Source organism: Mustela nivalis (genome assembly GCF_964662115.1).
Source record: "Mustela nivalis genome assembly, chromosome: 12".
NCBI classification, from domain to species: domain Eukaryota; kingdom Metazoa; phylum Chordata; class Mammalia; order Carnivora; family Mustelidae; genus Mustela; species Mustela nivalis.
Window position 1 is genome coordinate 6987853 of NC_139031.1, and position 72089 is coordinate 7059941.

The following is a 72089-nucleotide window of genomic DNA, read 5'->3' on the forward strand; positions in this document are numbered from 1 at the left end:
TAAAAGGGTAGATCTTGGGCGCCTGGGTGGCTCAGTGGGTTAAGCCACTGCCTTCGGCTCAGGTCATGATCTCAGGGTCCTGGGATCGAGGCCCGCATCGGGCTCCCTGCTCGGCAGGGGGGCCTGCTTCCCTTCCTCTCTCTCTCTGCCTGCTTCTCTGCCTACTTGTGATCTCTCTCTGTCAAATAAATAAATAAAATCTTTAAAAAAAAAAAAAAAAAAAAAGGGTAGATCTTGTGAAATGCTCCTACCACAATAAAATAAAGTTTAAAAAGTCTTAAAATTTTTTTTTATCAAGTTGTTTTCCCTTTTATTAACTATTGGCACTAGTCTGAATACTGTTGACAAACAATATTGAAATAACCTTGTTTCTAATAATTTCACCCCAAGGTGAGAATATTCATAAAATAGGTTCATAGAAGGGGCACCTGACAGGTTCAATTGGAGGAGTGTGTGATTCTTGATCTCAGGGTTGTGAGTTCGAGCCCCACATTGGGCATAGAGATTACTTAAAATCTTAACAACAACAACAAAAGTTCCTGAAAGTAGAACTTCTGGAACAAAATGTACCTGCATTTATAATTTTGACAGAGATCACCAAATTACCCCGCATTGGGGTTTTACCAGTTTATACTTGTTCCTACAATGTACAAGAGTATCTGTTTGCTGGTGGCCTTGGCAACAGAGTGTGTGGAGTTTTGCCAAACTGATTTGTAGGACTGATGTTTCAGTGTAGTTTCAAACAACATTTATACATTAGGACTGAGGTCTAAAAATCTGTTATATGTCTTAAAGCCGTTTGCATTTTGTTTTTTCTAAATGGTGTATTCTTACATTTTGTCAATTCTTTTATTGGGTTGTCGATTTTTAAAAAATTAATTTGTGGCACCTGTTTATATATTCATGAACATAGCCTTGGTCTGTGGTATAGTAGAAAGTGGTTTTTCCTCAATTCGTTTGTTTTGATTTTTTTAATGCTAAAAGGTTTATGCTTTATAAAGATGAATTTATAGGTATTTCATTTTATGATGTCTGGATTTTGTGTCACAGTTTGAAAGGTCTTCCCCAATCCGAAGTAATAAAAAAAGGCTAAGTTTTCTTCTACTACTTGTATAGTTCTCTCTCTCCATTTGTCTCTTTCTTCCTACCTTCCCCCCTCCTTCCTTCTTATCTTCCTTTTTTCCTTTTCTCCTTGTTTTTCTTTCTACTTTTGAATCTTAGATCTTTTTAGGGTCAGGATTTGTTTTAGTTTTAAAAAAAAATGTAATTGGCATTTTTTAATTGTTTAACCAACAGTTTTAGGTTGGATTGTTTTTGTTCTATTCCCCGTTCTAGAGAGCTGGAGTGAGCGTCATACAGGAAAACAGTCTAATCACCGGAGGGAGGACAACACTGGGAGACGTATCAGCCCAGCGAAGCAGCTGCAAACGCTGTCGGGGAGCAGGTGTACGGTGAAGGCCAAGGAGGGCGATTCAGAACCGAATCTGCGAACGCTGAGTTTGTTCAAAAGCCCGTTACCAGCATCATGATGCTTTCAGTGAGTCACCCGGGGCTGGATGACGGGCTAATGCCGAGTCTGAAATAACTGGAGAAAGGCTGGATGCGCGCAGTTCAGGAGGTGCTGGAAGCGCACCAGACCCTGAGACACAGGTAGCGTCGCGGCCAACGGCGTAAGTAGTGTCGGGCACACGACCATGGCTCCAGGGAGTGAAATCAGGCGGAGGGAAAACTGCAGGTTAACCGAGAAGGGCAGCAGGTCAAAGATGGCTTTGGGAGCCAGGAGCTCTCCAGGAGCCCTGGGGCAGGCGCACGTGAGGCAAGGCGAGGTGTCTAAGTCGGTGAGCGGAGAGCGACGGGACCACGGACTGCACAACCGCGGTGCGCATGCGGTCGAGGAGACCGGAAGCTCCAGACGGAAGTTACGTCTCCGCTGAGTGACTCCGCCCCGGAAGTCCCGCCGGATGTGCTCTGCGGGAGGTGGAAGCCAATCTTCCGTCCCTGGCAGTGGCCCGGATTTCACCGGGCGCAGAGTGGCCGCAGTGTGTGGGTGCGGGGGGCAGCCGGCCGGGCTGCTGCTGACCCAGGACGGATTCCCCGCTCTGTCCTGCAGCGTCTGTTTCCATGCAGGGAGGTTCTGGGGCTCAGGGACTTCGCTTTATCCCTGACGGCCATGACAGATCCCAGGAACGTCTCCTCCCTTGAGAGCTGTCAGGGGTCTTCGTCCGGGGCAACGGTACCCCAAGCTGATTCCGTTTAGAAGAGGGTTTGGGCAGATTCTTGGATTTACTCATTTATTGCATTTTTATCCCGGAAAATCTCAAACCTACAGAGAAATTTCAGGAATAGCACGACAACTCCGTAGGCCCACCCACAGACATTTGGTCGGAACGTGTCCCGGACAAGGAGCCCTCGCAGGGTGGTCACACGGGGGGACCAGACGTGCTGAAATCCGGGAGTCTGGGAAATCAGTAATGGCAGAGTTCTGAGAAACGAGAGCTTTCCCTGGGCTCCGGGGACGGACTAGGAGTTGCCTTGTCAGGTTGTGGGATGTAGCTTTAGAGGACACAGGTGACTCGGGAAGGGGTTTGGGGAGCCCAGTGTCCCGCCTCCCGAGGTTCTAGGAAATGGAGTGGACACAGGCTCTCCAGCCTGTCGGACAGAACGAGTAGACTCTGAAGGCCTCTCAGGTCCCAGGGGCCCCAGAGGGCATCGACCTTTTCAGCCAAAGTCGTGGGTGTTCAGAGCTCCCATAGCATCTGTTAAGAGAGAATGCAGTCGCAGGCAGGAGTAGGGGGCCCTCCGCGTTCCCAGCAACGTTCCCTCAGATGGCCACGTGAAGCTGTCAGCCCCACCGACCCTCCCTTTTCAGAAGGTAACTCGGCCTCCTGCTCCTCAGAGAAAACAGATGCGGGTAGAGAACTCTCAACAGCCCGGCATTTCTGCACAGTTAAAATGAAAGAAGTGTTGCCTTTTCCTAAGGCTCTAATCCCATCCTCAGAGGAATCCGACACCTCAATCTCAGACTTCCAGCCTCCAGGACTGTGGAAAAATGAATTCCTGTTGTTTACGCCACCCGGTCTATGGTACTTCATCATGGCCGCCCAAGCGCCCCGAAACATTTTATTATCACAGAGTAAAGCTGTGGCCAGTTCTTCTCCATTTCCAATGGATAGATGTTTCCTCCCTTTATACCCAATATGATGGCTCCCAGATGGTTTTGGAGTGACAATGGAGATACCTCATGAGACATCTAATTTATCTAGGGTCAGAGACCAGGTATAGGATGGACCCAGGCTTCTCATAAGGATATTTATGAGAAAGAGCCCCAAGGCCACATCGGTGGAGAGTGAGCACAGGTCAGTTCAAAGCGGAGAACACAAGCTACGTGATGAAGTAGACAGCGTGGGGGACGAGGCGTAAGCTGGAGGCCCGGGTGTGACAATGCGAGGCCTAGGAAGGGGCAGTGCAGGCCAGAGTTCATGCCAGCGTCCTTTTCCACAGGTGCGCTGTCACCTGGCTGATAGCTGCACCTCAGACGGCAGGTCCCCTCCTGCTCTTTTTTTTTTTAACAGATTTTATTTATTTATTTGACAGAGAGAGAGAGACCGTGAAAGAGGGAACACAAACAGGGGGAGGCGGAGAGGGAGAAGCAGGTTTCCCGCTGAGCAGGGAGAAAGATGAGGGGCTCGATCCCAGAACTCTGGGATCATGACCTGAGCCGAAGCAGAGGCTTAACAAGTGAGCCACCCAGGTGCCCCAAGTCCATTCCAGTTCTAACCACAACTGAGTGATTCTGTTTTCCAGCTGGACACGTGCCCAGTTCAACACCAAGAAACATAATGATGGGGCACCTGGGTGGCTCAGTGGGTTAAGCCTCTGCTTTCGGCTCAGGTCATGATCTCAGGGTCCTGGGACCCAGCCTGTGGGTCCCTGCATCGGGCTCTCTGCTCAGCTGGGAGCCTGCTTCCTCCTCTCTCTCTACCTGCCTCTCTGCCTACTTGTGATCTCTCTGCCTCTGTCAAATAAATAAATAAAATCTTAAAAAAAAATGTAATGAGGAGTTTGTTTCTACAAGTCAGTGTGCTCCCAAGAGCAGAAGGAGAGTTGGGGAGAGGGCATATTCAGTGTTTTTGAAGAAATGCGCCGTCAAGACTGTGCTGAAGCAAACATGAAAATAGTTCTTAGTGGGATGGGGTTGTGGGTAAGCGTCACGATCATTCTTTTGCATTTTGGTTTAATCTCGTTATGCTCTATTTTCGACGAACTACTTTTAGACGGTACACTGGGCTGCCGCTCTGGGAGCTAGGTTTTGGGCTCCGACTCTGTACCCAAGGACGTTCAGATTGCCGTTGCCAGGGCGACTTGCGACCTTCCTGCTACCTCCTCCTTCCTCCCACTTTTATTTAATTAAAAAAAGGTAATTTATGTTTTGCTTTGGTGGTAGTCCTGTGACATAAAATCAACTATTTTTTTAAAGATTTATTTATTTATTTGACAGAGGGAGACACAGCAAGAGAGGGAACACAAGCTGGGGAGAGGGTGATGGACAAGCAGGCTTCACACTGAGCAGGGAGCCCAATGCAGGGCTCGGTCCCAGGACCCTGGGATCATGACCCCAACTGAAGGCAGACACTTAATGACTGAGCCACCAGGTGCCTCTGTGACTGGCTTCTCTGATGTAGCATGTTTTCGAAATTCATCTGTGTTGCAGTGTGTATTTGCGGCTCATTCCTTTTTTTGGCGGTGTAATATTCCACAGTGCGGCTAGACGTCATTTAGTTAATCATTTGTCTGCTGATGGACATTTGGGTTTTTTTTTTTTTTTTTAACCTTTTGGCTCCTGTGAAGAGTGCTGCCACGACCATGTGCGCAGAAGTATTTGGGCCCTTGATTTCAGTCTTTCAGGTATGCACCTTGTAGTTGAATTGTTGGATCTTACAGCAACTCTGTGTATTTACTTAATTTTTAAATTTTCGAATGCTTATTCACTTTTCCTTTTTCACTGAAGAGGTAATACACATGCATTAGGAATTCAAACAGAACAAAAATAGGTTACGGGAAAAGGCAGGCTCTCTCCCACTCTGGCCCCCAGCCTTTCTCCTTAGAACAATTTCTGGCTCCCAAGGGTTAACAGCTTCCTATGTATCCTTCCAGGCAATTTCTATATGCATACGAATTATATCTCCTTCCCTGTCTTACATAAATGGGAGCAATGAGTTTCTCCACTGCCCAAACCCCTCTTCTTTTTGAGTACAGTTTCACCTGTGGGTGGTCTGGAGCCAGAACTGTTGGACCCACAAACATGGGGATGCTTGCTGCTGGGGCCGAGTCTTTCTCTTCTCCCAACCCTCCCTTCATCTGTTGCTGGGTCCAGGCTGGATGATGCCTGCTTAGCTGGTCTGCATAGCCCTGTCTGGATCAGATCATCGGCTCTCATGGTCCTCCATGCAGCCCTCTGGGCGTGCAGTGGCAGGCTCGGGAGGATGTAATTATGCCGTGGAACGCCGGGGCCCAAGCAGCACTATATTCATTTATAAGTCACTGAACACACTGTTCTGGTTTGACCTACTTTGTAGTTGAAGAGCTACCAAGTAAATGAGAGACGTGGTTTACAGTGCGGAAAGCTGCTTTTCTCAAAGAGTCTCAAAGACTCTTTTTGTCAAAACATCTTTGTCAAAATGGCTATAAGCTTGTTAACTCTTTGAGAGCAGGACTGCGTTTTACACATGTGTGTGAAATCCACATCTCCTGGATAATCCCTTGAGGTCTAGCAGGTGATCAGCATATGTCTGTTGTAGGCCTGAAGTGAGTTTTATTTTGAATATGAAGAAACCTCTTGAGGACATATTTAGATTTAAGATATCAAGGAAAAGGTTTGTATAGACTAACACCGATGAACAATAGCGGGATAGATCAGGTGTAGAATACAGAGCAGCACGGTTAAAGCTCCCAGGTTAATGTTGGGACATCTTTATTCTCAAAAATGGCGAAAGTCACATGTTACAGTGGGACATGAGTTGGGTGGGAGAAACAAGCAGGCTAGAACCTCATGTTCATCTACAGGTTCAAAACTGAATTAATTTCCTCCCTGCTGAAAACCGGTCACGTACCTTTATTTTCCTCCGTGGTTAAGGGTATCAATGTCTTCACACTCTGAAAAACCAGGAATCTTGGAGATCTAGAGTCTTCTGCTCTCACCTGTATCCGGTTGGTCACCAAATCTCTCCTGCCGAGTATCTTCAAGGTCCTTAAACTTACCTAGCAATGGCCCCAGCCTTGGTTTATGATAATACAATTTTTTCCTTTTCTTTAGGCTATGGACACATTTCTGGAGAAGTCTCTTCCTGTCTCTTGTCTTGCTGTCTTCTCACTTAGTCTGTCTTAAAACCCTGATAAAACTAAACCCCCCGACCTTATACTATTTCCTGGCTTTCACCATGACAGGATGGGTGCACAGCGTGTTTCGTCGGACAGGTAACGTAGACATACCAGATGTGACAAATCATACGAGGTAAAGGACAATATGGTTCAGGTATAAACTCTAGGGTTCCATCCCTGGGGACCCAGTTGGCAGAGAGCCGTCAGGGAAAAGTGTCTGTGCTGGTCCTGTGGGACCTTTCTGTTCCTTACAGCCTGGTTCCTCACCAGTCGGTGGCACTCTCCTGGGCCGTGCACTCAGCACTCTGATTTCCGTGGGTCCACATGGATCTAGGACTCGTCACGGAAGAGAATTCTCAGTGTCTCTGCTATTGTTCAGAGTCAAACCTCAGCTGACCAACTTTTAAGTCACTGTTCTTTCCGTCACTCCAGCTAGAACCCTTCCTTCTCGCACAGGCCAGACGCATCTGGAAGCTTGACTTTTTGGTTCTGCAGAATTCTTACTCCTGCTGCCAGCTCTGGGAACACCTGAAGCCTCACCCGGGGTTCTGGACGTTACATGCTTCTTGCCCACTTTCCTACACGTGGGTTACAAGGACTTAGGTCACCTCAGACTGATTTACCTTTTCTTCCAGAACATCATGAGCACAGTTTGAAACAACATGGCTACTGGCTACCATTAGAATCAGCAAAATCAACTGCACCCAATCATCTAAATGTTTGTTAATATGTAGCCCATTTGATCTGCTTAGAGCTTTAGAATCTTCCATAAAAAGATTTCATGGAACTTTCTCTTCTGGAAGATGTAGAGTGATGGAGGCAACAATAATTTTAGGGCAATCTTGCTGTTTTATTACCACTAACAGCGCTTATGATTTTTAGGTTAAGGTTGATGATATAAATGCTCAAGTTGATAGATTATTTATTTATTTATTTATTTATTTTTGAGTTGGGAGTTCCCCAGAGATGCTCCAGTTGGAGGCTCTCATTTGATGGAGCCAGAATCTGTGCTGAGTGATTTCCCCAAGGCCATGTAACTGCTGAGGTGCCTGGCCTCCCGTAGTGTCCTCCTCCTACCGCACAAAGCTAGCTCAGGAATGCTGTTTGCATAAACCATTTTTGATACACAATCTCGGTTACTGAACTCCTCTTTTGTTAAAGTTGCCATAAGTTCTCTTAATAACAGTAGTGATCATGAATGTCAAGAAGGGGGTGGGGTGTTAAGGAGATGCCCTGGGAGACTGGTGAAAGTATTCATTTATCCTAGCAAGACACTCTGGCAAAAAAGCTTGTGATCTGTTCTGTTTCATGCTGGTCTTTGGAGAATTCAGAAACATCAGGCAGGCTAGAATGAAGCAAGCCCTCCATGTCTTTTAATTTTTTGGAAAGTTTCAGAGGATTGCTAAGATTTTCTTACGCCTGTAAATTCCAACGCCCTTCAAAATTTTTGTTTAGGGATGCCTGGGTGGCTCAGTTGGTTAAGCATCTGCCTTTGGCTCAGATCATGATCCTGGGGGCCTGGGATCCAGCCCCACCTTAGGCTCCCTGCTCAGTGGGGAGCCTGCTGCTCCCTCTCCCTGCTGCTCCCCCTGCTGTGTTTTCTCTCTCTCTGACAAATAAATAAATAAAATCTTAAAAAAAAAAAAAAATTTTTTTTTCTTTTTTTCTGCGAATCATCTGTTCTCCTCCCAGGTCGCCAGGATACATTTAGAAGAGGCAGGTAATTGAAGGACGGAGTCGAGTATATTCACAGAAATGTGCAAGCACCATCCCAGTCAATTTTTGAACTTTTCATCACCCACTAAAAAGAAAGCCTGTAGCCATTAGCAGTCACTAACTATTGACCCCCAAACTTCCCTAGGCAACCATTAGTCTACTTTCTAGCTCTACGGATTAGCCTCTTCTGGACATTCCATATAAATGGAATCCTAAGTTATGTAGTCTTTTGTGACTGAATCCTTTCACTCAACCTTTCTTCAAGGTTCATCTATGTTGCTCTGTGTACCAGTCCTACATTCCTTTCTATGCTCGATAATAGTCCATCAGACTGACGGACCATGTTTTGCGTATCCATTCATCAGCCAGTGGACATTTGGGTCATTTCTACTTTTTGGCTAGTGTGAATAATGCTTCTATGAGCATCTGTGAACAACCTTTTGTGTGGACACATATTTTCATCCCCCTTGGATATATACCAAGAAGTGGAATTGCTGTGTCATATGTTAACTATGTTTACATTTTTGCAGAAGTGTCCAACAGCTGACACCACTTTGTATTCTTACCAGCAGGGCACGAGGGCTCCGGTTTCTCCACATCCTCCCTAACACTTGTTATCCTTTTATTATCACTATCTTAGTGGGTATGAAGTGGTATCTTATTGTGATTGACGTTGAGTATATTTTCATGTACTTATTAGCCATTTGTGTATCTCTGTTAGAGAAATGTCTGTTCATATCCTTTTCCTGTTTATTTATTTTTTTTAAAAGATTTTATGTATTTGAGAGAGAAATGGGGGAGGGCGGAAGAGCACAGAAGGAGAGTGAGAGGAAGAAGCAGACCCCCCGCTGAGCAGAAAGCCGGTCCCTGGACTCGATCCCAGGACCCTGAGATCATGACCCCAGCTGAAGGCAGACACTGAACTGACTGAGCCACCCAGGAGCCCTCCTTTCCCCATTTTAAAACTGGGTTATTGTTCCTTTCTTATGGAGTTGTAAGAATTCTTCATATATTCTGGATACAAGTCCCTTATCAGTATAATTTGCAAATATTTTCTCCAATTCTTTGGGTTCTTGCTCAAACCTTTTGTAGGGCAAGAGATTTTAATTTTGATGACATCTAATTTTAATCTTTTTAATCTATTTTTTCTTTTATCTCTTGTGCATGTCCAACATTTTGGAAGATATATCTAGTTTCTCAGGGTAGAGGTAAAAGACAACTTATAGGTCTGCTGGGAAGTTTATTAAAATATTTTTTTAAGGTTTTATTTTTAAGTAATCTCTATACCCTACATAGGGCTTGAACTTACAACCCCAATATCAAGAGTCACGTGTTCCACTGACTGAACCAGCCAGGCTCCCCAAGTCACGTGCTCCACTGACTGAGTCAGCCAGGCACCCCAAGAAGTTCATTGTTGATGGGACACTTTGGAGATGAGGAAACAAGACCTTAAAACTAAGACATAAGCAAAGAGAAGACAAAGAAGATTAAAAAAAAATCATTGGCTAACTTCAGTTGACTATCAAGTTCTGTTAATCATGGTCCTGGCAGGAAGCAGATGCAATATTAAAAAGAGGGGTCTTGGGGGAGTTTAATGAAGGGACTTTCAGATAAAGGTGTTGACAGTGTTAAGGGAAACCAACAAAAGATGACAAAACATCCATAGCTGGTAGTGCTGGGAAGTTTCTATCTCAACTTGGTGAATAGGGAGGGAGCATTTACTGGAAGTTAGTTATAGGGAAGGGCTGCTCATGGGAAGCCATGACTTTTAGTAAAGGAATGTGGCCACAGCCAACCTACAGGATGCCAAGGAGGTTGCTGAAGGGATAATGCCTCCAAGTCTCTTTATTCCGGCTCCAGTCTCCAGGCCAGGCCCTCTTTCAGCTGAACCCTGACTAAGAGCCTGAGGCAAGGGGGGCTGGTTGATTAGTTCATCAAAGCCAGCCATTGGGGCCACAGAACAAGATGGAGAGCAATGGCGGATGGAGAGGGGTGTGAAGGGGACTAACCAGTGTTGTCACGAGAATGGTGAGGTGGAGGTTTTGCTCCTTTTCATAGGGGGTGGGAGAGCAATTTACAGGAAGAAAGGATGAATGAGAGAAAAGACAAGTGATGCCTTCAACAGGTCTTTTAACTCCCCCCCCCCCCCCAATGGCTTCCATCCCTGAGAATACCAGGCCCTTGGACTTGACCTTTGCAGGTAAAATTTCTCTCTCACAAGCCTCAACTCAGACACCACCTTCTCTTTTACGTTTTTAAAAAAATTGAATGGCTGTACAAGATTACATTCGTTTCAGGTTTACCACATGGTGCCATGTTCACCATAAGTGCAATCCCCACCTGTTACCATATAACATTATTACAGTATTATTGAAGATATTCCCTCTGCTGAAATTTTCATCTCCGTGATATATTTTATAACTGGAAGTTTGTACCTCTTAGTCCCCTTTATCTATTTCATCCTAGCTCCCCTCTGACAACCGTCTGTTTGCTGTATTTAAGAGTCTGTTTTTGTTTGTTCATTTATTTTTTAGATTCTACATGTAAGTGAAGTCATGTGGTATTTGTCTTTGACTTATTTCATTTGACTTATTTCATTTACCGGAATACCTTAATACCTTCTAGTTCCATCCATGTTGCCACAAATGTCAAGATTGAATTCTTTTTCATGACTGAGTAATATTCCAGGGGTTGCGGAATGTGTGTGCATACACATCGCATCTTCTTTATCCATTCATCGACTGATGAACGGGTAGCTTTCATATCTTAGCTCTGTAAATAATTCAGATACAACCTTCTTTTTGCTGCTGTTCCTTACAATTTTCTTAGCAGTGATCTGTTGGAGATCGAATTGTCCACAAAGTGATTCTAAATTTATTCTTATTTACAAATACATCATATGGTTCTCATTGTTTAACTGAGGCAGAACCAGTTTTATTCCCCTCCTGTCTCTGCACCATCTTCACAGAGCTCTGATACTACACAACCCCTCAGCTAACACTGAGTGGATTTAGGATGAGGAATTATCCAGGCTGCTTGGAATCTGCTCATTGGAAGGGTCCTCAATGTCTTTCCATTTTTAAAGTAGCCATTTTTATGCTCCTACTCGCTGAAGACTCTGTCTCTGGGTAGGGGAGATGGGGGTGGCCTAACTGGCATTACTCCCTTCTTCATCTAACAGAGCCCTGATTTTGTTCAGAGTCTCCTCTATCCCCAACATGGCCAAATAGCAGAAGGGAAACCTGCCCTGGGCTCGAATAATTTAAGGGAAATGCATTTCCTCTTGCCAGGATCTGGTTTAGGAACGGACAGGTGACCAAATTCTGGCTTCAGAACCTTGAAGAAGCATTGCTTGTGACATCCAAGAGAGACCTTCCTCCGTCTTTAGAGAGAAGCTTCAGCCGGTAGTGGCAGCCACTTTACAACCAGGAGGAGCAGAACTGGTTTCAAGATAAAGAGGCAGTGTGGACTGCAAAGCGGCGATTTGCAAAGATCTGGGTCCTTGCTAACATCACTGAGGGCAACCCGAAGCCTGCTTTGTCTCTGAACTTCTGTGAATGAATTTATTCCTTGTTTGAGAAGATCTTTGAGCTGGGTTTTTTGTTCTTCTGTATCCGAAAGCGGGCAAGTGCATTGACTACTTCTGCCGTGGGAGTCAAAATATGACCGGATAGCCCCCTGAATGTTTAGACTCGCTCTGTGCCCAGAAACGTAAGGATGGTTTATACCGGAGAGAGTATACCCGTCAATCACTTGACGGGTCAAGTCTGAACATTTATCAGCGATGGCAGCTGGTCTCTGGGTACTGGGGGCTACTGTCTGTCCATGCTAGGGTCCCGCTTATGTGCAGCTCTTACTCATGACATTGGACTTGCCTTTTTTTGTTTTTTAAATAGGGTCTCCAAAATTTTAAAGATGTTTTCTTTTCCATACATATAAAAAACTCTTTGCTCGTTCGAGGTAAGGAGTGTTAAGCCCTTAAGCCCTGAACCTGGGGTAGATCAACAACAGCATTTGCCAAAGCAAAGGCATGTTTACCTAAGGGGCCTTCTACCCAGGACGCTTAGCAGGACCCGACGCTCATAATAGGCAGGAAATAGAGTAAATTGTGTCGTGTAATAGGCAGGAAATAGAGTAAATTGTGTCGTGAATTGACAGGCCAACTTCACAGTGAGATTCCTTTTGTTTTTCTTTGCAATCTAAATGGGAAGTCAGACCAGATCTTGTGTCAGTTTAAATCCACGTGGAGTGATTATTGGAGGCATTCAGTAAGCAAGGGGAGAGGGCTGATTATGGACACATGTTCTGGTTACTTAATTTACAATTTCCAAGTACCTGTCGTTCTGGGTGAAAGAACTCCTTTTCCTCCACCTCTCCCCCTCAGTAGGAATGGATAAAGACTTTTCACTGAAGTTTGAGGGGATGGGAGATAACACACCAGAAGTAGAGGCAAGAACTAATGTGCATTTTATGGGGGGAAATCTTGGGCTGAAGAATTGAAAAAAATCATTGATAATTTATTAGGAGACAGGGAGAAGGAAGGGGCTTGGAGCCAGGAAAATGGGAAAGAAACAATGGGTTAAGAAAAGGAAAGAATATAGGAATAGGGCCAGAAGACTGAAGTTCACCAGCGCATGATTAAGAACTATATTCACGCCCGATTCACTTTTACATGGTCACGGATGGAAGGGTAGTTATGTGTGGTCCCTAAATGGAAATATCCTGCAGGATTTTTTTCTTTTTTAAAGGCAGTTCAAAAAAATGAAAAAAGATTTCTCTACATGATATTTATCTGAAGGCTGTGGTGTCCTGGTCAGTTGGACAATGAGTGTTTACTGCTGAAATTGAGCAGGAAGGGGCTGATATGTTTCAGAAGTCCTACAGTTTCATAGAACTGTTTTCTAATGCATTTCTTCCTTTTTTTTTTTTTTTTGAGAGGGGTGGGGGTGGAGTGGAGAAAGAGGGACAGAGAGAACCTTAAGCAGGCTCCATGCCCAATGTGGAGCCCAACTTAGGGCTCAACCCCAAGATCCTGAGATCATGACCTGAGCCAAAATCCAGAGTTAGTGCTTAGCCGACTAAGCCACCAGACACCCCTCTCTGCTGCTTTTTATCAATAAATACACCTTTCTGAGACTTTGAGCATTTTTTCCAGATACAGTTTTCCTGTTTGCTCCATAGTTCCTTTATTTTCGTAGTATCTAGAATAGTGTTTCTTAATGTGGCCTGTGGGACATAGAGTGACATTAGAGTCACCTGAGAGGCTTCTTACAAGCACATGTCACGGGACTCCACACAGCCTGAATGACCCAGAATGTCAGGGGGTGGGCTACTTTTTAACCAGCACCCCCAGAAAATGTTCACAAATTCTTATCTTGAGAAACACTGGTCTAGATTTTAAGTTTCTTGAACAGGACCCCTATCATTTATTTTTGTTTCTTTCTAATGCATAGCACACAGAAGATGCTGGAGAAATGGTTTTCGGAGGTACGAATCTAAGAAAAGAGGCCAACAACTTGGCTTCAAAGCCCCTTCCTGCACTGTCCCTGCCTGTCTCCAGAGTAAACCTTAGCTGCCAGTTCATAACCTCCTGTCTCTTGGAGTCTGCAGTGGTGCGGTGGGTACAGTAATAAGAAAATCCCATGGCAGGGGCTCGTCTTCATGATTGGTGCAGAGCGAATGGGGCCGGCTTCCTGCCCTGACAAGCCTGCTTCGCCAGTCATCTCCCTCCTCCGATGAGTCGCCCAAGACCATCCCTACTAGTCCCTTCTCTGCTTAAGTTTCCCAGTGTCATCGAGGTCCAGCCTAGAGACAGGATACACATGGGTTATTGGAACATGAAGAATTTCATATAAAAATGTGTTAATCATAACAGGGTAAAGAGAGAACTCTATGGCACCATGGAGTTAGCAGTAATGGCAGCTCCTAGAGTTGATGGAACAAGAACAAAGGGGAAACGTAGAATTTCAGGGGCGGGGCCCAACGCGGGGCTCAATGCCACCACGCTGAGATCACGACCTGAGCCAAAATCAGGAGCTGGTCACTTAACCGACTGAGCCACCCAGGTGCCCCTCTTTTGGGTACTTTCATCTCACTTTTCTGCTTTGGACACCTTGAAATTTAGTCCTTTTTTAGGAGTGGATTTTTCACTTTTTTTCCCCGAGTTTAATTTTTTCACTCACCTTCTTTGTCGCTCTTTCCAGAGTTTCTCACTCACTGTGTTCTGTCACAGTTGCCACTACTTATTTAGTTATATTTAATTTATGAATCGCATTACCATTTTTTGTTTCCTTTTTTTTTTTTTTTTAATTTTGTATTGGTTGATAAATGTATTGATAAATATGTTCTTCTCATGGTAGCTTTGTGTGGAGTTTGCCTATGTCTGTTCATGTTAACTGTCTTGGATTTTTTCTTCTTCTTCTCTTTTTTTAGAGAATTATTTTTAAGTAATCTCTATGCCCCACGTGAGGCTTGAACCCACAACCCTAAGATCAAGAGTCGCATGTTCCACTGACTGAGCCAGCCAGGTGCCTCTTGGGCTTGACGTGATCTGCAGTAGCACACGTGTCTGAGGCGTGAGTGAGGGGTTGAGTAGCTTAGTAGGTCCTTAGCCCAGGCAGACTCTGTCAGAGCAGCAAAGCTCAGGTTCTTCAAGAAAGGACTCCTGGATTTTGGTGCTGGGAAAGGTCAGTGTGTCTATCTTCAATGGGAGAACTCCCTTGTTTCTGCTGGACCTTTAATTTCCACTGATTTTTTTTTTTTCACCGTTCAAAAACACCTTTTCCAAGTCCTCCTTGAAGAAGCTAAGTACTTCTAGAAATTTTCTAGGTCCTGTGATAAGCTCTAAAGAAAGCTGAGCTACATTTTGAAGGATCAATAGCCAACAGAACGTTTTCTAATCGCATTACAGTGAAATGGAAAAGGAGTAACGAATGGATTGATGAAAGAGGCTCACCTTCTTGGAAAACAAGTGACATGTTCCTGGAGAACCATGGGTTTTTAAAAAGGGCTTCCTAAGCATAAAAAGTAAGAAATATGTAGAACTGGGCTATGATGGAAACATGACATGTCAGAGTTTACGGGAAACCGCCGAACTAGGATTTAGAGGGAGATTATTAGCTCAAAATTAGCTTATCAGGCAACATGGAAGTTTAAATAAAATGAATCTACAGGGGCACCTGGGTGGCTCAGTGGGTTAAGCCTCTGTCTTCAGCTCAAGTCATGATCTCAGGGCCCTGGGATCCAGCCCCGCATGGGGCTCTCTGCTCAGCAGGGAGCCTGCTTCCCTCTCTCTCTGCCTGCTGCTCTGCCTACTTGTGATCTCTGTCTGTCAAATAAATAAATAAAATCTTAAAAAAAAGTTTATTAAAAAATAAACCTAAAAAGTGATATTTTTGGGCTTTTAGAAGTCAGTGCAGTGGAGGAAACAGCAACATGGAGGAGATTAAGAAAACCAAAAGCTGGTCCTTTGAAATGATTAAAATAGAACTCTGACAAGACAGATCAAGAACAAAAGATGAAAATGGATAAGAGAAAAAATTAGAAAGGGGAGATGAAGGCAGGCATATCAGAGATGTTTTTTCTAGTGAGTTCTATAAACCACAGAACACTGAATATTTAAAGACCTTACTGAAAGTAACAGGTTCCCACGACTGCCCTCATATCCTAGCAAGAGAGGCCCTTGCCCTGGGCCTGCTTCAGGGGGCCCAACTCTGACCCTTCTCTGGCTCTGACCCTCCCCAGGTGGCCAGGGTGCCCAGAGCCAAGAGGATGTGCCCACAGGAGCCTGTCCCTTCTCATTAGACTGAGGAGGAGGGCTGTGGGGTTCTCTGTTAAAGCAGCCATGAGTTCACTTCCAGGTCTAGAGCAGGCCCTGGATGGCACATAGGCCTGTTCTCCCAAGGTGGTCAAGGGACGGCTGTTGGTGGGAGTGGAGAGGAAGTGTCCATACACACGTATAGGCAGCCTTCGTGGTTCAAGATGGAGGATGGGATGGGGAGAGAGGAGGGTGTGCCGCATGTGGGTCAGGAGCCAGGGACAGCTCCCCCCAGCCACGTACACTACAGAGTGAAACTTAAGGACTTCAGGAATTCTAAATTTGAGGGATGCCTGGGTGGACTAACTTTTGATTTCAGCTCAGGTCATGATATCAGGGTCTGGGACTGAGCCCTGCATCAGGCTCTGTGCTCAGCGGGGAGCCTGCTTGAAGCTTCTCTCCCTCTTCCTCTCCTGCCTCTCCCCCTGGTCATACATGCATACCTCCACTTGCACACTCTCTTAAACAAAGAAATCCTAAAAAAATAGAGAAATGAATTTTAAATTTGAATTGGACCTTCTAGGTTGCTAGAAAGGGATAATGGCCAAGGTTGGGTGACAGGATTTATTTAACCCTTTGTTAGCATAACTTACAACTTCAAATATTTAGAAACAGGTTATGTGGAATTCCATTTGCGTTTCTGCTGCAGGCCCTGCAATGCTGGAGGCAGACAGATTTTAGTATTTCCGATTTATGGGAAGTCATACTTTGCGGTTAGGTGTTAAGCTCTGGGGAGCCGTTTGCCATTATTGGAAAGCAGACAACTCACCACCAACAATTCCATTCCTAGATATGCACCCGGGAGTAAGGCCATGCCGAGGGCCAGTTCTGCAGTAGGAAAGAAGAGCCCGCAGCAGAACATCGCAAATCTCTTTATCACGAAACATAGGATTTAATGAAGCTTCAATCTCTTTCACTAAAGACTTCTTTGATAGAGGAAGTGAAGCCTTGATGTACTACCAACAGCTCTTGGATCACGTGCTGAGTAGTGCTGTCCCGTAGAAGGTCTTGCCAATGTGCCCAAGAAGTCGTGTACCAGAATGTTCATAAGAGTTGTTGGTAATAGCAAAAATCTGGGGGTGACCTCAATGTTCAACAGCAGGAGGGTGGAAAACTAGATGGTGGTACGTTTACAGGACGGAACATAACATAGCAATGAAAAACAATGGCTCAGAATCGCATATTTCATTACGGCCGCATTTTATAAGCCTGGGATGGTGGGGAGTGGGGAGGGGAAGGAAGATGGTTTGGGAAGGAATACACATATACGGAACACCCCTCATATAAAGTGATAAACATGCGGAAAATACCGCGTTTTATTTAGAAATACATATTTAAAGTAGTAAATACCAGGGAAGGGTGAATGGGCAATTTAAGATAAGTTACTTCTTGGGGAGGGAGATTATGAAGCACAAGTCAAATACACTGCATTGTGGGTATAAGGATTCTTGTTATTTTAGGTCTTTTTGTCTAAAAGATTTAAAACGACGTTCAGAAAATATTTCAATTTTAATTTTGGTTTGACACTTTTTGTAGAACAGATATTTTATTTTCATTCAAGCAATCAGCTCCTTGGTGTTTACCCAAGAGAACTGAAAACTTATGTCCACAGAAAAACCTGCATATGGAACTTTTTTTTTTTTTAAAGATTTTATTTGTCAGAGAGGGGTGAGAAAGAGAGCACAAGCAGGGGGAATGGTAGAGGCAGAGGGAGAAGTAGGCTCTCTGCTAAGCAGGGACCCTGATGTGGGGCTCGATTCCAGGACCCTGGGATCTTGAGCTGAGCTGAAGGCAGCCGCTTAACCAACTGAGCCACCCAGACGTCCCTGCACATGGATCTTTAGAGCAGCTTTTTTCATAATTGCCAAAACTTGGAAGCAACCAAAGTAACTTTCAGTATGTGAATGGCTAAATTCCTCTGGCATCTCAGCCAATGGAATATTACTCAGTATGGAAAAGAAAAGAAATGAACTACCAAAAAGAAGAAAAAAGAAAAGAGCTACCAAGCCATGAGAAGACATGGAGGAAAAAAGTAAATGCGGATTACTAAGTGAAATAAGCCAATCTGAAAAGGCTACATGTCTAACCAGCTTTAAGGCTAAGGAAGGCAATGAAGTCAGAAATATTGATAAAAATAGCAACCAAGCAACCGAGCAACCAACCAAACAAACAGAAGTGACCTGTTGAATGTTTAGAAACGAAAGCCTGAAAACCTGGCTGGTCATTGTTCAGCGGCTGGAGTCCCAGCTCCCAGGGCCAGGTGGCGTTTGGACCCGGAAGTGCCCTTTCTCCCGCGGGTCATGGCACACGGGCGGGAGTGGCCTTGCGTGGAGGCTGTGCTTGCATTTAGGCTCCCTGAACCACAGCACTCATCGATGTCATCCTTCGCTTGACCAAAAGACAGACGATCTACCACGATCACGCCCGATCGCCAAATCTTAATCTCTAAGGACATACCAAATCTCATTACATTTTCCCTAAACCACGTGGATGGATTATAAGTGTGTCTCCCTACGAAGTCTTCCCCACCTTCTGCCAAGTGAATTGAGCGGTAACTATACTGCTTTGCGCTCAATTCACCCTCACCAGTCAGCGGGCACAGTCTGTCCTCTTATTTCCCAACTGACATCTCTGTTTGGTCGCAGTCTGGACTGTCCTTTTTTATTTTCCCTTCCAAATGGGTTTTTCCTCCTAATACTAGCTTCACACGCAGCCTTCACCAAAGGTGTTAGACACCAAGTCAGAGCAGAAGCACTTTGAGTTATTTGAACTTGAGCAGTTTTTTTTTTTAAAAGATTTTATTTATTTATTTGACAGAGAGAGAGAGATCACAAGTAGGCAGAGAGGCAGGCAGAGAGCGAGAGGGAAGAAGGCTTCCCACTGAGCAAAGAGCCCGATGCCGGACTTGATCCCAGGACCTGGGATGATGCCTGAGCCGAAGGCAGAGGCTTTCACCCCTGAGCCACCCAGGCGCCCCTGGACTTTAACATTTTAAACAAAAGATCATTGTAAAAATCTTATTTTGCATGGCACACACACACACACACACACACAGACACAGCTGACCCTGAGCAACCTGGGGGTTAGGGGCACTGATGTCCCTGTGCCATCAAAAATCTGCGATTAACTTTTGACACCCCAAAACTTGACTGTTATTAGCCCACTGTTGACCAGAAGCTTTACCCATAGTGTAAACAGTCAATTAACATATTTTGTAAATGTATTATATAAGTATCCTTATAATAAAATAAGATAAAGAAAATTGTTATTAAGAAAATCGTAAGGAACAAAAAATACATTCACAATACTGTACTGCATTTATTGAAGAAAAAATATGGCATATAAGTGGACCCAAGGAGTTCAAATCCATGTTGCGCAAAGGTCAACTATATTTTTTTACCTTAAAAATTCGGCGCCTGGGTGGCTCAGTGGGTTAAGCCTCTGCCTTCGGCTCAGGTCCTGATCTCAGGGTCCTGGAATGGAGGCCAGCATCGGGCTCTCTGCTCAGCAGGGAGCCTGCTTCCCTTCCTCTCTCTCTGCCTACTCATGATCTCTGTCTGTCTAATAAATAAATAAAATATTTAAAAGAAATTTAGAATGACCTGAATTTTGGAAAAGTCATACGGAATCCATAGTGCATTCTAGAGACAACTACCCTTAAGTCTGTGGTGATATTCCAGTGATTTAATTAGATTCGAATCAGATCGACCCCATCCACTCCACCCATCCACTTGCTGGCCTCTTTCAAAAGACGGGATTGTGCAATGATAACCTTTTCTTACCTTTTTTAAACACACATATGCCATTTAACTATCATTCACAGTCATAGTTCAAAGAGTAATTTCATTGGTTTGCATCAAAATGCCCCTGGCCTTTCTCTTTTCTTTCCTTGGTTTGATGCTAAATAGGCCTTTCCCGACATGGGGGGGCAGACCAATCACGGCCACCTGCAGCCGAGCCCTCAAAGCACTCTCTTGTTGACCCTTTAGTTCCCGCAGCTGTTTTCAAGAAAGATCTTTGAGCTCTCTCTGCCCTCTAACGACTGGCCCAGAAAAGACTCAGCCTGGGGTGTGTGTGTCAGTTTGGGGCATTATGCCACAGAGTGTGGGCACATTGGAAAGAGCCAGAACCTGGAAAATGGGAAGAAAGCAAGTTAGAGGCAGGAAGCTAGATGAGAAGGCCTCTGGTCCCAGTGGAACTGGAAACCTGAGACCAAGACAAATCCAAAGAGGGGGCTCATACTTGCTCCAAAATGCATGCTTCGCTGCAGGGAGAGGTCTGGGAAGTCAGGCAGGGCAATGCCTGAGAGATGAAGAGGAACCAAAGGTCCGGGTCTTCACGGGGAGGACCTGAGGCACCCGGGCAGGGAAATCGGGAACAGGTGCGGGGCCTGATCCCAAAGCGTGACCAAGATGGAAGCTTCCTACGGACTTCTCCCCAAGGCAGGACCTCATCTGGGCACCAAGGCCTGATTCCTGGACAGAGAAGAACGCACCGCAGGACTACTCCTATTCCTTCTACCTTAGGGGGTAGAAATATAGTTTTTGTGCTGAAAAACGTCAAGTCACCATGACTTGGGGGTTAAGCAAAAGACAACTCAGTGGGTGGCTTTGTCAGGACTATTTTACGAAAAGAAATTCCCGGTCTCTTTCAGGCAGCAAATGGGTCTCCGTCTGTCTTCCATGTCCGATAGCCCAAGCCAGAAACAGAAATCCCGACACAACGAACACAACTGACAGCCACAAACCTCTGCTGGACGAATACACGAACGGGTTCACAAGAGGACACTAAAACAGCAGCAGATCCATCTTAAAATCATAAAGTCATAAACCTACCTTCTGTCTCCCCGCAGCAGTGTCAGATGCACCTCGCTCACCCCTGGACCGGACCCACACCGAGACTGCCCTCTCGCGCAGATGGAGAGCCCTCCGGTGCCTTTTCCCACCGGGCAAGAGCTCTTCCCGCTCACACGAAGGCCCTGGAAATTCCCAGGGACGTTCTTCAAGGCTGAGGCTTGTGAACTCCCACTTGCATTTTGGGAAAGTCGTGACCTTTCCCAGATGCCGTCAAGGAGGGCCACAATTCACCACCAATAACTGAAATCAAGTCATGCTGATGCCCAGAGGCAGCTGGAGCGTTCGGAAATAGGATGGGCGCCTTGCTCCTGCCCACCAGATTGGCACGACTGCGAGTGAGGTCACGGCCAAGTGGAAAGCGCCGGCAGCAAACTGGAGGTGAAAGAGAGGCCAGTTGGGCAGGAGGACGGGCAGCCTCCTCCTCCTGCTCGACATCCCCACCTGCTCCGTCTTCTCAGATTAGAATCCTAATGTGAGTTTACAGAAAGTCAGCTGGAGCTCCCGGCCGCGTAATTCAGATCACGTTGCCTGCAGCGCTTCGAAACTCAAATAAACAGAAGGACTAATATTACTATTGAAAATGTAATTAAGAGCATTCATTGTGAAGTAGTAATGAGTTACCTCACCCTCACCATATGGCTGGAACGGATTAACACCTAGAGGAAATGATCCCAAACCTCTAAAATCAGAATTAATGCCTCAGATCATAATGAGAAACTTTTTTTTTGAAAGAAAAAAAAAAGTGGTTGAGCGTTTACTACACCAAGAAGCAAAAATAAAATATTGGGGCTACCATCCTGAAAAACCCCATTTAGATTAGGGGAGTTAGGTTTGCCGTGTAGGACCATATCACAGATGCAATGTAAAGGTCGATTTAGATGTTAATCTAAGATTTATGGGTTGGAATTGTTACTTAGGCAAATGGTTTTCCCTCTATTGTTGCTCTTGTAATTATGAGGAATTAATGGGAAAGTCTGCACGCAGACTGACAGGTTCATAAATCACCAGGGATGGGCTTAGCCCATTGACTGAAATTTTTTTTTTTTACATAAGTTACCGGTTGAAACGCTGTTTGTTGGCAGGAAGATGATATAGTGTGATTTAATCCCTTAGGGTTAGTCAAAATGGTAGAAGTGTTTGGATTTCTGGGCAATGCCAAAAGGGTCAGCATTACAAAGGGTTCCCAGAAAGTGCAGACCCATTTAGAAGGTGGCTTTCGCTCCTGAAATGAGCACCTTCTGGAAGCACCCTGGGGAATTGTGGGATACTTGAGGCTGTGCCTGGCGGCGTCTGCTTAGCATTTGTGCCCTAGGGCCATCTGGGGAAACATAAAGAAAAAAAATTGGGGATTTTTTTTTTTCCTTACCAGAATCCTTTAGTTTCCTTGGTGTACTACTACAGGGGAAAGTTTAAAGGGCTCAACACTGCCCTGAGGGAAAGTGAGGGGAGAACATTTCTTTCTGCAAATGCTTCTGTGGGTGCCAGGGATCACGCTCACCTGCAGCTTGTTGAGCTGGTAGGGCTGGCCTTCCAAGAACTTGAACGTGCAGCTAGCAACACTGACTCCAGCGTTGGCTGCTCTGTCTCCGGCCCCAGAGAAATGGGGCGACCTCACCGCATTATTTCCTAAGCTGTTTCTAGAAAGATTAACCTCTTGTCTTAGGAACATCTAACAGCTTCAAGACCAGCGGACCCAGGTGAGAGTGAGTCAGAGCATTCCCAGGGTGAAAGAAGTTATTCCCAAAGCTTCCTGGATTTGGGCCGGGGAGTGAGACATCTGGTCACCTCGTGGGGCGGAGAGCCAAAGTACAAGCCTAAGTTGTTCTCGTGGCCCACGCTGGGTTTGCGGGGTATCTGTGCGTTTCTGTGATTGGTACAACACTGAGGTGTCCTCAGTTCATAAATGACAGGTGAACGCCTAAGATGATGACCCGTTAGGGAAAAATAAAGATCTCTGCTCCTAGAACCGAGAACTGGATTTCTCTTCCACCGCTGAACACCCTGCTCCTCGCTCTTGAGAGTTTTTATACTCGATGATCTTCTCATTGCTGTGACACGCGGTCCCATCAGCCAGGGCCCCATCTGGGCACATTATGACGAACTCAAACCTGGTCCGGTCACGGAGTCCTATCAAAGGACTTTATCCTGCAATCCACAAAGAGATCCAGCCGGCCTGTCATCTAACATGTCTGGAAATGTCAGTGTTGCGACAGATGGCCCCAGCTCTCTGTGCAGGCAACAATGCCCTCACCGGGCCATTGATTCTGATTGTGAAATTTAAATATCTGAACCATGCCTGATGGGCTGGGGGGAAGTGCACCTCCATTCCCCGGCGATGAGCAGATCTGTCGTCCTGGTGGAAACTGGAAGCCAACGGCCTGCTTTATGGTGTAAGCTTGAGCTCCTGGTGTAGTGGGGCTCTGAACATGCTTGGACCTGGAGGTGTGGGCCGGGCCGGGGTGGGAATTAAGTCTTCTGGCAGAAAACCAGATACTCTGCACTTACCGAAAGCAGAAGGCACTGAGGGAACAGAGAGACTGAGAGCTTGCTGGAGGAGTTGAGCAGGACAATCGATGCTTGTTCTTCCTGAGAAAGTTTCGAAAGCTTTTCACTCTAAGAAAAGTGAAAGCTGCAGTTTAATTTTAAGGAACACAATCGTTGGAAAATTCTGGACTCTTTCCAATTCCAGAGTTTTGTTGATGAAAGGGAGAGTTTGAGGTTTCCCTTTAAAGTAGAATGGGGGAGGGGACGCCTGGGTGGCTCAGACAGTGAAGCGTCTGCCTTCAGCTCAGGTCGGGATCCCAGGGTCCTGGGATCGAGTCCTGCATCGGGCTCCTTGCTCAGTGGGGAGCCTGCTTCTCCCTCTGCCCGCCACTCTCCCTGCTTGTGCTCTTTCTTTCTTGTGCTCAAATACATAAATAGAATCTTAAAAAAAAAAAAAAAACTAGAATGGGGAAAACCGGGGTTTTATTAAGTGTTGTCAACAACAGTAAAGGACTCTGTGATAGTGTGAGCCATACTTTTACTCCAAAATGTGTTTTTCTTTGCCTAAATTAGTAACTAGTTGGTATTAATGCTGTATTAGCTTATTGATACATTTATTAAGAGCTTATTTTCACAGAAAAGCCCTGTCTGGTATTGTATCCTACAAGGAGAAATGCCATTATTTCCATTGGTGGCTATTCCTAACGCATCCCTAAGCAGGTGTCAGAGTTCACCTGGTGTTCAAAACCCAAATTATGAGCACAGGGCTGAGGACCCTAAGGACTCCTGCAAGCCTCAACAATTCTGAAAAGGATGGAGAGAATGAGTGCCAGCCAGGACACAAATGGTGGTGGTGGGGCGTTGGGGGTTGGGCAGGAAGATCCTCTACCGCCTAGCATCTCTGGCACTTCCGAGGACTTGGATCTGTTGGCAGTATTCACACAGATGAACTCACAGTGTCACAGCTGAGCTATCAAAAATAAAATCAAAACCAAAATATACTTAGGAACAACCCTCAGTATTTATCCCTTGGAACACTTCCTTTTCTCATTGATTACATATGTCTTTGAACTTTGCCTGGTGTTAAAGACTAAACATGTTTATAGTTACTTGCTTATATTGATGAATTTTTTAAAAAAAGGTTTATTTATTTATTAGAGAGAGAGAGAGAGAGCATGAGCAGGAAGGTCAGAGGGAGAGGGACAGAGACTCTTAAGCAGACTCCATGCCGACCGCAGAGCCTGGTTCAGACTTGATCTCATGACCCTGAGATCAGGACTCCAGCTGAAATCAAGAGGCAGATCCCTAACTGACTATGCTGCTCAGGTACCCTGAAAGATTTCAGTTTTAAGTAATCTCTACCCCTAATGTGGGGCTCGAACTCATGACCTTGAGATCAAGCATCATGCACTCTATCAACTGAGCCAACCAGTTATCAGGTGCCACTCTGATAAATTCAAAGAGTCTAAGACACCATTTCAGAATCAAGTTACAGCAGTCTCTAGGATAGGGACACCTGGCTTGGAACCCTCCCAATATAGGTACAAGGGTACAACCCCCAACTAGGAGTCCAGGGTGCAAGGTACAGCCAATCCCTTTCCTCCCATCCAAGTACTAAGCAGGCCCGACCCTGCTTAGCTTCCAAGATCAGACGAGATGGGGCGCGTTCAGGGTGGTATGGCTGTAGACCAGCCAATCCCTTTCCTTAAGGGACTGATAGTTGTATGGGAAGGCAGTGGTGCTGTGGACAGGTCCATGTGTTCTTCTGCCATAGGGTTGACAGCCCTCTGTGGGTTAGATTGCCCCAAACAGCCCTGCTTCTATTCTGGGCTTTGGCCGTGGGGGCCTGGGCTGGGGGTGGGGGATGCCCCGCGGCCTGGGGTTCTGGTGGGAGGGGTCTCCCAGGAGCGGCTGAGCAGCTGCTCTCTCTCTTGCCTCCTCAAGGGCCTCTTCCTCCTCCTTCTCTTTCTTCCCTTCTCCCCACTGGAGGCCTTTTCCAGCCTCAAAATTGGCACAAGTTGGCCTCGGCCAGGGCAGAAACCCTGCCCAGAACATTTTCATTGTCATTTAAAAAACCGGTATCTAAGATTTTTTTAAAAGATTTTATTTATTTGGCAGAGAGAGAGATCACAAATAGGCAGAGAGGCAGGCAGAGAGAGAGGGGGTTGGGGGAAGCAGGCTCCCCACTGAGCGGAGAGCCCGATGCAGGGCTGGATCCCAGGACCCTGGGATCATGACCTGAGCCACTGAGCCACCCAGGCATCTGATATCTAATATTTCTTGAGCTCTTTAAGGCTAAGTGATTCTAGTGAATCATCCCCTAACCACCTAATCTGGACAATTCCAGGCCAGTAACTTACTGCTTGTTCTCCGGTGACAGGGCTCACTAGCGGAGTAGCTGTTCACATGGCTCTGGAGGAAAGGAAAGACATCTCCGCCTCATCTTCATCGGGACAGAAGGAGTTAGACTTGCCTTGGCTAAGCCTGATGTGGCCTGAAATGCCGTGTCGCATTCAGGGTGTTACTTCAGGCCGAATAAGTCAGATACCGGGGCAGCTGGTGTTTGTGCCGGACTGTCCTGTGGGAATCCGCAGGCCGGATCGCACGGCGGCCGGAGCCGAGTCTCCCCGGAATGCGGTGGGCAGTCCCACCGGCAGCGGTTCTGGGAGGAGGGAACCCTGGGACAGGGAGCCGCTGGGCCCTGGCCTGGGACAGGGCGGGAGGAGCCGTCGCTCTCTGGGCCTCACCGGGCTCAGCCCAACGCCTGGGGAGGGATCTGGGCGGTGACTTCGGAACGTCAGATTTGTAGATTTGTAGTCACCTTTGTAGATCCAAGTTTTACAGGATTTCCCTCCTGCAGTCCCTTCTACGACCCCCAGGGGGAGCGGACATCTGTTGTGTCACCTTCTGGAAATTCGTTTTTACCCTTCTCCGGAAATGACACCTTCCATTCTCTTCAGGGGTTCGGATCCCCACACATTCCGCGGGTTTCAGCCAGGCCGCCCGCTCCCGCGGCTTCAGGGTGCGCCGGGGCCCAGACCTGACCCGGGACCGCGCGGCGCACCCCTGACCACACTGATTGGCTCATGGCTGAGCACGTGACTCCAGCTGGGCCAATCAGAGCCAGCCTCAGAATGGGCCGGGACTGGTGTGAAGACGTCATCGTCTACACCCTGGGCTGAGCGAGTCTGGAGCTGCCGGGGGCCTCCAGCGGGTGAACAGAGCACAGTCCAGCAGGGCAGCCGAGTCCCGAGGACATCCGTGAGCCTCCGCATCCCGCCGCGACCAAACTGAGATGGTGCCTGCGGTTTTTCCGTTACGGGAGGCAATGAGCCCCCAGACCCCAGCCCCTTTCCGGACTGTCCGTTTGGTTGGAGCTTCTGTCCTTGTTCCTGAAGCTCTCTTGTTGAAGGTTCAAGCCGTGCGTCCTGTCACTGGGGGATCCTCAGGAAGGGTCTCGGCCCATCCTCGGAGTCAGGTGCCCCGTGGGAGAACACAAGGGCTTGAGGAAGCAGATCCAGATCGGACAGGAGAGAATCTGCAGGGCAGGAAGGGGGCAGCAGGAACTGGTGGCCCGAGAGCGGGTCCAGGCAGCAAGCGTCAACCCGGCTAGATCTGTGGGGCATGTTACCATTCTTTACCCATTTTCAAAATACCCGGGGAAGGAAACCTAGTAAAAAGCCTTAGATATTATAATAGTTTGGGCGTCGGAAGCTAATGTTATCTCATTGCCATTGTCAAAGCCCAAGCAGGGAGGCCAGGCAACATTTGGATTACACAGCCACGGTGACATTTTGTCAGGGAGGGACAAACTGGAGAGAGGCAGGTGAATGAAAGTCCCAAGCTTCCTCAAGGGGTTTCCTACAACCAACAATCAGGGCCCAGGATGAAGAGGCTTTCCATGCACCCTGAAAGCCCCAGGGGCTTCAGCCAGATGGACCTGGTACTCTAGGGAGAAACAGAGGGATAGAGAAAGAAAGAGGAAGTGAGATGAGGGGGTGAGAACCTCCAGGTGCCTCCATCCAAGGGAGGCCGCCATTTTATATTCTCAAAGTAGTCCTCACCAGGACTGTTAACATCATATTTTGACTGGCTATGTTCCACAAATGATAGCCTGCGTGATGTACATACTCCTGCATGGAGTTTGAGGCATAACAGTGGAATTATGTTTATACTCTTTATTTCTTTGTGTCAGCAAAATCAGTGAAGAATGGTGGTCAGTGAAAGTCACAAAAGTAATAAATGGGAAAGAGGGTCGAACAAAGACTGATTAAGTTCAAATCTTATTAGCACTCACCAGGCCTTCATTCAGGAGGTTACACAATAAGGTTTTGTCAGCCAGATGAAGTGAAACCTGGGGACCATAGAAAGTCCCCATTCTCTAAAAACAACGGGTCATTTGGGGAAAGGAATTGAGTTCCAAGAAATTGAAACTTACATGATTGCTTAAAACCCAGCTGAAGGACAGGAGTCTCCAAAAATCTGTTGACCTGGCAAATACATGGTGGCTTCAGTGGGTTCCATGGCAGGAGTGAATTTTGTTAGGTTCCTTCCGATCTGTGCCCCCAATGGTTTAGAGCTCCTTTGGTCCTGAGTTTCCAATGAGACCTAGCTGCTCAAAGTCATCATTCCCCTAGGAAGGTATTTTAAGAGAGAGAGAGGATAAAGAAATAATTCACATTTTGAAGATACGTTGATACAAGTGTGGTAACAAGCTTTGAATTTTTTGAGGATTTTCTGATTTTAACATGATTGAACTGTTTAAGAACATTTGGTCTACTAAATTGATTATTATGATTTATTAGAATTACAAAAGTGATTTGAGAACTTAGGGAGCACTTGTCTGCTCTGGGAGGTGCTGTCGGTGTGCCTTCTGAATTTCCTCTCAGATCCCTCTACCATTGTCACGCACACAGCACCCAGTGATTTTTCTCTCCAAGGGCCAGAACCTGCATCCTGGCGGGCCACCATCCAACTCTCAGTTTTGCGAGGGTTCCAGAGCAAGAGAGGGCTTTGCATCAGATAAAGACATTGGCTCTGGTGAGCCCCATAAGACTGTCTAGCATGTGTAGCGGGCACAAGTTACACAAAAAGGGGTCCAGGTCCTGTCACTTACCTGCCACTCTTGCATTTGTTCTTCTCCCAAGCTAATCCCTACAGCCTCATTAGGGGTCTCTAGGACCGTCTGATGGAGGAAAAAAATCTCGGCCTTGTTCATGGAAGGTTGTCTTCATATCTTTGGGGTAAGCCAAAAATGGACTCCGGCTGCAGTACGACCTCACTCAGAAATGACCCCGGAATTAGTGGCCACCTGATCGGGTCCTTTTGGTCTCCTCCTGACAGTGGGCCAGCAGACAAAGAGGAAGTTAAATCCTGACAGGTTATGGTGAGGAAGTATGCTTATGCCACATACTGGGGGCAGAGAGAAGTATGTTCAGAACCCACTAGGATAACTCTTACTGTTCTAGATTTTTAATTACGAGTAAGCAACTATGGTGTGACAAGGGTGTGATAACCAGGGGTGCAGGCTCCTCAGAGATGATGGTCTGGGGCACCTCACCAGACAAATGGTGGCCTAGGATGAGGGGAACCTCAAATAGAGAGTAGAAGAGGGAGATGAAAATAATTTACAGCTGGAGGACCAACCAGCCACAGAGTGTTCCACTAACCCTTCTCTTGAAATGGCGACCAGTGACAACCCCGAAAGAGTAGTGGGGTGAGCTCAGGAGAGGCATGGAGGAATCCAAGTGGTGTTCCACCCATGTCCCCTCAGATCCCTTTTCCATCGTGGTGGCTTTCACTCTCATGAGACCAAATCTCTGTCAGAGGGCTGCCCTCAGGCTCTCAAAGTTGGAAGTGTCTGAGAATTTCCATTTCATTTGGTGCTGCCCTGGATATGGTATTCCAGCTTTTTCTTTTCGTTTTTTTTTTTTTTTTCCTGTTAATTGGACAATTTAAAAGTGTGACCTGTAGAACTTCTGTGTGGAACTGAGTCAAGGTCGTCCTACCTGGTGGTCTGCTTGATATCACACTGTTGTGTGGCCTCCTCTTTGTTTTTAATTCCTCAGTCCCCTACCAATTTTTTCCCTAATAAATCACTTTTGTGTAAATTTTTGTGAGTGTGCTACTGGTGAACCCAACCTAAGACATTTTCTTAGGTGCTTGAAGTACTTGAGATAACCAGATACATTAAATTTATTGGACTTTGAAATGTCTGAGGGAATTTGATTAATTTTCTAAGGAATATTAAATAAATGTGTCAGGATGATTTGGTCAGTGGAGTTCACTGAAAGTGCTAATAAAGGAACAATTCAAATTGGTTCTTATTTTCCACATAAAATTTGTTAGATTTATAAATAAAATAACAAGATGTGGAAACTGAGCTTGAAGCTTTAAATGATACTAGGCTTCTACGTTATAAATTTAATAAATTTAACTTGAGAAAACCAGAATATTTTTAGGAATTCCCTTCCAGGCTGGAAAGTCTTTTGGGCAATAGAGACTCACTACCCTTTAAAGAAACTAAGCATTGAATGAATAAACTCAAGGTTTACCTTTATGTTTATAAATATCTACAGCGATTTCCTCCACTGTAAATGTGAGTTATCAAATGTATCCAGTGAGATATGTAAAATACTCAAGTCAATATCAAAATGTCAACTCCGAACTAAAAACAAGAAACACTCATAAATTATCTCAGATACTCATTTACCAAGCTAGACAACTAATTACAATTATGCTCATCAATGCATATAAAGTAAGTAGTTCCATAAAAAAGTGAATCTATAAAAAGGTACATCAATAATCATAAATGCAGGGTACCATTACACCCCCATTTTGGGTAATCATTTGAGGTAACTACAATTTTAAAATCTGAAATTTCACCTTGAAACTACAAGGTGGGATAGATAGAGTCTGGTTGCGTATATTTTTAGGTGTGTCTATTTTCCCAAGCGCAGTGTTCAGTCTCGTTGAGGACAATGAAGGCAGAATTCAGCAAACAAAATGGGGCAATATTGATTTTATCACAATAACAGCTAGTGGAAATTCTATCTGCATTTTCCTAACTATAGGAAACATGAAATAAAACATGGCTTTCGGAGACACAAGGCTGTTGACATGAATTTAGAGCTTAATTGCTTATCGTTGGTAAATTTGTTTTGCCCTCTGATGGTGACGAGAGTTCTCTTGGCTTGAAGCAGAACTCCGCTCTATTTACTCTGGTTTTTGATGTTACCACAAAGTGGGGCCTGGATATGAATGTTTTCACTGGCTCTTCTTTCTCTGGGGAGGCAAAAGAGAATGAATTACAGGGAGAAGCATTGAAAACTCTGAAAGTATAAATTTATTTAAATTATTTGATAGTTATACTATTCAAGATTTAAAGATGTCTAAAAAAAAAAAGTCAAGCTTGTTCCTCAGTACCTCAGTTGTTAAGCCAAGTGTGCCAAGTTTTTTTACACAAAACCATGCGTGTTGTATCTGTTAAATTTTTTTTTATGTAGTCATCGAGAAACATTGGAAAAATAGGCCAAGTAAGACAATGAATATAATCATAATTACAGTGTAATCCTACATATTAAGCCTATGTATTTGAAAGATTTCAGGGACGCCTGGGTGGCTCAGTTGGTTAAGCATCTGCCTTCAGCTCAGGTCATGATCCTGGAGTCCTGGAATGGAGCCCCACATCGGGCTCCCTGCCTGTGCGTGCTCCCACTCTCTCTCTGACAAATAAATAAATAAAATCTTTAAAAAAAAAAGATTTCAGAAACAAATAATCCCTTTTAGTTCAAAAAAAAATTTCTGTGAGCCTAAAGTATGCTTTACAAATCGAATAAACCTCAGTGTTACTTTAAGGAAGTTTATTTTATATACTCCTTATAGCAAGTAGTAAAAAAGGAAATATTAGAGTGGGTTAGAATGAAAAAGAACCAGAAGCCAAGTATGGAAAAGTGATCTTCTACCAAGAGACACAGAAAGCAGTCTGCATGAGAGGAGTCCCAGGCAAGTTTCCAAATGTATTTAGCAGACCTTGCTAAAATAAAAAAGTAATAATATGAACATACTCTGAATTCATTTTCAGAAATGTTCCTATGCCCTTTTGCAGTTCCTGGGATGCTAGTTAAACTGGTCACTGTTCTTCAAACTATGACTTGTTTTCCTGGTTCAGACATGGATGCAGCAAAGACCTATCCCCAGGTCATTTGGTTTTGTGCTTGCTTTTCTTTTAGCTTAACCTCAGTCATGGAGACATTCTTTATTTATTTAGGGGGGGCATAGGCAGGGGAGGGGCAGGGAGAAAGACTCCAGCAGACCCCATGCTGAGCACAGAACCCAACATGGGCCTCGACCCCATGACCCTGAGATCATGACCTAAGCCAAAACCAATACCCGGACATTCGACTGACTGAGCCCCCAAAGTACCCCTGTGAATCGGTTTTGATAAGTTGTATTTTTTCTAGAAATATTCATTTCTGGAAAAGTTTATGGGCATAAAATTTTTTAGAGCAGTGTCTTCTCTCTGTTGTGTCTCAATCTCCCATTTTGTGTATCTTCAGCCTTATCGGTAACTTTTCTCTCCCCTCACCCCCCAGTTGGTCATTTTTATTAGTCTTTACAAAGAACAAGCTTCTGGCTTTACTTATACCCTCTATTGTTAAAAGAAGATTTTGGGGGGGCATGAATTTTTGCTCCCCTCCTCCTTCTATTTCTTTGAGTTTATTTTGCTGCTGTTTTTCTAGTGTACTGAGGTGAATGTGTTTTTTGCTGTTCTTATTTTGAATATTTGCACTTCAGCCTATATAAATTTCTAAGTATTGCTTCAGCTTTCTCATGCAAGTTTTCAAATGTGATATTTTCGTTTTTGCATAATTTGTATGACTTTCAACTTCTCAATATGATTCCTTCATTCTTGATCATTTAGACGTGGGTTTTCCAATTTGGAGACACATGAGTATTTTCCTGGTTATCTTTTGGATTTTGATCTTTAGTAAGATTAAGTTATGGTCATTGAACATGCTAAATTTTATTTATATTCTTTAAAATTTGCCAAGACTTGTTTAGCAACCAAATATATGGCCAGTTTAGGCATGGGACACCCTGCGAGGCTTTAACTCACCACCCTGGGATTGACACCTGAGCTAAGATCAAGAGTCTGTTGCTTAATCCACTGAACCACTCAGGCACTCCTTAAAGACTTTTATTTTTTAAAATAATCTCTCTACCTAGCATGGGGCTTGAACTGACAACCTCAAAATCAAGAGCCAAATACTCTGACTGAGTCAGTCAGGTGCCCTGAGAAGAGCGCGTATTCTGCATAATTGGTTACAATGTTCTGTATGTACCATTAGGTTGTTTTTGAATCATGTTGTTCAAATCTTTTAAATTCTTATTAATTTTTTTCTGCTTGCTCTATTAAAAAGTAAGAAGGTATAATGCGAGCTTTCATAATCACTGGAGCTCATTCTGTTACTCCTCACAGTTCTGCCATGTTTGCTTCAGGTTTTGAGGCTGTCTCTTAAATACACATAAGGTAAATTTTAAAAAGTCCTTTGGTAAGTTGAATCTTCTGCCTTGATGATGTGGCTCTTTTTTCTATCCTGTTGCTTTTTGTCTTACTTGGTTTTTATAGTAACACCACCTAACTTTTCTATAATATTTGCTTGGTATATCTTTTTTCATCTTTCCACTTTGAACTTTTCTCTATTATTATGTATTGGATGTGTCTTTGATAAACAGTCTGACAATATTTTTCTTTTATCTGTAGAATTTAATCCATTTCCATTTAATATAATTACTGATGTATTTAAGTTGTAATATATCATTTTATTTTGGGCTTTCCATTTGTCCTGTTTTTTCTCTTCTTTCTTCCTTCCTTACTTTTCTCTCACTTTATTTTGGAATGAAATTGTGTTCTTTCCATATTGGTTTATTCCTTAATCCCAGCTTTGAAATTTATTCTGCTCCTATTCTTTTACTGTTTACCTGAGAAATTTTCACTTGCATACTTATTTTACCAGATTCTAAATTAATGGGTAGTTTTGCTCCAATTTTGGACACTATGAGAATTTAGAACAGTTTAAACTCATTAATCTTCTTGACTTACATATTGTCATGTACTACAGTTCTTTTTAAAACTTCACTAGACATTGTCATTACTAATTTACATAGAGTTATTTAGTCCAAATTCACATACATTAGTCTACAGACTGCTCTCTTTCTTCGTTCTTCCCATCTTCTTGTATTTCAGACCATCCGTCTTGAATCCCTTTACCCCTGCCTGAAGTACATCTTTTAGCAAATCTACTTCGTGAGTCTTCAGAAAGGTAAATCCTGATAACTGATTTAGTGAGGATACACCCCCAGATATGGAACTGAAGAAGGGCCCTGAGTTCTAGATGTGCTACTTCTTAGTCCATCTAAGGTTGGAATAATGGTCTTTACAGTTTTCATTTTTTCAGAATCTCCAACAGCACTGCCCTGGGATAGCTGAGGAATAGGATGGTAGCTCAGACTGGCTTCTTGTTGTAGCTAAAGTCATTCATTCAGGAGAACGACACATAATGCATTTCTGTTCCTCTGAGATGGAGCCATCACTGACTATAGAGCTTGTTTTCTTGCTGGCTCGACTCGAGAAGTTTCTAGAGATGAGATGAAAGCATGCAGATTCACTGGTCTTCATGATGTTAGTTTCTGAGATATTTCATTTTGTAGATTGGTACATGTGTTCGGTTTCTATTTCTGGCATAGAAAAAACTGTGTATTGTATTTTTTGTCCCTCTCACTAAAGACAGACATAGTAAGATGCACCAGGTTCCCAGCTAAGCCTGAAAAAAAAGAATCGAAGTAAAAATGACTTCATTAGGAAGAACTGGGAAAACTTCCCAGGACGGTGTAGAATCAGGAGAGGAAGCAGCAAAAGCCAAGCTGGAGACCAGTTGTCAGTAAGGACCGGGAGGTAAGCCTCAAAGAACTTTGAATTAGGTCAGTATAAACAATAGGGGGTTATTCAAGTCCTTGCCTCCAGAAGGTCAGGAACAAAGTAAGTATTTGTGATCACGTTTGTCTCATGAGGAGCCAAACCTCAGGCTACAAAGCTGTCTCACTGTCTCCCAGTACGATCTAGCCCTGGGATTCTCTGACATTTTGAATTGCTCATTTTAGAGTGAACCAAATGGAATACAGTATCCAAACGCATGCGCATTTGTAGAATATGATTAGCTGGAAATATGAATTATGAAGGGATTGCAAATGCAGCTAGGAAAAAAAAAGTGTGTCTCATATTCATGATTTGTTGTTAAGGGGATATTTTCATAGAATATTAGGATTGGTAGGGCACAAAGAAATAATGTGCAGCCTTGCCATATTTGGGATCTACTTACACACCAAAAATTATTGTAAGAAAAATTCACATGTAACTGAGCGTTTGGTATTTTTACTTGCTAAACCTGACACCCCCTCCCCAAAGACTTTTCCCATGGGTCAGCACATCTCATTGTGCAGAAACACTCACTGTGTAGGTTACTGTCAAAAAGGCTATTTGTCTGCTATTTTAGAATATTTAAATATATTCAGAAAAGAAATTGAGAGTTTTTTTTTTAAAGTGAATTTTGTATTCAAAACTTGGAAATAAGGCAAAAGGAGGAGAGCAGGTCCTTTCAATGTCATCTTAAAGCATTATTTAACAAGTCTACCCCAGGATTATTGAAATACTTAGGGCAATGTACCTGTTTGTCTTGCTATCTATTAATGATTAAAGGGCCAGCGTCTATGAAATTACATGTTATCTTGAGATATTTGTCTGGAAAAGATGCAAATAATTTCCAAGTGGTAGAAAAGATAATGGAAAGGTTATTGCTGTATTGCTTTCTGTGACATTAACCGGTGTTGCATAACCTAGAACTTGAACTTATTTATTTATTTATTTATTTTTGGTCAAGTGCCCGTAAATCCTCAGGTCTCGAAAAGCTCCTTGAACCAACTTTTACCATCCTTCTGGTTCTTTCATTAAGAGCAGAATAAATCTTTGGCAAGCATTCATCCCGTTTGTGCCTGGATCAAGTTTTTAGCTTTTTGAAAATTAGCTTTGACGCTTTTGTGTAAGAAAGGGCAGTCCGGAGGCCTACGGATGTACACTGTGACTTTTCCTGCAGACGTCAAGCTGCACAGAGAAGAAAACCATAATTGTGGAGCTCGAATCCAGTTTCTTTCTCTTGCAGAAAAATGCAGCAGACTAGGAAGTAGTTAAGGACTAAGGATACATACCGTGTGGGGATGTCTGATTGTCAAAGTCAACAGCAAAGCAGGACTTAAACCTTCCTTCTATTTTCCCCTCTTTTCCAGATTTATACAATGATTATATATTTACGATTAAAAAAATCTTCTAAAAATTTGTAATTGAAGAAATCCTTCTGGGAAGTATTTTCAAGGCTCAGGTTTTTAAGCCATGATGCATTAGTAATTAAGAAGTAGAGAGGGAGAAAGGCTTATCTTTAAAATTGTAGGGGAAACCAGAGTGATAATAATCTGTGATCCAGAATTCAAGCCCAGGCAGTTAATCAGGAAGTGCCCAGTTGCTCAAATACCTGATCTTTAGGTAGAGCTCAGACTATCCAGGTGATATTGGCTTGTCTTTTAATTGGTGATCATTTTGATCGCTTGGTTTGAGGTGGTTCCACTAGGTTTCTCTACTCATTACTGCTTGGAATGTTTTCTTCTGTTTTACAATTTTTTCTCCTTCTGATCCTATTAGTAAAAACAAACAGAATCACTGACTCGTGCAATAACAGGCAAGAATTGCAAATAAATGCATTTAGCTTAAGAAAAGCAGCCAGACCCAAAGGGCCACGCGATTCTATTTATATGACATTCTGGAAAAGGCAGAACTATCAGGAGGGCAAACAGATCAGCGACTCGATGAGGAGGCTAAAGAGGGGGAAGGTGAGATCTGACTTTTGGGATGACTCCGGGCCAAACCTTGCCCTAATCTGAGATGGGGTAGCAGCTCCAGGAGGAGACACCGAAGCGGGGCTGGTTCCTGAAATCTGGTGGGTAGCAATGACATTGTGGCATTATTTTATACCCAATGCTCTAGGGCCTGAGTATGCTGGTTGCATGTGTAGGAAAATCACACGTACACATTCGTTTTTGATAGAAGGAATCTGTTTACCTTTGGCCACGCAGCCCCTGCATTCTTCTAATGGGGTCAAAGGGTACTGTGTTTTGGCAAAGCCCAGGGCTGCTTGGTGTTGTTCCTCTTCCCCTGTGTCTTGTGTGGAGGGCCGGGTCTGATGTTCTGATCTCGGGGATAGATTGTTGCCCTGTTAGCTTACCCCCCAATATACCACAGTTGACAAGTTAGACAAGTTGACAAGTTCTCATCCTTGAGAACAGGATGTTACTTTTTCACTGAGAGTCCTTAATCATTGGGATGTAACTTACTTTCACTCCCTCCAAAGAAAACCCACTGAAAATTAGTTTTAAATGTTCTTAGTTCATCTCATTGGTAAAATATCTCCTCTTCTGCTTCTCCCAACTTAGTAGGGGTCATGTGACAAGTTTTTAAGCAAATCTTTTCTTTTTCCCCCAAAGATCTGGCACTTTAGTGGGAGATGCATAATGGACTCAAGGTACAGCTGCCCAGGAGCAACCTTTAGCCCCGAGAGAAAATTATGACTTTATGTCTTGTTTTGTAGTCAACACCATCCTTTCTAGTTTTGTCTGTGGCCTACACTGTGAGAAAAAATAATTGGAAATGTTACAATGAAAATAATAGAGTGATTCCTCTTGTTGCTATGGTAACAAGAATAAATGGAATCCATGGCTCTGAAAAATTGCCCGAAAATATACGTTAGCATTCCACAGTGGGTGTATTTGTTAAGAATTTTAATCTGTCAGCTTCCATCAAAATGGCAAGGCACTCAGAGAAATATTTTACATCTGTACTTTTAGCTGGTTTTGATTATTTTAAAAGAAAGAACTGGAGAAAAAATAGTCATCATTATATTGGAAATTTAAGTAATTTTCTAAAAGCATCTTGCTGGGTACACACCTAAAAGCCCATTAGTTTTGTTTCCACCATCATGGAACATGTCGTTGTCTGTACGGGCTGAGCTTTGGGTGATTTTCCAGGTCATCAATGAGCTTGGGTCTGAGATAGGACTCACAGGGTCGGTCTAGAAACCAGAGGACGTGGAAGATGGTCATATCGGCTTAAGAGAATACGTGGATCCCAGGGCTTCGTGAAATCGTTAGTTGTGAGCAAAAGGTCACCATCTCCTAATTATTTTACTTCCTATTCTCCGTCCTTGAGGTCATTTATGTCTATTGCAACTACATGATGGAAATGCTGATAAGGGGGGGGGCTCGTACACGTCTCTCCCCAAGCCGCGTTCTGTGACCATCTTCCGGCAGCTTCAGATGAGCCATGGTGGCTCTCTGCACCACCGATGGACAAACGGACAAATGGACAAATGCTGCAAATCAAGGTTCATTGTTTTGTTGATTGTCGGGCTTAAGGCCACAATGGAGAAAATGCTAAAACCTTAATGAAACCTCAAAGTGTATCCAGTCTGTAGCTGTTACGCGGAGAGGAGCACGAGGCCTGAGAACATACTCTTCCCGTGCCTGAAAACTCTCATTAGAATTAACAAACTTCCGATATTCTGATACTCATTTTTCTTGTTTCACGTTCGCCTCATTCATCAACCTAAATGAAGCTTCCCCTGACACTCACGTTGGAGCTGTACACTTGATCATCCCTTATGACCCCAGGCTGATGACAGATGCAGGATTTAGCAAGAATCAAAGAGAGCAATTGGTGGGAATGGCTATGGTGAACTTACAATGGACAGTACTGCATATTTTATTATTTGGAGATTGTGTGTTGACCATCATGCAGACCAGCACAATTTATAATAAAGTCATGTGGTTGGGGAACGTTTACATCAAACGTCCTTGGAGCTGGGGAAGTTGGGCAGAAGCATCTAGATTGTTAGGAAAGTCTTCTGTCTTAGCGCCCCTAACACTCGGTCATCGACAGCAACAGCCCATGGCAGGATGGCCTCGGTGCGAACACGGGATGGATTTCAAAGCGTCGCACCTGGGCCCTTGGCCAGTCCTAGTCCCAGTGGCTGGAGTTCTGCGAGGCACATTGTCTTGGCTGCCATGCTGATCCCCATGTAGCTGGCACGGAGGGTCATCCTACCCTATGGAGACTTCTGGGGCTGGGACGGCCTCTCTGAGTGTTCCAATGTGGTCCCAGGAGGGCAGGCTCTCCTTGAGACAACCCCTGGCTGCGGGCGGCCCCTCAGAAGAGGCAGATCCTTGGACAAGGCTCTCTGAGGCTGAGGGTCATCCCGTGAGGGGCAGAGCTGGGAGTCTCGGCTGTGTGTGGTCAGTGGCCCAGAGTCCCGGAAGCGGGGGGGATGGGCCATCCACCCTGACGAGGGGATTTGGCCAGAATACCACAGTATTTACTAGACCCTCTTGGAAATCTACAACGTTTAGTGGCATTTAAAAGGCTCTGAGAAATCCTGGGGCTAACTCTGTCTAATCCAGCATTTCCTCCCTTTATTTAACCAAGAAGCCATTGTGTGTGGGTGTGCCCACGCGTGTTCCTCAGCTTCGGTCACCTGCAGATCACAGTCCGGAAATGCTGGAGACGGGGGGGGGGGGGGGGGGGGGGGGGGGGGGGGGGGAAGCGGGGAGGGGACAGGATCAGGTCCGAAGGGACCGTGTGTGCCCCGCCGAGCAATTCTGATTCTGTGCTGTAGGCTCCGGGGAGCTGTTTGGATTTGACCTTCATTTTGGAAATGAGCTGTGTGGAGGGTTGACTGTGGAGGGTTGACTGGGGCGGGAGAGGCAGCAGGCAGGGATTTATTTAGGAGGGGGTCGTGTTTGCCAAGAGAAAGGTGATGGGGCGGGTTGTGGATGGGAGTGTCAGGGAGAAGCAGCCATCAGAGAAGGTTTAAGAGATGGGGACAGCAGGGTCTAGTGATCCGTCGTCCTCACATCCGGCTCCAGGCCCGCTAGCTCGCTCCTAGTTCCCACTTCCAAACTGGGAAACTCTCTCCAGCTTTTCCCTGCCCACCCCCCCCTCCCCCCACCCCCGTCTCTCTCGCTTCCCACGCTCCCCCCTTTCTCCGCCCAGGTATGGATCTCTGAAACGGCACGTTCAAGCTCACCTGCCAGGCAAGGGTTTCTTCGCTCATTCTTTCAGGCTCCAGTTTGGAACTGGTTTGTACCCACTTCATGTTCCCGTGGTCTCGGCGGAAAGATGAGACTTGGTCCTGCAGCCTCCTTGACAGCGTCGCACTTGCTGCTTGGGCAGGTCAGGTTCCCACGGCTTTTCCAGAAACCAGGCGGCACTGTCTACAACACAGAGATACGGTAAGCCAGGCCGTGGACTAAATTCTCAAGCATTTACCTCCGTATTTATCTGCTCCCAAGCTCCATAGTCTTTATTGCTATCGGGAGAGTATCAGATCTCGTCAAGAAGATCTTGCCTCATCAACTCTGTAGGAAGGTGGGTTCCCCCTCAGCTTCTGGACTCGGTCTCTCCTTCTGCCTTGGGGTATATTTGATTGGCTAAGAGGACCTCAACTTAGGTGACTTTAAGAACGAAGTCAACTCTGACGCTCTTTTTCTACTTGTCCCATGCCGTGAAGCTTAAATCAATAACTGAACACTATTTTTGTGATGCTCTGAAATGTACTTACTCACAGGCAGCTTCGGGGACGTTTGTGTAGCAACTAGACGGGAGTCCTGGTGGAGAGGTGAGGAATGCATCTTCAGGAAGGAAGCTTCTCCTTTGGAGGACGATGAGCACAAATTCTTTACCTTCAGAATTTGTAAATAGCTGAATTGGAGAAGAAGCGGGGTTTCGAACCCGCCCACAGAATTCAATATTTGCATTTGAATTGGGGGAACTTTGCTCAGACCTGGAAAACATATTGAAAGTTAGGGTTAGGAGGGCGGCGAAGTAAACTAGTAAACTTCACACATTTTACACACTTCTGAAGAGTACAACTTCAGCTTTTATTTTCATGTTTTTTTCTCATTTGAGGAGAGAAATGTTTGACAAAGGGGGCATTTCTGTTACCTGCATACCACAGGGCCTTTGCTGGGCCCTAGGAGAACACCTACAGGGAGCTGGTAAGCTGAGCCACAGAGCAGGGCACTGGCTTGTTTTTTCCAGGTGAAGCAGAGGGATTCTGGTGGCTTCTTAGACCTGCTCAGTCTTGAAAGAGGCTGGCCGGCTGTGGGAGGGCCCAGTTGAGACCTTGCTGGGGAGGGCAGTGCTGGTCAGCCAAAGGCCATCACTGAGCCCAGAGCTCTTGGAGGCTAACAGCACAGGAGTAGTCACCAAGCTTCTCAGCTCCCCTGGACCAACTGGCTCTAGAAAAACTTGTGGGGAGATGGTTGTAGGAACTCACACCCAAGATGCTGAAGAAGGGACATGGGCACTTGATTCCGAACATGCTGTAGTTAAGCTAACGTACCTCAAACACTATCGGGAGCCCAACACTTGTTGTCATGAGCGGTTGAGTGTCATGGACAGAATTGTCACAAGCCTGTGACCCATCGTGGCCAGTAGGAAAAGCGAGACAGGGGCTCAGTGTGCGTTCCGGGTTTATGAGACTCTGATACTCTAAGCCAAGTCACTGGTTCAAGTCACTGCACAGGGATGAACCTGTGCAGGCAGGTTCCCCAGACAGGGACCCTCCAAGAGTTCTAGAGATTCTTCGCCTCACATGAAGCAGACGACAGGTTCAGACCTGGAGGACATGGGAAACTCCGGGGGGCACCTGGCTGGCTCAGGTCGGGGAGCACAGGCCTCACGATCTTGTGAATTTGAGCCCCATGTTGGGATAGAGATGACTTAAAAAGAAAATAGGTTAAAAAAAGCCCCACAAAACCTCCTACAAATTAGTAGTAAGGAGATCATAGGAAGTCAATGAAAAAAATCAATCACTAAGAGAAAGTCCCAGGAAAAATGGGCAAGAGGTCAAGAAGGAACACTTCACAGAAGAGCAAAGATAGCAGTAAACTCATGAAAAATGCACGTTCAGTAGCAAGTAGGGAAATGTAAAACGTAAAGCCACTGTGTGGTCCCTACACTGGTATACCCCCTCCACTGGCAGAAAAAAAGGAAAACAATACCAAGCATTGGCAAGGCTGGGGAGCAAGACCTCTTCTTCATACAGCTCCGCAGGGCATCTCAACGCGGCCAATGAGAGCAGAAAACAAGTTAGCAGCCATTGGTAAAGGTAAGCACTCCTGCAACTCAGCAAAGACCCTGCCAGGGATGGAATGTGCAGAAGTATGTTTAGCATCATTATCTGTAGTCATAAAATTCAAAACCACTGATGTATCCATCAACAGAAGACTGGATAAAGCTTAATTTACTCCTACAAAGGAATACTATGTACCAATGACAATAAAGTACAATTCCATGGATCAAAATTAGGAATTTTTAAAAAAGATTTGAGAGAGAGAGAGAAAGAAAGAACATGAGCTGGGGGAGGGGCAGAGGGAGAGAGGGAGAAGCAGGCTCCCTGCTGATCAAGGAGCCCGATGTGGGACTCGATCCCAAGACCCTGGGACCATGACCTGAGTTGAAGGCAGACACTCAACCCGCTGAGCCACCCAGGCACCCCGATATCAGGAATTTTTACAAACAGAGCAAAACCAAACACAACAGCAAGACACAGAGGAATGCATCTGGTATGGTCTCATTTCTCTAAAGCTGAACGACAGGCAACAGTCGATGATATCCATTGTTCAGAGATTTGCACACAAGCGGTGGAACTGAAAGAAAGGTTCGAAATGGAGAGACACGAAAATCAGGGGAGTGGCCATCCGTAGTGGAGATTGTGGGGTGCGGGGGCAGGATAGGGACAGGCATGTGAAGTGTGTCAAGCTCATATGCTTTATTATTTAAACGATGTGTTAAACCAGATGTTATTTAAATTATTTATTTGCGTATATGTATATGTAATTACTCTATGATGTTATTATTTCACAATTTAAAAAAAGAAGAGAAGGGGAGGAGAGGGAGGAGGAGAGACACCAAGTGGTGTTTTGGGCCTCAAGACGAGGTGCATTTAGCACAGTGTGAATGGCTACCTTTAGGAGGTAATAAAGAAATGTCTGCATCATTTCTGCAATGTCTGTTCTAGACTCCAAGTGTATACCCTGATCACTGGGTCTTTGCGGTGCTGGACTGGGACTACTCCCCCCTCCAATGGTGGGCATGGCTTCCTGCAGAAGATGAGGCTTGAGCTGGACCCTGGAGGGTAGAGGACAGCATCTCTAAGAGCACAGAAACTTCTGTTAGGATGTAGTGTGGTTGTCACTTACTCAACGAGTATTTATAGAGGTCCTATGAAAAAATAAAGGAGCAGGGACATATGAAGTTGCATCTGAAAGGTCTTGTAAGTTTACATGAACGAAGTATTTTACCAACACTTGCAAAGAAATTACTGGTTTCAGCCGTAATAGATTCTTAATAGAGCCTTAGAATCGTAATACTTCAGAGCCGGGAAGAGAGGGAAGAAGTATTTCCTGAGCCTTACCTGAGTCAGGCGTTGTGTTAGGTGTTTTACATGTCCGGGTGGGTGGAAAGGGCATTCCCGGTGAAGAGAGTGTCTGAGCAAAGGCCAGAGGAAGAAATCACAGCATTCATCCAAGGAACGGTGAGTGGTATAGCCTGAGTAGAAGAAAGTAGTAAGTTAGTATTTGTTGCAGAGGTTGGAAGATTTCTCTGTAAAGGGCCAGATAGTAAATGTGTTAGGCTTTGTGGACAACACGGTCTCAACTTTGCCGCTGTGTAGGAGAGTGGTCCGAGGCCATGAGGGTGTGTCTGCGTTCCAATAACATCTTATTTACCGAAATAGGCAGCGGGCTGGGTTTGGCCCACAGGCCAGAGTTTGCCAACCCTGATTTATTGACTAGTTACTATGTGATAAATGAACTCTGTGCTCAGCACTCTATATGAATGACCGCAATTCTCAGAATGATCGCAGGAGTAGGGCACTACCACTACCATTCTTTCCCACTTACAGACTCGGAAACCATGGAAATCTTCAGAGATTAAGGTTGCCTAGTAACAAGTGATGGAGGTAGGGTTGGAATCAGAGTCAGCCTCCAGTGTTCACTCTTAATCACTGCACTGCCCAATAATTAGAGGCATAGGCCGGGGTAGGGGAATGTGGCCCTCATGGAGACCCTTGTTACCAGGCTGAGTCATCTTGGTTAGACAATGGGGAGCCATGGTAGGTTCTCAGTGGAGTCTGACAGAATCAGCGCAGTTGCATACCCTGTTCTCCCCAGCCTTGTTCTCTTCCACTGAGGCGTAAGCTGTTGAGCTGTCTTTCACTCAGTTTTTCACAAACAGGGCATCAAAGACAACTTTCAGATCGTTTGGCATCAGTCCTGCATATCTGGGGGTGGTCCAGTGTGGCGGGGAGAGGGCGACCGTCCAGCTCGGGGAAGGGGGGGCCTCTTCCTTGACACACTAGGAGCAGATACCCCACAGGAACAGCTGAAAGAGTTTCAGATAAATGACACTAGTGGCAGGTTTTCTGGACTTGGGACAATAGAAAAACCCTCATTGGTTCCTGGTGGCCTGTTTGAGTCAGGGCATCCAGTGTCTGTGTAGTCACCATGGACCACCACGAGCAGCCAGCTCGATGGCAGGCTTCTCATTTCAGAGATGTTTGGTACACTCACCTTTTCCATTTTCTAAGTATTCCCAGACACAAGTACCGAGCTGCTTCCTTGTCCAAGGCTGACACCATTTTCATTTCACTGGGGACCGTTGCTTGATAATCACGTTTCGTCCAGAAGGCGAGAACTTATGATAAAGGGGCTGGACCAAGGATAGGAACCAACCACCGGTCATTTATAGCCTCATTCGGGTCATCATGGTTGAAAGGGAGGTGGGTCATGTCTTGATAATTGCTACATCACAGCAAGGAGTGAGGATTTCCCCTCTAGGTCAGTGTCTCCTGCTGCATGCTCCTAGGATGATACTTCTGTGAGACGTTCTCCAAAAAGAGTTCTAGAACTGATTTGCTTGCGAAGCCCCATAGCTGTAGGCCTACATCTTAGAGCCTTGTGATACACAATGGCTCTGGGTGGTTTTATGATAAAGAATAGCATACGCAACTTTTAACTTGGCATTCCCAAAGTTAGTTGGCCATATACTGTCCTTACTCCAGATACTACCTTTTAAAATTCTCACAGTGCTCGTGCTCCCCAGGCCTCACTGAGAGGAATATTGTTGCAGGTGATTAGGGTCAGTGGAGGCATTTTAGGAAAAGTAGGATCACCACATAGGTATTTCAGAAAAATAACTCAGGCAGCAGATTAAAAGTTGAGTTAAAGAGAGTTCAGTTAAAGTTAAGCTAGGCAAAACAGTCTAACCAAAATCATAAAAATATTCCAATAGCCCAGTAAAAAAGGGAGCCCAAAGTATTGACAGGGACTGTGGAGATAGAATCAGATTTTTGAGATGGGATTCAGAGCACATGGGATGGATTGAATACAGATGGGGAAGGAGAGGCAGAGACAAAGGTTGCCCTGAGTTATCTGGCTGGGTTGACCAGATGGATGGTTATACTGTGACCCAAGACTGGAAACGCAGTAAAACTTCCAAGATGGCTGCCTTCTAAAACAATATTAATTCATTGGTTTCTGGGTCCATATAGTTGATGTCACAGAGCAAGTAGAGGCAAGGTGAAAATGAAAGCATCGGGCTCTGGGATCTGGCAAAGATGTATAGTTTACAGGTCCCACAGATTTCCCTTCTTTTATGTTTCTCTGTTCCATTTCAGTCTTCAGGGTATGAAACCTAGCAGGGCACGTTGGTTAGGAACATAAACACGTCTCCTTCCTGTCAAGATGCTTAATTATAGCAATACATTATGACACAATTAGCCAGTCTGGTCTGTCGGAAAGGCTCAGAAACAAGAACGATTGTTTAGAATGGGAGTTTCCAAGCTAATGTGTCAGAGAATTTTGGGAAGTCACAATGGGTAAAAGTTTATCAGAGGCAGCAATTAAAAGTTGCCTCTGGATGTTGCTCTGATGGGAGAATATTTAAAAGCAGCATAAATACTGGACAGTTATCCTTCTATTTCTGGAAAACATTGTAACAAAATCCAACATAATATTGTCTCTATGTTCCCTATTGCAAAAAAGTAATAACTGAAAATTATGCAGATGGGTACAAGCTTGACATAAAATACCAAAATATGTAAACTCTGGTTTTCTGGAAATATCATGAGAAAGGTCAGTTTATTAGCACAATGTCCGTATGTTTTTATTGCCAGGAATTTTAGTTCGTTTTTATAACCACCATTCTGTGATGCATGAATTTACTTCTGTGAAGTTCTCTAGTATACATTCAAATTCTACCACTGCAGCCTGACCCCTTTACTAAGTTATATGGTCATATTTTGGCTTTAACCTTTATTGAGAGTCAGTATTAGAAAGAATTACATGAAGAACATTTCTGGGCCTTTTGTAAAACTCTTGGAGATACTGGATTTTTTTTTTTTTTTTTTTCATGGAAGGATCAGCAATCACTTGTTTTAAGTACTTAGCACAGGAAAAAGAAAAAGGCTTGTTTCCTTTTCTGACTCTGACCGGTTGTATTTTCTTTTTTGTTTTAGCCGTCAAGAAAAAAATGACAGTGAATTTAACAATCAATCATGGTAGATATCCTATTTCCGATGCCATCATTGCCTTGAGTGGGCTCCATGAGAGAGCCCCATAAGACACTCTGTGCTTAAATACAACTGGGAATTACAGGGCACCTTATTTCATGATACAGAGTAATATACCAAAGGTGCAGAGAAGCCTGTGGACAAGGAAATTATGTTACTTTCATCCAATTTCCTCCCAGTTTATTTGAGGAGAGGACTCCCTTTTTTTCCATATAACATGTATTAACACTTCTTGGTATTAGTGTTTCATAAAATACATATATTTTTATTGTGATAAAATATATACATAAGATTTACCATTGTAGCCATTTTAAGTGTACCTTTCAATGGCATTAAGTACATTAACATTGTTCAACTACCTCCACCATCCAACCCCAGAACATTTTGTTCATTTTCCCAAACTTTCCAGAAATACTGACTACTGATTTCCCTCACCCTCAGCTACTGGCAACCACCATTTTACTTCCGTAGAATATACTTTGGGAACATACACATCCAAATGATCTTTATATTTTTTGGCTTTTTAAAATGTGGTTTTGATTTACAATTTTAACTTTAATTTTTTTTTTATATTTTTACTGCTTTGTTAGCTACCTCAAACCCTGCAACTCCTCTCAAAGATAAGTAGCTTATAAATTATAAGTAAATATGCCATAATTAGAGAGTTACAATGTATGTTAGCAGAGGAAGACTCAGAAAAGCAGCTTAGTAAGAAATTGGGAACACGATACCCTATGAATTTGTGTAACAGTGAATAATATATATTAACATTAATAATATTTATATTAGCAGCAGATAATATAATCATTTCAAGGGAACTCCAAGGTTGTGTGCTCTAGTCACACTGACACATTGTAGTTAACCATGAACTTGTTCTATTATGATCCTGACTTTGCATATGCGGTGTCTTATGCCTAGGAATACCATCCTTATTCCTTTATATGAGCAGAGTGAACTACTCAAGTCTCTTTTCACATCTGTATATAACACTATTTAAAACACTCTCACACCACAATTCACACTACTATAATTTGTCCATATGACTGTCTCCCACTAGATTCTGAAACCATGAAGGGCAGAGAAGGTTCTATTTACCTCTCTTGTAACTAGCCGATGATAGATGCTTAATAAATGCTTGTTAAATTAAACAATCTGTCTCAACCATCCATTCAGTGCTGGAATGGTTTCTAGGACGTTGTTGCCTATGTGTCTTTTCTATGGGTGAGTACTTCTAGAAAGCCCCAGCACATGAGACAGTCCATTAACCTATGGGTAATTCTGGATGTTCAAAAATTCTTTTTAATTTTTTAAAAAAGATTTTATTTATTTGTTTATTTATTTATTTATTTATTTATCTGAGAGAGAGAGAGCACAGACAGTGAGTAGAGACTCCCCACTGAGCAGAGTCTGACATTTCGATCCCAAGACCCTGACATCATGACTTGAGCCAAAGGCAAATGGTTAACTGACTGAGCCACCCAGGAATCCTAAAAATTCTATAAAGAATGATCTATCTTAAAATAAGTATAAGTACTATTAGATTTGTAAACATATAAAAGCTCATTTTTTTTTCTTATTGTTGTCTACTACTGTATTCCCAGTACCTAGAGCAGTTCTTGGCAGATAACAGGCAGTCAATAAATATTTGTTAAGTGAAAAAGCAGTCTCATATTTTTTATTAAAATCAGAAATGAGATGGCCTGTTGTAACTATTACTTAATCCTTTAATAATGCTTTAATGAATGTATATAATAATTAAAAAGGAACTTCACAATTATTAGACAAGAAGAAACAAAAGTTGTCATTATTTATAACTGACATTATTTTATATCTAGAAAATCCAAGACAAAGAACGTCTACACGGCTCAAAATTAGAAAAGTTTAGTAGGGTCTCTTGTTGCAAAATTAGTGTCTGAAAAAAAAATAGCTTTTTATATTCTAAAAAATAAAGTCAATTAGTAAATAGAAATAAAAAATCTTACTTGCCAAAGCAGCAAAATACGAAGTATCTGGAAATAAGCTTCTAAACACGAAGGACTTATATGAAGCAAATGAGCAAGGTGGTGGATGGTGGGTTACATATTTGCAAATTAACTGAGTTGGCTCTCTACTTTATATCCTCTACCCAAACCAATTCCATGGTCACTAAAGAGGTAAATGTAAATGATAAAACTAGAAGACCCAGAAGGAAATATGTGCAAATATTCAGCAGGCCTTGCCAAATCTGGATGAAAGGAAGACTGTTGTAAGTATTTGTGCTTTCCCCACACAAAGAAAGACCAGTGGATTTGACTACAGTAAAATGAAACACTTCTGTATACTGAGAAGCACCATAAGCCAGATTAAAGGTAAACGAAGAACTAGGGAAAACATTTTCAATATAAATGACACGGGAATTAAGTCCTGATTATGTAATACACTCATGCAAACTGATAACAAGTGAATACCCCGGTTTAGAGGACGAATAAAAACCTTGAATAAATTACAAATGGTTGCAAAACATACTGCAATCAACAATCTAATGAAAACATCTCCAACCTCATTAGTAATCTAAAGAAATGCAAAGTAAAACAATGAGGTGCCATTCTTTCCTAAAAACGTATATATATAATATATTATTATATAATTACATAATATTTATATATATTTATATGTAATATGTTATATATATATGTTTTTTATATACGTATATATTTTAAAGTAACATCCAGGACGCCTGAGTGGTTAGTCTGTTAAGCGTCTGTCTGCGGCTCTCGTCATGATCCTAGGGTCCTGGGATCGAGTCCCACATCGGACTCCCTGCTCCTTGCAGAGTCAGCTTCTCCCTCTTCCGCTCCCCCCACTCATTCTCTCAATCTCTCTCTTGCTCACTCTTGCACCTTTTCTCTCAAATAAATAAATAAATAAATAAAATCTTTAACAAAAAAGGCAATATCCAGGGCTGGTGAGGATGAGGTTGCATGGGGTCCTTCCCCACTGTGGCAGGCATATAAACTCTTGCCGATAAACTTTCCATAAGGCAATGAGGCAGCAGGTGTCCCAGATCTTAAAAATGTTTAATCCTTTGCCCAGTATCTATTCCTAGTAATTTGTCTTAAGGACGTTGTTAGTGAGGCTTGAAAAAGACATTCATCCTAGAATTATTTATAATAACAAGACATTAAAAATAATAGTAGAATAGGGGCACACTCATGCTTTGCAGCCACTTAAAATACTATTTTATAATAAAGATATAAAAATATTAGTATATATGGTTTAAGTGAATAAAGCGGGGGCAACTGTCTAGGTGTACCATAGGATCCCAGTTTTGCAATACATACACATATAACAAGCATACATATGTGCGTTTGTGTGTATGCGTGTAGAAACGCATGTAGAAATACAGACTGAAGGAAATATTAATGATTACCTCCAGGTGTTAGGGTGATAGATAATGGCGGGATGGTTTTTTTAAAAAATTTTATTTATTTGAGAGAGGGACAAGCAGGGAGGAGAGGCAGAGGGAGATGGAGACGCAGACGCCCTGCTGAGCCCAATGTGGGCCAGGCAACCTGGATGATTTTTTAAATCATTTAAAAATTTTAAAAAATTATTATTATTAAACTTCTATTTCCAAATTTCCTACAATAAACATATATTGCCTCTACAATTATAAATAGATATACTAAAAGGAAACACAAGCTCCTTGCTGATGCAAAACGAATGACTTTGGACTTTGCTAATCTTACATTCCCTGGCAGGCAAATGGATCAAAAATCGAGTTCCTTGGAGGCTGCTATCCATCTTCTGTCACTTCTACTTTCACTCACATGAATCACCATCACATCATCCCACCCTCTGGTTGTGCTCCCGAAAAAGTGTTCCACGTTGTTTAAACTGCACTTGAGGGGCACCTGCGAGGTTCAGATGGTTAAGCAACTGCCTTCTGCTCAAGTCATGACCTCAGGTTCTGGGATCGAACCCCCAGCCAGGCTCCCAGCTCAGTGGCTAGATGTTCATCCACAGATGAATGGATCAAGAAGATGTGGCACATATATATATACACACACACACACACACACACACTCACATACATACACATACACAATGGAATACTATGAGGCCATCAAAACAAACGAAATCTTGCCATTTCCAATGACGTGGATGGAACTAGAGGGTGTTATGCTGAGTGAAATAAGTCAATCGGAGAAAGACAATTATCATATGACCTCCCTGATATGAGGAATTTAAGAGGCAAAGTGGGGGGGTTACTCTCTACCTCCATCCGTGCTGTTGCAAATGGCAAGATGTCATTCCTTTTTGATGGCTGAGTAATATTCCATTGTTTACATATACCACATCTTCTTTATCCATTCATTGGTGTAATGACAGTGAGGCTGCTTCCATAGTTTGGCTGTTGTAATGATGCTGCAATAAACATAGGCATAAATCCCTTTGAATTCGTGTTTTTGAATTTTGGGTCTAAGTACCCAGTAACGCAATTGCTGGATCATAGGGTAGTACTATTTGTAATTCTTTGAGGCACCTCCATACTGTCTTCTACTCTGGCTGCCCCAGATTGCATTCCCAACAACAGTGCATGAGGATTCCTCTTTCTCTGCATCCTCGCCAACACTTACTGTTTTTTGTGTTGTTGATTTTAGTCATTCTGACAAGTTTCAGAATGATTTGCATTTCCGTGATGATCAGTGATGTTGAGCATCTTGTCCTGTGTCTGTTGGCCGTCTGGATGTCCTCTTTGGAGAAATGTCTGTTCGTGTCTTCTGCCCATATTTCAATTGGATTATTTGGTTTTTGGTGTTGTGTTCTATCAGTTCTTTATATATTTTGGATACTAGACATTCATTGGATATGTCATTTGCAAATATCTTCTCCCATTCAGTAGGCTGCCTTTTAGTTTTGTTGCATGTTTCCTTTGCTGTGCAAAAGGTTTTAATTTTTTTTAAAAGATTTTATTTATTTGCTCGAGAGAGAGAGTGCACAAGCTGGAAGGGGAAAGGGCAGGAGAGGGACAGAGAGGAGCAGACTCTCCTCTGCTGAGCAGGGAGTTCAATGTGGGACTTGATCCCAGGACCCTGGGATCATGACCTGAGCTGAAGGCAGATGTTTAACCCACTGAGCCACCTAGGCACCGCTGGAAGGTTTTAATTTTAGTGTAGTCCTAATAGTGTATTTTTGCTTTCATTTCCCTTGCCTCAGGAGACCAATGTAGAAAGATGTTGTTATGGCTGATGTTAGAGGAATTACTGTCTGGGCTCTCTTTGAGGATTTTCATGGTTTCAGGTCACACATTTAGCTTCTTAGTCCAGTTTGAGTGTCTTTATGTGTGTGGTGTAAGAAAGTGGCTCAGTTTCCTCCTCTGCATGTGGTTGTCCAGTTTTCCCAACATCATTTGTTGAAGAGACCTTTTCCCAGTGCATATTCTTGCCTCCTTGGCCAAAGATTAATTGACTGTATAATTGTGGGCTTATTTCTGGGTTTTCTGTTCTATTCTATTGATCTATGTGTCTATTTTTATGCCAGTACCACACTTTTAAAATTACTACCACTTTGTTACATAATGTGAAGTCTGGAATTGTGATGCCTCCTGTTTTCTTTCTTTCTTTCTTTTTTAAGATTGCTTTGGCTCTTTGAGGTCTTTTGTGGTTCCATACAAAGTTTAGGATTGTTCTAGTTCTGTGAAAAATGCCATTAGTATTTTGATGGGCTCGCATTAAATCTGTAGATTGCTTTGGGTGCTACAGACATTTTAACAATCCTTGTTCTTCCAATCCATGAACATGGAATGTCTTGCCATTTCTTTGCCTCATCTTGACTTTCTTTCATCAGTGATAGTTTTCACCTCTTTGGTTAAGTGTATTCCTAGGTATCTTATTGATCACTATTGAAGTGATCGAATGGAGTACTTATAATGGGATTGCTTTCTTAATTCCACTTTCTGTTGCTTTCTTATTAGTCTATAGACATGCAATGGATTTCTGTAGATTAATTTCATAGTCTATGACTTTACCGAATTCATTTATCAGTTCTCATAGTTTTTTTGGTGGAGTCTTTAGGGTTTTCTATAGATAATATCATGTCATCTGCAAACAGAGAGAGTTTTACCTCTTCTTCACCAATCTGGATGCCCTTTATTTCTTTGTGTGGTCTGACCGCTGTGGCTAGGACTTCCAGGACTATGTTGAGTAAGACTGGTGAGAGTGGACATCCTTGTCTTGTTCCTGACCTTAGGGGGAAAGCTCTCAGTTTTCCCCCATCGAGTATGATGTTGGCCATGGGTTTTTCATGGAAGGCCTTTATTATGTTGAGGTATGTTCCCTCTAAGACCTACTTTGCTGAGGGATTTTTTTTTTTTTTCATGAGTGGATGTTGCACTTTGTCAAATGCTTTTTCTGCATCTCTTGAAGTGATTGTATGATTTTTGTCCTTTTTCTTATAGATGTAGTCCTGTCTTTATTTAAAATTTTGACATTTTGTTCAATGTAGACTCTTTTTGTATTAAAACATTACTTATTTCTCTTATTGAGCCTTTTGCCTGTCCCAACCACCTTTACATTTGGGGTACAAGGTGAGTACCTTGTCCAGACTCTGGGATTTCTGATGTTTCCTTCTTGGAAATTTTTTTCAGTAGTTATTTACTTGCATGACATGAGTTTGCTTCACTAGAGATGAATTCCCCTACAGGTCCTATCTGTCTCTTTAAGATGAATTTGTGAGTATTTTTGGTTTTATGGTGGTGACTTGAAGAAAGCACAAGAAGTTCTGCTCAGAGGCCTCTGGGAACCCAGCCTGCATCCGCCAGACTCAACAGCACTGCTCTCTGCTTGATCGATGGTCTTCTCCCCCGCAGCGGCTTCATCAGGCCCTTGAGGCTTTTGTCCATTTCTGCTTCTCTCTTACCTCTTCTTGTGCTAGGAGAAGTTCATAAGGGACATCGCAGCTTTTCAGTTAGTGAGTGTCACTTTCCCTATAATCACTGCCGTGTTTACTGATAATTCACTACGTGCCTGGCAGGTGCTTTCGGAGAGGTGTTTGTAATTCTAGCAATGACCTTGTCTGTTTACAGAGGAGTGATTGTATGGGCACAGCGCACACTAAAAGGCCTTTGCTGGTCAGCTCCTGCCAGTCAGCTTTACATAACTTTAGGTACTGGGTAGTTTAGCGACAATACAAAGGTGAATGGTGAACGTGCAAGTAGGGAATGCAGATCTGTGTGACCCGGGAAAAATGATTGTGTGTGTGGGATACTTCTCAGAATCCGCTGAGGAAGAACTGGAGGTGGAACGTTCATGACAAAGTATCAAAATGCTCTATGTTACATGAAGTGGTTAAGGTGGTCAGGGCATTTTCCTCCTTAAACATGGGGACCCCCTGATAAACCAGCTGTTTATTTTCCTTCCCCACAAGACAAAATTATGCTTTCCTGCGTGAAATAAACGAATTCCATCACTAAAAGAGGAGATGGGAACAAAATCCACTGACTTCATTGAATGTTGTTCAGTGCTAGAGTATTATTACTCACGCAGCAGTGGAAGAGCTCGTTGGACCAGCTACGAAAACGAATCCCACCAAGTATGATGCTCAGGGAGCCGGCAGAACGAACTATTGGCTAAAGTCCTGGGTTGGATGACTCACGGAACTTAGGTGGCATAAAATATGAAAGAGCCCATCGGTAGCTTTGCTTTACAGTTGGACACTTTGCTGTGCATAAAGTATGAGTCAGTGCCGGAAAAAGATGCGGAACAAAAGCATTTGATAACATTCTGCTGATCACTGAAAACTCGTGGCACAGAGGAAGTGTTAAAAACTGTCTTCTTGGCTATTTGTGTATGAGAGAGACTAGACAATGTGATCGCGGCAGTGCTGATGGAGGCCGCATACATGTGACCCAAAAGGGACCATGCCAAGGTGACGACCCACAGGCAGCAGCTGGCAGTCAGTGAGACACCTCTGGTCCCTGGCACTGAAGAAAAGGAATTTTTAAAATATGGCCACACAATCGGTGTCATCGTGGATGTCGTACAAAGGAAGCTGGGAGAAGAAAGGATGGCAGTGACAAAAAGCTTCTCTCCTGTGTTCAAGTTCATGGTCTCTGAACATGGGTTTTAAAAAATGAGAGCTAAGGGACGCCTGGGTGGCTCAGTTGGTTGGGCAGCTGCCTTTGGCTCAGGTCATGATCCCAGCGTCCTGGGATCGAATCCCGCATCGGGCTCCTTGCTCAGCAGGGAGCCTGCTTCTCCCTCTGCCTCTGCCTCTGCCTGCCATTCTGTCTGCTGTGCTCGCTCCCCCCCCCCCATAAATAAATAAAATATAAAAAAAATGAGAGCTAAGACAAAAACTCTCCTTCAGGCACAATACACTCAAACCAGTTACATTCTGTATCTCTTGCTTCAAGCTGTCAGCTCCCGGGGTGAACCTGAATGGATTCAGGAGATTGCAAAGCCTGTATCTCTCACACTGGAACTGAGATGTTGTTCTTTGTGATGAGCGAAGACACCATCCGGACAGCGAAAAGTCAGGAGAGGTATAACGGACGGCATGATTAAGGTTAAATCTTCTCCACCCCTTGTTTCCTTTGTCCGAAAAGGAAGCCCATGATGTGTGATAAAGGTTTTTAAATAGTATGTCCAAATGCCGAATAAACAAAAAGAAGTACTTTCCAGAGTAGATACGATGAAAGAGTGGATGAAACTGTATTCCCTGCTCCCTCCCGGCTTTCCGGGGTGAGAGGCTGCTCCTTAATTTAGCATTCAAGCAGCACAGAAAGGAGTTATTTTTTGTTTGGTTGGTTTTGTTTTTGTTTTTCCCAGAGTAGGCTCCACACCCAGTGTGAAGCCCAATACAGGGCTTGAGCTCATGACCCTGATATCAAGACCTGAGCTGAGATCTAGACGCTTGACTGACAGAGCCACCCAGTTACCCTGAAAGTAGTGTTGAATGAAAAAAATTCTCTGATTTCTGGGCCCCTTTTAAATCTGCATATCCCAAACCACTTTGACTGTATCAGTGTCAGTATCCTGGTTGTGATGGTCAAGAATTCTGGAAGCTGTGACTTTTGGGGGGCAACTTGGTACAGTGTTCATGGGACCTCTCATTATCAGTTAAAACTGTATTTGAATCAATAATTATCTCAGATTTTAAAAAGCTTAATTAAAAATGAAACTAATAAGGAAAAAGAATAAGGCTGTGATGGACAGTCTGGATCTAAATCCTCAGGCAGTTCTAAGAGGGCTTCTTTCAGATAAATCCCAAGAATTATTGCTGGATCCAATGGTATCAGAATGTTTCATCATGTCTGTGAGGGATACTGGCCTATGATTTTCTTTTTCTTTTCTTTTTCATCACGATAAGTGTAATCTTTAATTCCCATCACGTATTACACCCATCCCCTCTCTCTCCTACCTCCCCTCTGATAACCATCAGTTTGTTCTCTATAGTTAATAGTTTATTTCTTGGTTTGTCTCTTTTTTCCCTTTGCTTGGTTGTTTGCTTCTTAAATTCCTTATCCAAATGAGATCATGTGGCATTTAACGTTCTCTGACTTATTTCACTTAGCATTATACTCTGTAGCTCCATCCATGTTGTCCCAAATGGCAAGATTTCATTCTTTTTTGTGGCTGAATAATATTCCATTGTACATAGATAACATTTTGTTCTGTAACAAAATGTAATACACATGATGTGTGTCTATGTAACACAATGTTATCTATGTATCCATTCATTTGTGGATGGACACTTGGGCTGCTTTCATAGTTTGGCTGTTGCAAATAATGCTGCAATAAACATAAGGGTACATGTATCCCTCTGAATTAGTGTTTTTGTATTTTTGGGGTAAATAGTGCAATTAATAGATCATAGGGTGCTTCTATTTTTTTAAAAGTAATCTCTCCACCCAACTTGGGGCTCAAACTAAGGACTCTGGGACCAAGAGTCCCATACTCTACCAACTGAGCCAGGCAGGTGCCCTGGTGTAGTTCTAATTTTTTTGAGGAACCTCCATACTGTTCTCCACTGTGGCCGCACCAGCTTGCATTCCCAACAACAGTGCATGGGTGTTCCTTTTTCTCCACCTCCTCACCAACACTTGTTATTTTTTATGTTGTTGATTTTAGCCATTCTGACAGGTGTGAGGTGATAGCTCATTGTGGTTTTGATTTTCATTTCCCTGATGATGAGTGATGTTGAGCATCTTTTTCTGTGTCTGTTGACCATCTGGATGTCTTCTTTGGAGAAATGTCGTTTGTGTCTTCTGCTCATTTTTAAATTGGATTATTTGGTTTTCTGGTGTTACATTGTATCAGTTCTTTATATATTTTGGATACTAACCCTTTATTGGATATGTCATTTGCAAATACCTTCTCCCATTCGGTAGGCTGCCCTTTAGTTTTGTTGCATGTTTCCTTTGCTGTGCAGAAAGTTTTAATTTTAATGTAGTCCCAATAGTGTATTTTTGCTTTCATTTCCCTTGCCTCAGGAGACCTATGTAGAAAGGTGTTGTTATGGCCGATGTCAGAGAAATTACTGTCTGGGCTCTCTTTGGGGATTTTCATGGTTTCAGGTCACACATTTAGCTGCTTAGTCCAGTTTGAGTGTCTTTATGTGTGTGGTGTAAGAAAGTGGCTCAGTTTCCTCCTCTGCCTGTGGCTGTCCAGTTTTCCCAACACCATTTATTGAAGAGACCTTTTCCCAGTGCATATTCTTGCCTCCTTGGCCAAAGATTAATTGACCATATAATTGTGGGTTTATTTCTGGGTTTTCTGTTCTATTCCATTGATCTATGTGTCTATTTTTATGCCAGTACCACACTTTTTAAATTACTACCACTTTGTTACATAATGTGAAGTCTGGAATTGTGATGCCTCCTGTTTTCTTTCTTTCTTTCTTTCTTTCTTTCTTTCTTTCTTTCTTTCTTTCTTTCTTTCTTTCTTTCTTTGATTGCTTTGGCTATTTGAAGTCTTTTGTGGTTCCATACAAAGTTTAGGATTGTTCTACTTCTGTGAAAAATGCTGTTGGCATTTTGATGGGATCACATTAAATCTGTAGATTGCTTTGGGTGCTATAGACATTTTAACAATCCTTGTTCTTCCAATCCATGAACATGGAATGTCTTGCCATTTCTTTGCCTCATCTTGACTTTCTTTCATCAGTGATAGTTTACAGAGCACAGGTCTTTCACCTCTTTGGTTAAGTGTATTCCTAGGTATCTTATTGTTTTGGGGGTACTTGTAATGAGATTGCTTTCTTAATTTCACTTTCTGCTGCTTTCTTATTAGTCTATAGACATTCAATGGATTTCTGTAGATTGATTTCATAGCCTATGACTTTACTAAATTCACTTCTCAGTTCTCATAGGTTTTTGGTGGAGTCTTTAGGGTTTTCTGTAGAAAATATCATGCCATCTGCAAACAGAGTTTTACTTCTTCTTCACAATCTGGATGCCTTTTATTTCTTTGTGTGGTCTGACTTCTGTGGCTAGGACTTCCAGGACTACGTTGGGTAAGACTGGGTGAGAGGTGGACATCCTTGTCTTGTTCCTGATCTTGGGGAAAAGCTCTCAGTTTTTCCTCATTGAGTATGATGTTGTCTGTGGGCTTTTCATAGAAAGCCTTTATTGTGTTGAGGAGTGTTCCTTGTAGACCTTCTTTGTCGAGGGTTTTTTTTTTTTTTTTTTAAATCATGAGTGGATGTTGTACTTTGTCAAATGCTTTTTCAGCATCTTGAAGTGATTGTATGGTTTTTATCCTTTCTCTTATTGATGTGACATATCATATTGATTGTTTTGTGAACCATGAACTGCCCTTGCAACCCAGGAATAAGTCCCATTTATGTTTTTTTTTTTTTTTAATAATGCATTGTTGGATTTGGTTTGCTAATATTTTGTTGAGGTTTTTTGCATCTATATTAATAAGAGATGTTGGTCTGTATTTCTCTTTGGTTCGTAATTTTCTTTCTTGTAATCTCTTAAGTTTTGGTATCAGAGTTACACTGCCTTCATTTAAAAAAAAAAACAGGTGAGTTGAATAAGATTAGATTGTATCAATGTCAGTTTCCTCGTTGTTATATTATAGTTATGCAAGAATACACCATTGAGAGAAACCTAGTGAAGGATAAATAGAACTTCGGTTGTAACTTGAAATTGTGCATGAATTTATGACTAGCTCGAAAAGTTTTAAAAAGTTCAGTGTCTTATGATTAAAAACCAAAACATAAGTAAAATTCTTAGCCTTCTTGGCTTTTTTTTTTCTTTCTTTTCAATCTATGATCAGTAGACTTGGTGCATGAGCCTTCTTGGTTTTTATTTTTTTATTTTATTATTATTATTATTATTATTTTTTGCCTTCTTGGTTTTTAAACAAACTTCTTTATTCTGACAAGGAGCATTGACAAAGCAAGCAAACAAACAAACAATCCTACAGTAAATGTAATAGTTTCACTCATAATACTAAAGGTCTCTCCTCTAAAATAAAAGTCAACATAACGATATGCACCACCATTCCCATTCAACATTGTACTAAAGCACCTCCCAAGACCAGTAAAACAGGAGAATGGGATAAAACTTTTAAGAATCATAAAGGAAGAAACAAAGCTGTCATTGTGATCAAGTGATATTATTGTGTATGCATAAAATTTAAGAATATTTACAGAGAAATGTTTTGCATGAGGGAGTTAATGAGTTATTTCAGGAAAATTTCTCCTTGTGTCTTCCTTCTGCTAACTTGATTTATAATCGGCTTGCAGGTGCAAAGGTGCCACTCATTATATAGTAACATCAGGGGGAGGAAACTCATAAAACAGGAAATTAAATTAGACAAAGGTTCATGACCTCATCCTTCAACGTCCTTTAGGGTCTCTATCAAAATTCCAGCCACCGTCCTGTCCCCCTCTAGTAAATATGGATTACTGTTTAAGTTTCAAAATTATTCTCTGTTTACTTTTGTTCTTTTCATTCTTTAATTATTAGAATTGTGATGATATTCAGTAGGATGTGAAATCCACATGGATGTACTTTCAACTTGGATGATTACAAATCTTCCAAGCTTTTTGTAGATAGATTTGCCTCAGAACTTCATCTCCATTTATGACATTGGTTCAGTGGGAGAAAACATTTTGAATTTCAAATGGTGCTTTGGCATGCAGCCCACTGGTAGGCTGGAGATCTTGGTGGAGGCGAGGTTCTGTCGAGGTTCTGTGCTTCTCGAATTCACCACTGCCACCGTCTATGACTCTGTCTCTTGGGTCTTGTGAGTAGGAAGCTCGCCAATGCTTTGTTGCTTTGTTTCTGAAATTTCTTCGAGTAATAGGTATCAAAGGATACACATGGTAGGTTTGAGAGTAGCCCCCTGATCCTCAAATATACGCCTGATTCCTAGCTCTTGCTTGGAAATAGGGTCTTTGCAAATGTAACTCAGTTATGAATCTCAAGATGAGATCATCCTGGATTACCTGGGTGGGCTTGAAATCCAGCAACAAATGTCAAAAGGGACACAAAGAGTAGAGACACACAGAGAGAAGAGGAGAAAGCTGCAGGAAGTTGAAGGCAAGAGATTGAGAGATGCAGCCATAAGTCCAAATATGCCAGGAGCCATCAGAAACTGGAAGAGGCAAGGGGGAGTCTCCCCTAGACCTTTTAAAGGCAATGTGGCCCTGCTGACTTAGTTGTGAACTTCCGGTTTCCAGCTTGGGGGAGAATGAGCTGCCATTGCCTTAAGTCGTCATGTCAGAAGTAATTTGCTTTGGCAGACCAGAAGATGAACGCGATGTACTTCATGATCTACTCAGCCAGTTTACTCGTCTTCCTCCTTTCATGGTGAGACCTAGGACAGCCACTTCCCATAGCCCTGACTCTGTGGTGACTGCCTCGGGAGACGGATATGAGCCAGGCATTGAGCTATGTGTGTCTTCTAATTCAATCCTTGCAGCAAACCTGGCCTCTGGTTATTAGGTCCATTTAGAAATATGGTTACTGTGGTCTGAGAGGTAAAGTCGCTTGCCAAGGACACACAAGTAATAATACTAACTTTGATTCATTGAGCCAGACATTGAACTGAACTTGTGAACAAAAACTCACTTAAATCTCCAGCAGTGGTGGTCGATATCACTGTTCATTCCTGCAACACATTTAATTTAATTTATTTTATTTATTTATTTGAGAGTGAGAGAGAGCATGAGTGAGAAGGTCAGAGGGAGAAACAGGCTCCCCGTGGAGCTGGGAGCCCAATGAGGGACTCGATCCTGGGACACTGGGATCATGACCTGAGCTGAAGGCAGTCGCCCAACCAACTGAGCCACCCAGGCACCCCAACACATTTTATTTTATTAACATATAATGTATTATTTGTTTCAGGGGTACAGGTCTGTGATTCATCAGTCTTACACACGTCACAGCACTCACCAGAGCACATGCCCTCCCCAGTGTCCCTCCCCAGCCACCCCCTCCCTCCTCCTTCCCCTCCCTTCCAGCAACCCTCACTTTGTTTCCTGAGATCGAGAGTCTCTTATGGTTTGTCTTCCTCTCCGGTTTCGTCTTGTCTCATTTTTCCCTCCCTTCCCCTATGATCCTGTCTTGTTTCTCAAATTCCTCATATCAGAGAGATCATTTGATAATTGTCTTTCTTTGATTGAATTTTTTCATTGAGCATAATTACCCTCTAGTTCCAGCTACACTGTTGTAAATGGCAAGATTTCATTTTTGATGGCTGAGTAATATTCCATTGTATATACATACCACATCTTCTTTATCCATTCATCAGTTGATGGACATCTAAGCTCTTTCCCTAGTTTGGCTATTGTGGACATTCTTGCAAGACATTTTTATAGCATGCCTGCTATATGCCAGGCACAGTCCTGGATGCTGGAGGTACGGTTGAGAACAAGGTGATCGGTGACCCTCCCTCCTAGAGCTTGCCTTCCAGGGTGCTGAGACAGACAGTGAACACATAAGATGTCCAAGAGTCTATCCCGTGGGGCGAGGAGCTGCGGAGAAAAAGAAATCTGAGAAAGGAGAGAGGCAGTGCTGCGTTGATGTGGGTAGCACAGGGAGTTAGAGTTTTATGTAGTTTGGTTAGGAAAAGTCTCATTGAGAAGGAGAAGCCTGCACTGGGTTCTCTGGGGAAGGCATCCAGGCTTATCCCAATTTTGCATGAGAAGATTTCAAGGCTTAGGGAGGCGAAGTGACCCTCCCACCACCGCACAGTTCTTCATAATAATGGGACCACTGTGTGGAAGGAAGCCACTTTAAAGTCATTATTTATCATAGTTACAATAACTTTGCCCAATAAGTAGTATACTAATATTATGCATATTTTATATTGTGTTGATACATATTTTATAAAATAGGTTTTTAATATAGATGGGGACTTTGTGTCTTAGGCAAAACTGACCCCCAAGCAGTGATTAGCAGCAGAGTGATGTCCAAGTTGAGGTCTTCAGGAACGTGCTCTTCCTACTGCCGGAAATGAATGTGGGCTGGCAGCCACCTCGTTGCATAAGTCTGACACGAGAATGGGTCCCTGAGTACCAAAGGTACCCAGGCTGTCAGTTTTGGAGAGAGAAAGGGTGTCAGCTGGAGCTGTAGAAGTATCATAAATCTCCCTCTCTCCCATCCAAAGACACTGAGAGTTAAGGCTCAGCTGGAAGCATATAGACAATCTATTTCCTTTTCTCTATAAATCCCTTGGGTCCCACTAATTTTATTCATCATTTGCTGGGTGGGGTGGGGAAGGTATGGGTTAAATTTTTTATCTTACCATTTTCTTCCCTAAGCAATCTGTCACTGTCACAAACACTTTCTTGATTACATGGGAAGTATTTAATTTTGAATATATTTAAAAAAATCTTGTTGATGGGAATTTTTTGGTTCCATGTTTGTGCCTCAAACTGTGGGAGTTTGCCATCTAGTGGCTTGATGATGAAATTACCTTTCCCTCGTCATTCAATGTTCGGTAGAAAATTTTCAAGATGTTTTTCTCTCTTCCTTTAGAAATGGAGAAAATGATCAATCAGAATTGTACAAATCAGAAAAATTTTATTATTAAAGTTTCTTATTAAATTATTTCTTGTTAAAAATGCGATTTCGAACAGGAATTCTATATGCACAGAAAACTAGCTTGGAGGAGGAAGAACAACAATGAAAGAACAGATTCCTGCTGTTATTGAAGCGCTCATGGTTAAGTTGCCCATGGTTTCCTAAAAGCATTGAAATAACTGCACGATTGAGAGGGACTGAAGGTCTCGTGGGTTTCTACCATGGAAAGATCCATAATTCTCAGTTTTAAATTCCTTCTGGTTAATGTATACACACTAGCTCTTGGGTCATGTAGGTCCGGGGGTAAAATAGGGTCTCATTAATAGTAAAAAAAAAAAAAAAAAAATGGTGTCTGCTGATCTCCTCATCATTATTATGGGACTTTCCATCCCTGCTTAACCCCTTCCCCACCTGGGACTCAGAGTTCTCAGGAGGTCGTCTTCTCTGTGCTTCTGACACAGCCCTTTCTATGGTCCTGTAGGTTTCAGAGCCACATCAGCTGGTTTTGACCTTGGTGAGTTAATACATTCTCCATGACTCATTTTCCTTATTTGTCAGACTTGATATGAGGATTGTGCAAAGTGTTTAGCACGGTGCCCAGCACACTTAAGTGCCATGTGCATCGGGTGGGTGAACAGGACTCTGTCCCCAGTGGTGCCCATCACATTCTCGGGTCTGGCTCTGATTCTAGGGCCAGCCTCTGTGGTGCTGTTGGGCTGGTTGGCTCTGAGGCCTCGGCTGCTGGGAGGCCCGGAGGAGATCCACCGTCGCAGGGTGCCACCTGCTGGATCCTCCAAGACCTACGGCCATTCTGCCGTTGGTGCACGGCGGCCCTGGAGACCCTCCCAAGGTCAGAGAAGCTGGAAGTGTTGATACCTTTCATGGCTGGAGCTTCCTAGGTGGGTAGTTGCACTTTTCTATGATAAAACTTTTTTTTTTTCAAGATTTATTTATTAGAGAGAGAGAGAAAGAGAGAGAGAAGCAGTTTCCTTACTGAGCACAGAGCCCGACCTGGGACTCAATCTCACAACCCAAGACCATGACCTGAGCCAAAACCGAAAGTCAGACACTTAACCAACTCAGCCACCCAGGTGCCCCTCTGAAAGGACTTTTGTATCCCATTCTGTCCCATCGGACCCTAAACGGTGCTGCCTTATCATGTTCCTACTGTCTTAGTACCATCCTCATGACCTTATAGTTTCCTGCCCCTAAGAGTCATGAGTAACTGACAACTGCTCTACACAAAAGCATTTAGAGGGCGAAGAGCCCTCACGCTGGTGGTTATTTCTTTGGAGGCAGACTGCATGGGCTCCGGCCTTGCTCTTTGCCTTCCTGTGACTGACTGCAGGCAACTTACTCGGTTCTCTTGTCTGTAAAATGGGGATAAAAAGGAAGTATTCCCCTTTTAGCGAGGTACAGTGGGCTGAAGAGTGTTGCCCCCAAATTCATGTCCACCTGGAACCTCAGAATATGCCTTAGTTTGGAAACTGAGTCCTTAAAATGGGATTTGTTAAGAATCTCACAATGAAACCCTCCCGGAAGAAATGCTGCCGAAGTCAAGAAACAGCCGGGGCCACCGGAAGCTGGAAGAAGCAAAGGAAGGCCCCTCCCCAGTGCCTTTGGACCGAGGAGTGTGGCCCTGTTGACACCCTGATTTCAGACTTCCGGCCTCCAGAAATGTGACAGAAACCATTTCTGTTTTCCTTAAGCAGCCAAATTCGTGTTGATTTGTTACAGCAGCTACAAGGAACTCATGCTAGAGGTTCCCAGGTTTAAGAAGTCACTATGAGCTCAGTGTTCGCTGCCAGACCTTCACATGATAGTGTGAGCTCCCAGGGTGGCTGATCTCCTGATGCACAGGATCTGGCTCAACCCCAGAAGGCTCCTGGCTTCCATAAGCAATCAGGTCACAGAGATCTTGCCTTATGGTCCTCTAAGACCTGCCTGAAATCCAGAGGTGAGTACAGTCCAGACCCAAACCAGTATCTCAGTGGTGTAAACACAATGCATATGGTTAAAAAATACATCATTAAGAAGTCTGAGTTGTGTCTAGTGGATTGCTCCAAAAAATGCCTGGGACGGAGTCGGGGAGCTGAGTTGCTTCATGGCTGACTTCTTGCTTGACGTCAGTCCATTGGGGCTTACTCCTGTCCCCTGCGAAATGATGTCACTGGACTGGCACTCCGAGGCCTTTTCCCCGTTCTGAGACCTTCTTGCTCCCGCTGAAGAACAAGAAGGCCTTTCAGGCAAGGAATGCAGAGCTGAGGCTGACGGCAATCTCAGCTGCCATTCACCTCCACTCTGAGTCCAGACTCCACACAATGGCTGGCAACCAACTTGCGAACTGAGTATTTAAGATGGCCGCTGGACTGCCATCTTGAGATGGCTCCAACTGGCAGGCCAGGTAAGCGCACCGAGGAACATTCTGTTGTGAATAAGCATGGTACCTTTTTACATGCCCCCCCGAATGCCTCTCCCCGCACCAGGCATCTCTTAGGTTTTAGTAAATAAAATACGAGCCGAACGCAAGGAGTAGACCCTGTTCAGGTGTGGAGGTGTCAACCCTGGGGTGTAGTTGAATGAGCGGGAACACTTGTACGAGGAAGGGAGGTTAAGCACTGACTCTGTTCCTGTGCTATTTTGGGAAGTAACTTAGCCTCTTTGAGCCTCGGCTCTTCCTCTGTTTAACCCAACCCCAATGCCTGCCCTGCACTGGTTAGGATCATTCTGGTTACAGGAAACAGAAGATGGACTCAACCTGGTGAGCAAGGAAATACGCATCTCCTGTAAGAGAGGCATTGCCTCGCATGCGATTAGCAGCCATTCCTCGGTGAGGAGAACGAGCTGGCCAGCCAGGCTCCACCTCCGGACGAGGGGATGGGGGTCTGTGCCCGCTCAACTGATGAGCGGTGTCGTCAGACAAAAATCAGGGGCAGGAGATCAAATGGACAAGCTGCGGGTTGCCTGACAGTGTGGGGCTGAGAAGCAGATGAGATCATGGCAATTTTTTTTTTTTCCAGTGAATTTTAAAGTGTAAGCGTTTTTTGTTTTTTTTTTTTTAATGATGGGAATTTGGATTAGATAAATTTGGTAGTTCTTCCAGCTCTGTAGCTTGATGATTTTTCAAAAAACAGCCATTTCCACTGGCCTGTTCAGTAACAATGCACACACTAGTCCCACGCTCGGGGCACTAAGAGGGTAACAACCAACCCCAACAACAAGAAAACCACTATCCCTCCAAAAATCCATTAATGACAGAAATGGGAACAATCTAGGGAAAAGCTCTTTTTCATTTCATCATTCTGTATTCTTTATGCCATTTCACAAAACAAAATTTTTTATGGCTTAGAATTATTTTCAGCTTGAATTCACGTGGGGACATCATAATATTTTGATGCTTGGGGTGTTGCTCTGTAAGTTTCCCAAACTGGAAAATAGTTATTTATCAAGACTGAAAAAAAAAATTAGACGCTCTCTTTTTGGTTAACTTTTTCTACATGATCACCATGCATTTTCTTTTTATTTTTGAATCTGATGATATAAAGCAAATTTGTAACTCAAAAGGGAACTGTCTTCTGCCAGTAAGTGACATGTCTAGTGGGAGGCAGAAAGCTCTTGCCTTGGGTCATAACATTCTGATTAAGGATTTGGGTAAAGATATAGAAGAAATGACAAATAAGGGCCCGTGAGACAAACATGGGGAGAAAGAGCTAATACTAGAGCGAACTGTGTGAAGAATCAAAATGACTTCCATACGCTAAAATGCCGAACTGAAACCAAGAAAGTGAGATTCAACAGAGAGACTTAGCATTAATCGTGTGAGGGCTCAGACCCCAAATTTGGTGCCTCAGGTCACACCCGGCTGCTGTGTTTTAAGAAGGGCACTGACAAACTGACAAAATTAGATAATAAAATAAAATAATTATAATTTTCTCCAACGTAAGCAAACTAGTCTCCTAAACCCTTAACGTAACTTATCTCTGATGTTCAAAGAGCCCTGGAAAAGCAGATGTAATTGTCCATATTTTACAGAAAAAGGCAATGAACCAGAGAGATCACACGCTCTTTTCTTCTCCTCCCAACCCCTTGACCAAGTTAGGAAGTTTAATTCGAGGCTGTGCGCTATTTTTACCAGTCTGGGAACGTCCCTCCGAAGGACAGGTTCGGTCAGAGATCAGAATCTGCCCTCCTGCCCCAAACAGGCTGCATGGGCTCCTGTTCCTGAATCTGTAGATTCTGCAGCTCAGGGTGGGTCATTTCTCCGATCTTCCCCAGCGAGCCCCCCCACCCCGCCCAGAGTGATCTCTATCCCAATTCTTTTTTCTTTTCTTTTTAAAGATTTTAAGTAGTCTCTAGACCCAATGTGGGGCTAGAACTCACAACACGGAGATCAAGAATCATATGCTCCCTCAACTGAACCAGCCAGGCACCCCCTATCCCAATTCATTTGATGTTTTTCTGTTTCTTTTTTAAAAATCCCATTCAGATGGGTGAGGGCAGAGAGTAGAGGTAGACACATGTGTTTAAGTCTTTGTATTTAACAGCTCTTTTTCATGTATGAGCTCACTAATCTTCCCAATTACATTGTGGGGTAACTGCCATTATCCCAATTTTACAGATGAGTAAACTGAGGCAGAGGAATGTGCAGTGACTCGCCCATGCTCTCACCCAAGGAGGAAGGGGCAGACCCAGAATGGAAACCGAGGCAGTCTGATCCCAGGAGCCGAGCTCTTCATCATGATGCTGTTTTGCCTGCTTGTGACTTAATAAGTGACACTCAAGGGTTAAGAATGGTAAAACAGGGGCGCCTGGGATTCTCTCATATATAGAACAAAAAAGAATGAGATTTTTTTTCTTTAAATGAGAGAAAGAAAAAGCTTGTCTAGAATCAGCTCTAGTAGGAGGGCCAGGCAGAGAAAGGAGAGCAAATAGTGTACCGGAAATTACCACTGTTCCAAGGTCGTTTTACAGAATTAAAGGAAAACATGTATCTTCAAAGTGAAAGACTCAACAAAGTACATGGTTCATCTAGCTATTCAGGGCATTAAGTACCAAGTAAAGACGCCAAAGTTCTTGGGGAAAGAATGAAAAGGTTGCCTTTTAAGGAGTAGGAATTATATCAGCATTTGATATCGCATTAACAGCCACTGACGCTGTAGGACAACAGGATATTGATGGGTGAGATGGAGGAGGGGGGCCTCACATAGGGGAGCCACAGACGGGTCGGTCTGCCTGGGGTGGGGGTTACTGGAGGCTCCTGACTTGAAGGCCGATGGAGAGGGTAGGAGGAAGAAGTCAGGCTGACCATAAGAAGTCCAGTGCACGCACTGCGTTCTCAGGATGAGAAAACCTTACTCCTCTTTAGCATGTAAAGCACAGATGCACACACCACCACCCCCACACACACACATAAACAACACATCTGTACCATCAAAATTTCATGGGGCTGGGGAGATGTTAGTAAAAATAACATCTAGAAATGCTCCTTAGGAGATTAAAAAAAAAAAAAAAGATTCAGAAACATCGGTGTATATACCGAGGTTGACGACCCATCTCCCACCAAGCAAGGAAACGAACAAAAAATGTAAAGGATTCTTCTGTAAAGAAACTGAATGAACTGTTCTGGGGAAAATGGGGACAGCCCATGCAGGTATGAGCGCTACCTAGTCACCAACATGCACTAGGTAGATGTCGTTGAACAGAAACACACAGAAAGCAAGGATACGTAATAGTATGTTATATAACATTATGTAATATATGATATAAAATGGGACCGGAGGCTCACAGTAACCTAACTCTGTATTTCTCCTAGGAACAATGGTTCAGTGTTCATTAATTCAGCATTTATGGCAATTTCACAGAACATGAAGAAGGCAAACAGTGAGAATCAACTGTCCACATCCCTCCTCATCCCTTCTCCGCTGAGATGAAGTTTCATCAGTGCTCCCCACACCCCCTCCCCCAGCCACAGCTCTTGTCACACGGTCCCTCCTTCAGGGCCACAGCTCACCAGAGTTCAGCAACCACACTCCCCCCTACCCCCCTCCCAAGCTTGGAGACGGCAGTGGCTTTGCCCTGTTGCTGGTCCCTGGGGGCTTTACCATCCTTCATTGGTTCTTTTGCGCCGACCACACCTCTGTAAATATTTAGTTCCTCCATTAAATTTTCTTCAAGTGCCCTTTTGAGTATGGCATTTGTTTCCTGCCAGGATCCTGAAGACCCAGTTGGGAAGAAAAATACACTCAAGGGATTCTCTCATATATAGAACAAAAAAGAATGAGATTGTTTTTTTTTTTTAAATGAGAGAAAGAAAAAGCTTGTCTAGAATCAGCTCTGGTAGGAGGGCCAGACAGAGAAAGGAGAGCAAATAGTGTCCCAGAAATTACCGCTGTTCCAAGGTTGTTTTACAGAATTAAAGGAAAACATATATCTTCAAAGTGAAAGACTCAACAAAGTACATGGTTCATCTAGCTATTCAGGGCATTAAGTACCAAGTAAAGACGCCACAGTTCTTGGGGAAAGAATGAAAAGGTTGCCTTTAAAGGAGTAGGAATTGCACCAGCATTTGATATCGCATTAACAGCCACTGACGCTGTAGGACAACAGGACAATGCCAGCAAATTTCTGACGGGAAACAATTTCAGTTCTATCCCAGTCTAAATCATCAAAGGCAAGAGAAGAATAAAAATCCTTCCATAAAATCAAACCCTCAGAATATCGACTTTCAATGTACTTGTGCGTGGGGTTCAGCAAAACTAGGGAGTAGAGCCAGAAAGCATAGCATGGGTCTCAGGAAAGGATATCAGGAAAGGGTATCTGCATCGAGAAGAGCAGTGAAGAAAAGCTCCAAGACCACATCCCTGAAGATCTAGAGAACAACAAGCCCATGTTAGAGGAGGAATGCAGAGACCACCAAAGGGTGGTCTTCCTGAGAAATAGAGGGGGAGTTTGATAGAATAAATGTATGAACCATCGTTTGGAAAAGCCTTGAGAAGATGATCAAGCCAGAGAATGCAGGAAAAGTAATTCCAGGAAACAACAATAAATTGTACAAGAGAAGCACAAATCAGGTATGAAGAAAACCAAACCTTGCATGATTCGGAGCGACTGGGGAGGACTAGGGAGCAGTCAAGCAATCTTTCAGTGACAAAGTGCAATGCGGGTGTGCCAAGTTTGTAGAGACTCAGCAGGAAGGCGATGAGAAGACCAAAGTGATTTAGACAGTTCATGACCCACTGCACAGCAGGCCACGTGGTTTCATGGCTGCATTGGTTCCCTTTGTCCCCCACCCCCAAGTCTCACAGGGACAATGTGGCGGGCGTGGGCTCAGGTGGACTCATGTACTCCATGGGTTTGCACCCAGCTGAGCAACATGGAGACCGGGAGACTTTGATCTTCCATAATGATTGCCCTTAAACCTGCCCCTTCTCCAGGGAGAGATATCCACTTTGTTACCCCGGGATATCTCAGGGGTGGGAGGGAGAAGTGTCCAGTGCTATTACTTTAAAATGTCCCTGGCGAGAGGTATTTCTATATTAAGGGAAGGAAATCACTGTCTTTTTTTTAATTTATAAAGATTTATTTGTTTATTTGTTTGAGAGAGAGAGAACACACAGAGGGAGATGAGAAGCAGATTCCCTGCCCACCAAGAACAGGATGCGGGGCTTGATCCCCTACCCTGGGATCACGACCTGAGTTGAAGGCAGACATTCAGTTGACTGAGCCACCCAGGTGCCCAATCACTGTCTTTATAAACATATCTACTCCCTGTCCTGAAAGCAGACACTATTTTTAGAGTCTAAGACTTTCTGGTACACAAACATCTTTGAACAAATCTGTGGTATCCTTTGCTCAGAAGATGTTTCTTCCAAAATATGCCAAAGGAAGGTGCATTTGGAATTGATGCTAGAATACACATTCTCCTTTGTGTAGCGTGGGGCCATGTAAAGAAGGAGGTGTGATCATACTTGATTTTGCAGTAGTAATATTCACATAGCTGTGAGAGAAATGATGTTTCATGGTTTTTAATTTTAGGATCAATTTATAGACATGAAATCATGAAAGTCCTTCAATGTTTCCTATGAAGACTGTCAGTATTGATAATATAAAAATAAAAGCTCAGCTTACAGAGAGCTTAGAGGATACAGGGGAGAGGTCAGGGCAAGGTGGAAGTTCTAGAGCTGCAGGTTATAAAATGAGGAATTACTGTCTTCAGTCAAAATGGGAGCTACCAGTTGCTGAATAGTTACCGTGACCTCATTGTTCTGAGTGTTTTCCGTGTGGTACCTTCTTCACAGCAAATTCATTAACAACACACCTCCGAAGTAGGTACTAATATTCATTCCATTTTAAAGAGGAGGAAACTGATGTACGAGGTTGCACGGATGAAGCCATGGCGGCTTTGCTGGGACATTTGAAATTTCAGAGGTAACTATTGGCAGGAACAAGACTGGCGGTGGCGAGGCAGGGTGAGTAGTGCAGGCAGTGGATTGTAGGCAATGGAGCAGGAGATTTTAGAAACAGGGGACTGGTCACGGACACTGGGCTGCCCACGGCAGAGGGGAAGATGGCTGGGTGCAAAGGAATAGCGTCCTGGAAGGTACAAACTGGGAATGTTGTAAGCGGAGAGTTGACCAGACTATAGTTTACCTAACGCGGCTCTTCTGACTCCCAATAGCCAGTGGATTGGAAGGTACTGGAGGGGTGGGTGGGTGGCTGGATGGGTGGACACACACACACACACACACACACAGAGGCATCATGGCATCTATAGACTGACTGTCTTATTTTACGAGTGGTGTCCACATTTTCCAGCCAGGCAATCTTTCGATTTATGTTATCACTTCATCTTCTGCCTTTCTGGTTGTATCCCTTTGACTCCCCGGTCGCCGGCTCACATTTACACAATGAAGTCAACTGTGTGTGCACTCCCACCTTTGAATGCAGGATGAACTTTGTCCCAGTTCTTTGATTTTCTGCTTTTCATGATGTTTAAGGATGCAAAACTTGTTGATTACATTGAAATTACAAATCATATGTATGAAAAAGAATAAAATGAAATATCCTAATTCCGCATGATTTTTTCTTTATAAAAAGGAGAGAAGGGAAAAATCGGCTCACGGTTCATTACTGAACAGTGACGAGCCTCTTTCAAGGAACAAACAAGCAGAGGACAAACCCCAGGACTCCATGTTTATCTTTTAGAACTCCCTCTTGAAGCGGAACCGCGAAGGATTTGGTCTGATGTGTATGTTTACATTTGCCCTTGACTGGTGTTGCTGAGCACTTACACTCTGCAGAGGGGGGCACTGGGGGCCTGCGTCCCATGTTATCCTGAGTCCACGAGAAAACTGGCACTTATTCTTCCTCTGAGGAAAAATAAAAGGGTTTAAACTACAGAGTGGGAGCGCCGAGAGGCTTTCTGAAGCTCAGCGAGATGCCCGGGGAAAGGGTCCATTTCCTCTTTGCGTGGAGCTCCCTCAAGGGAGCGCCGTGGGCTCTGCTGCAGAAAGGGTTAATCCATTCCTGGCTCTTTTCCAAAGCTCACATGGAGGGCTGTAATGGATCAATAGACAGAAAACACTCGTCTATGGTCTATGGTCTATGGGAAAAGTGAGGGAGCCTAAGATGCCTTAATGGACACAGGCGGGATGTGGTCAGAAGGAAGCAGGTGCTCAGAAGGAGAGGTCTGGTGGCTTCTCCCCACGCTCTCCCCTCCCAGGCCGCCATCCCCTCTGAGCCCCAGAGAAATGCTGAAGCGGACAGGTGCTCTGCTGGTGCGGCTCCTGCCGAATCACCAACTCATCAGGCTGGGGGGCGGTCTGCGTTTGCGGTGTCCTGGCTTTGGTGCTTTGGAAGGGGTGGTGTCGGACATGTGCCATTGAGTCCAACCCCTTGGGGATGTCACCTGGAGAGGGGGAGCTTTTGCCGGGAACACTGTGAGTCCAGCCAGTGTGACTGCTTCTGGACGAGAAGTGTCACCGGTGCCTTCTGCGTGCCCGTGTGCCGTGGCCACTTTCTAGACAAATGGGACATGCGGCAAAGGCCGTCAGAACCCAGATGAAAGACGAGGGGATGTGAAG

The 72089-nt window shown here is 43.7% G+C and overlaps 1 long non-coding RNA gene across 2 annotated transcripts; it reads right to left on the reverse strand.

Annotated features, from left to right (window-relative positions):
* Positions 1–6425: 6425 nt before the first annotated feature.
* LOC309845601 lies at positions 6426–26294 on the reverse strand. 2 transcript variants are annotated; one of them, XR_014301371.1, is made up of 4 exons: positions 25611–26294; positions 23272–23379; positions 20746–21310; positions 6426–6714 (listed from the first exon to the last, which is right to left on the reverse strand). It is a non-coding gene; the product is annotated as an uncharacterized lncRNA (long non-coding RNA). The 2 variants fall into 2 exon arrangements; XR_014301372.1 differs by lacking the exon at positions 6426–6714 and having other exon boundaries at positions 19993–21310.
* Positions 26295–72089: the final 45795 nt, after the last annotated feature.